We start from the raw sequence: 70,031 nt of genomic DNA, 5'->3' as shown, positions 1-70,031 counted from the left end.
TGCTTGGGCCTCTCTCCTGGAGGCGCTCAGTCAGACCCAGTGGTGACACGTGGAAAGACGCTCCTCGGGGCGCGTCTTGCTTGGGCCTCTCTCCTGGAGGCGCTCAGTCAGACCCAGTGTTGACACATGGCAAGACGCTCCTCGGGGCGCGTCTTGCTTGGGCCTCTCTCCTGGAGGCGCTCAGTCAGACCCAGTTTTGGCATGTGGCAAGACACTCCTCGGGGCGCGTCTTGGTTGGGCCTTTCTCCTGGAGGCGCTAATTCAGACCCAGTGGTGACATGTGACAAGACGCTCCTCGGGGCGCGTATTGCTTGGGCCTCTCTCCTGAATGTCCTCTGTCAGACCGAGTGTTGACATGTGGCAAGACTCTCCTCGGGGCGTGTCTTGCTTGGGCTTCTCTCATGGAGGACCTCAGTCCGACCCAGTGTTGACATGTGTCAAGACGCTCCTCGGACCGTGTCTTGCTTGGGCCTCTCTCCTGGAGGCGCTCAGTCAGACCCAGTGTTGACACGTGGCAAGACGCTCCTCGGGGCGCGTCTTGCTTGGGCCTCTCTCCTGGAGGCGCTCAGTCAGACCCAGTTTTGGCATGTGGCAAGACACTCCTCGGGGCGCGTCTTGGTTGGGCCTTTCTCCTGGAGGCGCTAATTCAGACCCAGTGGTGACATGTGACAAGACGCTCCTCGGGGCGCGTATTGCTTGGGCCTCTCTCCTGAATGTCCTCTGTCAGACCGAGTGTTGACATGTGGCAAGACTCTCCTCGGGGCGTGTCTTGCTTGGGCTTCTCTCATGGAGGCCCTCAGTCCGACCCAGTGTTGACATGTGTCAAGACGCTCCTCGGACCGTGTCTTGCTTGGGCCTCTCTCCTGGAGGCGCTCAGTCAGACCCAGTGGTGACACGTGGAAAGACGCTCCTCGGGGCGCGTCTTGCTTGGGCCTCTCTCCTGGAGGCGCTCAGTCAGACCCAGTGTTGACACGTGGCAAGACGCTCCTCGGGGCGCGTCTTGCTTGGGCCTCTCTCCTGGAGGCGCTCAGTCAGACCCAGTTTTGGCATGTGGCAAGACACTCCTCGGGGCGCGTCTTGGTTGGGCCTTTCTCCTGGAGGCGCTAATTCAGACCCAGTGGTGACATGTGACAAGACGCTCCTCGGGGCGCGTATTGCTTGGGCCTCTCTCCTGAATGTCCTCTGTCAGACCGAGTGTTGACATGTGGCAAGACTCTCCTCGGGGCGTGTCTTGCTTGGGCTTCTCTCATGGAGGCCCTCAGTCCGACCCAGTGTTGACATGTGTCAAGACGCTCCTCGGACCGTGTCTTGCTTGGGCCTCTCTCCTGGAGGCGCTCAGTCAGACCCAGTGTTGACATGTGGCAAGACGCTCCTCTGGGCGCGTCTTGCTTGGGCTTCTCTCATGGAGGCCCTCAGTCAGACCCATTGTTGACATGTGGCAAGACGCTCCTCGGGGCACGTCTTGCTTGGGCCTCTCTCCTGGAGGCGCTCAGTCAGACCGAGTAGTGACATGTGGCAAGACGCTCCTCGGGGCGCGTCTTGGTTGGGCCTCTCTCCTGGAGGCTCTCATTCAGACCCAGTGGTGACATGTGACAAGACGCTCCTCGGGGCGCGTATTGCTTGGGCCTCTCTCCTGAATGCCCTCTGTCAGACCGAGTGTTGACATGTGGCAAGACGCTCCTCGGGGCGCGTCTTGCTTGGGCCTCTCTCCTGGAGGCGCTCAGTCAGACCGAGTGCTGACATGTGGCAAGACGCTCCTCGGGGCGCGTCTTGCTTGGGCTTCTCTCCTGGAGGCGCTCAGAAAGACCCAGTGTTGACATGTGACAAGACGCTCCTCGGGGCACGTCTTGCTTGGGCCTCTCTCCTGGAGGCGCTCAGTCAGAACCAGAGGTGACATGTGGCAAGACGCTCCTCGGGGGGCGTCTTGCTTGGGCCTCTCTCCTGGAGGCCCTCTGTCAGACCCAGTGTTGACATGTGGCAAGACGCTCCTCCGGGCGCATCTTGCTTGGGCCTCTCTCCTGGAGGCCCTCAGTCAGACCCATTGTTGACATGTGGCAAGACGCTCCTCGGGGCGCGTCTTGCTTGGGCCTCTCTCCTGGAGGCGCTCAGTCAGACCGAGTGCTAACATAAGGCAAGACGCTCCTCGGGGCGCGTCTTGCTGGGGCCTCTCTCCTGGAGGCGCTCAGTCAGACCCAGTGCTGACATGTGGCAAGACGCTCCTCGGGGCGCGTCTTGCTTGGGCCTCTCTCCTGGAGGCGCTCAGTCAGACCCAGTGTTGACATGTGGCAAGACGCTCCTCGGGGCGCGTCTTGCTTGGGCCTCTCTCCTGGAGGCGCTCAGTCAGACCCAGTTGTGACACGTGGCAAGACGCTCCTCGGGGCGCGTCTTGCTTGGGCCTCTCTCCTGGAGGCGCTCAGTCAGACCCAGTTTTGGCATGTGGCAAGACACTCCTCGGGGCGCGTCTTGGTTGGGCCTCTCTCCTGGAGGCGCTCATTCAGACCCAGAGGTGACATGTGACAAGACGCTCCTCGGGGCGCGTATTGCTTGGGCCTCTCTCCTGAATGCCCTCTGTCAGACCGAGTGTTGACATGTGGCAAGACTCTCCTCGGGGCGCGTCTTGCTTGGGCTTCTCTCATGGAGGCCCTCAGTCCGACCCAGTGTTGACCTGTGTCAAGACGCTCCTCTGGGCGTGTCTTGCTTGGGCCTCTCTCCTGGAGGCGCTCAGTCAGACCCAGTGTTGACATGTGGCAAGACGCTCCACTGGGCGCGTCTTGCTTGGGCTTCTCTCCTGGAGGCCCTCAGTCAGACCCATTGTTGACATGTGGCAAGACGCTCCTCGGGGCACGTCTTGCTTGGGCCTCTCTCCTGGAGGCGCTCAGTCAGACGGAGTAGTGACATGTTGCAAGACGCTCCTCGGGGCGCGTCTTGGTTGGGCCTCTCTCCTGGAGGCGCTCATTCAGACCCAGTGGTGACATGTGACAAGACGCTCCTCGGGGCGCGTATTGCTTGGGCCTCTCTCCTGAATGCCCTCTGTCAGACCGAGTGTTGACATGTGGCAAGACGCTCCTCGGGGCGCGTCTTGCTTGGGCCTCTCTCCTGGAGGCGCTCAGTCAGACCGAGTGCTGACATGTGGCAAGACGCTCCTCGGGGCGCGTCTTGCTTGGGCTTCTCTCCTGGAGGCGCTCAGAAAGACCCATTGTTGATATGTGGCAAGACGCTCCTCGGGGCGCGTCTTGCTTGGGCCTCTCTCCTGGAGGCGCTCAGTCAGACCGAGTGCTGACATAAGGCAAAATGCTCCTCGGGGCGCGTCTTGCTGGGGCCTCTCTCCTGGAGGCGCTCAGTCAGACCCAGTGTTGACATGTGTCAAGACGCTCCTCGGGGCGCGTCTTGCTTGGGCTTCTCTCCTGGAGGCCCTCAGTCAGACCCATTGTTGACATGTGGCAAGACACTCCTCGGGGCGCGTCTTGCTTGGGCTTCTCTCCTGGAGGCGCTCAGACAGACCCAGTGTTGACATGTGGCAAGACGCTCCTCCGGGCGCATCTTGCTTGGGCCTCTTTCCTGGAGGCCCTCAGTCAGACCCATTGTTGACATGTGGCAAGACGCTCCTCGGGGCGCGTCTTGCTTGGGCCTCTCTCCTGGAGGCGCTCAGTCAGACCCAGTGGTGACACTTCGAAAGACGCTCCTCGGGACGCGTCTTGCTTGGGCCTCTCTCCTGGAGGCGCTCAGTCAGACCCAGTGTTGACACGTGGCAAGACGCTCCTCGGGGCGCGTCTTGCTTGGGCCTCTCTCCTGGAGGCGCTCAGTCAGACCCAGTGCTGGCATGTGGCAAGACACTCCTCGGGGCGAGTCTTGGTTGGGCTTCTCTCCTGGAGGCGCTCATTCAGACCCAGTGGTGACATGTGACAAGACGCTCCTCGGGGCGCGTATTGCTTGGGCCTCTCTCCTGAATGCCCTCTGTCAGACCGAGTGTTGACATGTGGCAAGACTCTCCTCGGGGCGCGTCTTGCTTGGGCTTCTCTCATGGAGGCCCTCAGTCCGACCCAGTGTTGACATTGGTCAAGACGCTCCTCGGGGCGTGTCTTGCTTGGGCCTCTCTCCTGGAGGCGCTCAGTCAGACCCAGTGGTGACATGTGGCAAGACATTCCTCGGGGCGCGTCTTGCTTGGGCCTCTCTCCTGGAGGCCCTCTGTCAGACCCAGTGTTGACATGTGTCAAGACGCTCCTCGGGGCGCGTCTTGCTTGGGCTTCTCTCCTGGAGGCCCTCAGTCAGACCCATTGTTGACATGTGGCAAGACACTCCTCGGGGCGCGTCTTGCTTGGGCTTCTCTCCTGGAGGCGCTCAGACAGACCCAGTGTTGACATGTGACAAGACGCTCCTCGGGGCACGTCTTGCTTGGGCCTCTCTCCTGGAGGCGCTCAGACAGACCCAGTGTTGACCTGTGGCAAGACGCTCCTCCGGGCACATCTTGCTTGGGCCTCTCTCCTGGAGGCCCTCAGTCAGACCCATTGTTGACATGTGGCAAGACGCTCCTCGGGGCGCGTCTTGCTTGGGCCTCTCTCCTGGAGGCGCTCAGTCAGACCGAGTGCTGACATAAGGCAAGACGCTCCTCGGGGCGCGTCTTGCTGGGGCCTCTCTCCTGGAGGCGCTCAGTCAGACCCAGTGCTGACATGTGGCAAGATGCTCCTCGGGGCGCGTCTAGCTTGGGCCTCTCTCCTGGAGGCGCTCAGTCAGACCCAGTGTTGACATGTTGCAAGACGCTCCTCGGGGCGCGTCTTGCTTGGGCCTCTCTCCTGGAGGCGCTCAGTCAGACCCAGTGGTGACACGTGGAAAGACGCTCCTCGGGGCGCGTCTTGCTTGGGCCTCTCTCCTGGAGGCGCTCAGTCAGACCCAGTGTTGACACGTGGCAAGACGCTCCTCGGGGCGCGTCTTGCTTGGGCCTCTCTCCTGGAGGCGCTCAGTCAGACCCAGTTTTGGCATGTGGCAAGACACTCCTCGGGGCGCGTCTTGGTTGGGCCTTTCTCCTGGAGGCGCTAATTCAGACCCAGTGGTGACATGTGACAAGACGCTCCTCGGGGCGCGTATTGCTTGGGCCTCTCTCCTGAATGTCCTCTGTCAGACCGAGTGTTGACATGTGGCAAGACTCTCCTCGGGGCGTGTCTTGCTTGGGCTTCTCTCATGGAGGCCCTCAGTCCGACCCAGTGTTGACATGTGTCAAGACGCTCCTCGGACCGTGTCTTGCTTGGGCCTCTCTCCTGGAGGCGCTCAGTCAGACCCAGTGTTGACACGTGGCAAGACGCTCCTCGGGGCGCGTCTTGCTTGGGCCTCTCTCCTGGAGGCGCTCAGTCAGACCCAGTTTTGGCATGTGGCAAGACACTCCTCGGGGCGCGTCTTGGTTGGGCCTTTCTCCTGGAGGCGCTAATTCAGACCCAGTGGTGACATGTGACAAGACGCTCCTCGGGGCGCGTATTGCTTGGGCCTCTCTCCTGAATGTCCTCTGTCAGACCGAGTGTTGACATGTGTCAAGACGCTCCTCGGACCGTGTCTTGCTTGGGCCTCTCTCCTGGAGGCGCTCAGTCAGACCCAGTGGTGACACGTGGAAAGACGCTCCTCGGGGCGCGTCTTGCTTGGGCCTCTCTCCTGGAGGCGCTCAGTCAGACCCAGTGTTGACACGTGGCAAGACGCTCCTCGGGGCGCGTCTTGCTTGGGCCTCTCTCCTGGAGGCGCTCAGTCAGACCCAGTTTTGGCATGTGGCAAGACACTCCTCGGGGCGCGTCTTGGTTGGGCCTTTCTCCTGGAGGCGCTAATTCAGACCCAGTGGTGACATGTGACAAGACGCTCCTCGGGGCGCGTATTGCTTGGGCCTCTCTCCTGAATGTCCTCTGTCAGACCGAGTGTTGACATGTGGCAAGACTCTCCTCGGGGCGTGTCTTGCTTGGGCCTCTCTCATGGAGGCCCTCAGTCCGACCCAGTGTTGACATGTGTCAAGACGCTCCTCGGACCGTGTCTTGCTTGGGCCTCTCTCCTGGAGGCGCTCAGTCAGACCCAGTGTTGACATGTGGCAAGACGCTCCTCTGGGCGCGTCTTGCTTGGGCTTCTCTCATGGAGGCCCTCAGTCAGACCCATTGTTGACATGTGGCAAGACGCTCCTCGGGGCACGTCTTGCTTGGGCCTCTCTCCTGGAGGCGCTCAGTCAGACCGAGTAGTGACATGTGGCAAGACGCTCCTCGGGGCGCGTCTTGGTTGGGCCTCTCTCCTGGAGGCTCTCATTCAGACCCAGTGGTGACATGTGACAAGACGCTCCTCGGGGCGCGTATTGCTTGGGCCTCTCTCCTGAATGCCCTCTGTCAGACCGAGTGTTGACATGTGGCAAGACGCTCCTCGGGGCGCGTCTTGCTTGGGCCTCTCTCCTGGAGGCGCTCAGTCAGACCGAGTGCTGACATGTGGCAAGACGCTCCTCGGGGCGCGTCTTGCTTGGGCTTCTCTCCTGGAGGCGCTCAGAAAGACCCAGTGTTGACATGTGACAAGACGCTCCTCGGGGCACGTCTTGCTTGGGCCTCTCTCCTGGATGCGCTCAGTCAGAACCAGAGGTGACATGTGGCAAGACGCTCCTCGGGGGGCGTCTTGCTTGGGCCTCTCTCCTGGAGGCCCTCTGTCAGACCCAGTGTTGACATGTGGCAAGACGCTCCTCCGGGCGCATCTTGCTTGGGCCTCTCTCCTGGAGGCCCTCAGTCAGACCCATTGTTGACATGTGGCAAGACGCTCCTCGGGGCGCGTCTTGCTTGGGCCTCTCTCCTGGAGGCGCTCAGTCAGACCGAGTGCTAACATAAGGCAAGACGCTCCTCGGGGCGCGTCTTGCTGGGGCCTCTCTCCTGGAGGCGCTCAGTCAGACCCAGTGCTGACATGTGGCAAGACGCTCCTCGGGGCGCGTCTTGCTTGGGCCTCTCTCCTGGAGGCGCTCAGTCAGACCCAGTGTTGACATGTGGCAAGACGCTCCTCGGGGCGCGTCTTGCTTGGGCCTCTCTCCTGGAGGCGCTCAGTCAGACCCAGTTGTGACACGTGGCAAGACGCTCCTCGGGGCGCGTCTTGCTTGGGCCTCTCTCCTGGAGGCGCTCAGTCAGACCCAGTTTTGGCATGTGGCAAGACACTCCTCGGGGCGCGTCTTGGTTGGGCCTCTCTCCTGGAGGCGCTCATTCAGACCCAGAGGTGACATGTGACAAGACGCTCCTCGGGGCGCGTATTGCTTGGGCCTCTCTCCTGAATGCCCTCTGTCAGACCGAGTGTTGACATGTGGCAAGACTCTCCTCGGGGCGCGTCTTGCTTGGGCTTCTCTCATGGAGGCCCTCAGTCCGACCCAGTGTTGACCTGTGTCAAGACGCTCCTCTGGGCGTGTCTTGCTTGGGCCTCTCTCCTGGAGGCGCTCAGTCAGACCCAGTGTTGACATGTGGCAAGACGCTCCAATGGGCGCGTCTTGCTTGGGCTTCTCTCCTGGAGGCCCTCAGTCAGACCCATTGTTGACATGTGGCAAGACGCTCCTCGGGGCACGTCTTGCTTGGGCCTCTCTCCTGGAGGCGCTCAGTCAGACGGAGTAGTGACATGTTGCAAGACGCTCCTCGGGGCGCGTCTTGGTTGGGCCTCTCTCCTGGAGGCGCTCATTCAGACCCAGTGGTGACATGTGACAAGACGCTCCTCGGGGCGCGTATTGCTTGGGCCTCTCTCCTGAATGCCCTCTGTCAGACCGAGTGTTGACATGTGGCAAGACGCTCCTCGGGGCGCGTCTTGCTTGGGCCTCTCTCCTGGAGGCGCTCAGTCAGACCGAGTGCTGACATAAGGCAAAATGCTCCTCGGGGCGCGTCTTGCTGGGGCCTCTCTCCTGGAGGCGCTCAGTCAGACCCAGTGTTGACATGTGTCAAGACGCTCCTCGGGGCGCGTCTTGCTTGGGCTTCTCTCCTGGAGGCCCTCAGTCAGACCCATTGTTGACATGTGGCAAGACACTCCTCGGGGCGCGTCTTGCTTGGGCTTCTCTCCTGGAGGCGCTCAGACAGACCCAGTGTTGACATGTGGCAAGACGCTCCTCCGGGCGCATCTTGCTTGGGCCTCTTTCCTGGAGGCCCTCAGTCAGACCCATTGTTGACATGTGGCAAGACGCTCCTCGGGGCGCGTCTTCCTTGGGCCTCTCTCCTGGAGGCGCTCAGTCAGACCGAGTGCTGACATAAGGCAAGACGCTCCTCGGGGCGCGTCTTGCTTGGGCCTCTCTCCTGGAGGCGCTCAGTCAGACCCAGTGGTGACACGTGGAAAGACGCTCCTCGGGGCGCGTCTTGCTTGGGCCTCTCTCCTGGAGGCGCTCAGTCAGACCCAGTGTTGACACGTGGCAAGACGCTCCTCGGGGCGCTTCTTGCTTGGGCCTCTCTCCTGGAGGCGCTCAGTCAGACCCAGTGTTGGCATGTGGCAAGACACACCTCGGGGCTCGTCTTGGTTGGGCCTCTCTCCTGGAGGCGCTCATTCAGACCCAGTGGTGACTTGTGACAAGACGCTCCTCGGGGCGCGTATTGCTTGGGCCTCTCTCCTGAATGCCCTCTGTCAGACCGAGTGTTGACATGTGGCAAGACTCTCCTCGGGGCGCGTCTTGCTTGGGCTTCTCTCATGGAGGCCCTCAGTCCGACCCAGTGTTGACATGTGTCAAGACGCTCCTCGGGGCGTGTCTTGCTTGGGCCTCTCTCCTGGAGGCGCTCAGTAAGACCCAGTGGTGACATGTGGCAAGACACTCCTCGGGGCGCGTCTTGCTTGGGCATCTCTCCTGGAGGCCCTCTGTCAGACCCAGTGTTGACATGTGTCAAGACGCTCCTCGGGGCGCGTCTTGCTTGGGCATCTCTCCTGGAGGCCCTCAGTCAGACCCATTGTTGACATGTGGCAAGACACTCCTCGGGGCGCGTCTTGCTTGGGCTTCTCTCCTGGAGGCGCTCAGACAGACCCAGTGTTGACATGTGACAAGACGCTCCTCGGGGCGCGTCTTGCTTGGGCCTCTCTCCTGGAGGCGCTCAGACAGACCCAGTGTTGACATGTGGCAAGACGCTCCTCCGGGCGCATCTTGCTTGGGCCTCTCTCCTGGAGGCCCTCAGTCAGACCCATTGTTGACATGTGGCAAGACGCTCCTCGGGGCGCGTCTTGCTTGGGCCTCTCTCCTGGAGGCGCTCAGTCAGACCGAGTGCTGACATAAGGCAAGACGCTCCTCGGGGCGCGTCTTGCTGGGGCCTATCTCCTGGAGGCGCTCAGTCAGACCCAGTGCTGACATGTGGCAAGACGCTCCTCGGGGCGCGTCTTTCTTGGGCCTCTCTCCTGGAGGCGCTCAGTCAGACCCAGTGTTGACACGTGGAAAGACGCTCCTCGGGGCGCGTCTTTCTTGGGCCTCTCTCCTGGAGGCGCTCAGTCAGACCCAGTGTTGACACGTGGCAAGACGCTCCTCGGGGCGCGTCTTGCTTGGGCCTCTCTCCTGGAGGCGCTCAGTCAGACCCAGTGTTGGCATGTGGCAAGACACTCCTCGGGGCGCGTCTTGGTTAGGCCTCTCTCCTGGAGGCGCTCATTCAGACCCAGTGGTGACATGTGACAAGACGCTCCTCGGGGTGCGTATTGCTTGGGCCTCTCTCCTGAATGCCCTCTGTCAGACCGAGTGTTGACATGTGGCAAGACTCTCCTCGGGGCGCGTCTTAATTGGGCTTCTCTCATGGAGGCCCTCAGTCCGACCCAGTGTTGACATGTGTCAAGACGCTCCTCGGGGCGTGTCTTGCTTGGGCCTCTCTCCTGGAGGCGCTCAGTCAGACCCAGTGTTGACATGTGGCAAGACCCTCCTCTGGGCGCGTCTTGCTTGGGCTTCTCTCCTGGAGGCCCTCAGTCAGACCCATTGTTGACATGTGGCAAGACGCTCCTCGGGGCACGTCTTGCTTGGACCTCCCACCTGGAGGCGCTCAGTCAGACCGAGTAGTGACATTTGGCAAGACGCTCCTCTGGGCGCGTCTTGCTTGGACCTCTCTCCTGGAGGCGCTCAGTTAGACCGAGTAGTGACATGTGGCAAGACGCTCCTCGGGGCGCGTCTTGCTTGGGCCTCTCTCCTGGAGGCGCTCAGTCAGACCGAGTGCTGACATAAGGCAAGACGCTCCTCGGGGCGCGTCTTGCTGGGGCCTCTCTCCTGGAGGTGTTCAATCAGACCCAGTGGTGACACGTGGCAAGACGCTCCTCTGGGCGCGTCTTGCTTGGGCCTCTCTCCTGGAGGAGCTCAGTCAGACCCATTGGTGACACGTGGCAAGACGCTCCTCGGGGCGCTTCTTGCTTGGGCCTCTCTCCTGGAGGCGCTAAGTCAGACCCAGTGTTGACACGTGGCAAGACGCTCCTCGGGGCGCGTCTTGCTTGGGCCTCTCTCTTGGAGGCGCTCAGTCAGACACAGTGTTGACATGTGGCAAGACATTCCTCGGGGCGCGTCTTGCTTGGGCTTCTCTCATGGAGGCCCTCAGTAAGACCCATTGTTGACATGTGGAAAGAAGCTCCTCGGGGCGCGTCTTGCTTTGGCTTCTCTCCTGGAGGCCCTCAGTCAGACCCATTGTTGACATGTGGCAAGACGCTCCTCGGGGCGCGTATTGCTTGGGCCTCTCTCCTGGATGCCCTCTGTCAGACCCAGTGTTGACATGTGGCAAGACTCTCCTCGGGGCGCGTCTTGCTTGGGCTTCTCTCATGGAGGCCCTCAGTCAGACCCAGTGTTGACATGCGTCAAGACGCTCCTCGGGGCGTGTCTTGCTTGGGCCTCTCTCCGGGAGGCGCTCAGTCAGACCCAGTGTTGACATGTGGCAAGACGCTCCTTGGGGCGCTTCTTGCTTGGGCTTCTCTCCTGGAGGCCCTCAGTCAGACCCATTGTTGACATGCGGCAAGACGCTCCTCGGGGCACGTCTTGCTTGGGCCTCTCTCCTGGAGGCGCTCAGTCAGACCGAGTAGTGACATGTGGCAAGACGCTCCTCGGGGCGCGTCTTGCTGGGGCTTCTCTCATGGAGGCACTCAGTCAGACCCAGTGTTGACATGTGGCAAGACGCTCCTCGGGGCGCGTGTTGCTTGGACCTCTCTCCTGGAGGCGCTCAATTAGACCCAGTGTTGACATGTGGCAAGACGCTCCTCGGGGCGCGTCTTGCTTGGGCTTCTCTCCTGGAGGCCCTCAGTCGGACCCATTGTTGACATGTGGCAAGAAGCTCCTCGGGGCGCTTCTTGCTGGGGCCTCTCTCCTGGAGGCGCTCAGTCAAACCCAGTGTTGACATGTGTCAAGACGCTCCTCGGGTGTTTCTTGCTTGCGCCTCTCTCCTGGAGGCGCTCAGTCAAACCCAGTGTTGACATGTGTCAAGACGCTCCTCGGGCGTTTCTTGCTTGCGCCTCTCTCCTGGAGGCGCTCAGTCAGACCCAGTGTTGACATGTGGCAAGACGCTCCTCGGGGCGCGTCTTGCTTGGGCTTCTCTCCTGGAGGCCCTCAGTCAGACCCAGTGTTGACATGTGGCAAGACGCTCCTCGGGGCGCGTCTTATTTGGGCCTCTCTCCTGGAGGCCCTCAGTCAGACCCAGTGTTGACATGTGGCAAGACACTTCTCGGGGCGCGTCTTGGTTGGGCCTTTCTCCTGGAGGCGCTAATTCAGACCCAGTGGTGACATGTGACAAGACGCTCCTCGGGGCGCGTATTGCTTGGGCCTCTCTCCTGAATGTCCTCTGTCAGACCGAGTGTTGACATGTGGCAAGACTCTCCTCGGGGCGCGTCTTGCTTGGGCTTCTCTCATGGAGGCCCTCAGTCCGACCCAGTGTTGACATGTGTCAAGACGCTCCTCGGACCGTGTCTTGCTTGGGCCTCTCTCCTGGAGGCGCTCAGTCAGACCCAGTGTTGACATGTGGCAAGTTGCTCCTCTGGGCGCGTCTTGCTTGGGCTTCTCTCATGGAGGCCCTCAGTCAGACCCATTGTTGACATGTGGCAAGACGCTCCTCGGGGCACGTCTTGCTTGGGCCTCTCTCCTGGAGGCGCTCAGTCAGACCGAGTAGTGACATGTGTCAAGACGCTCCTCGGGGCGTGTCTTGCTTGGGCCTCTCTCCTGGAGGCGCTCAGTAAGACCCAGTGGTGACATGTGGCAAGACACTCCTCGGGGCGCGTCTTGCTTGGGCATCTCTCCTGGAGGCCCTCTGTCAGACCCAGTGTTGACATGTGTCAAGACGCTCCTCGGGGCGCGTCTTGCTTGGGCATCTCTCCTGGAGGCCCTCAGTCAGACCCATTGTTGACATGTGGCAAGACACTCCTCGGGGCGCGTCTTGCTTGGGCTTCTCTCCTGGAGGCGCTCAGACAGACCCAGTGTTGACATGTGACAAGACGCTCCTCGGGGCGCGTCTTGCTTGGGCCTCTCTCCTGGAGGCGCTCAGACAGACCCAGTGTTGACATGTGGCAAGACGCTCCTCCGGGCGCATCTTGCTTGGGCCTCTCTCCTGGAGGCCCTCAGTCAGACCCATTGTTGACATGTGGCAAGACGCTCCTCGGGGCGCGTCTTGCTTGGGCCTCTCTCCTGGAGGCGCTCAGTCAGACCGAGTGCTGACATAAGGCAAGACGCTCCTCGGGGCGCGTCTTGCTGGGGCCTATCTCCTGGAGGCGCTCAGTCAGACCCAGTGCTGACATGTGGCAAGACGCTCCTCGGGGCGCGTCTTTCTTGGGCCTCTCTCCTGGAGGCGCTCAGTCAGACCCAGTGTTGACACGTGGAAAGACGCTCCTCGGGGCGCGTCTTTCTTGGGCCTCTCTCCTGGAGGCGCTCAGTCAGACCCAGTGTTGACACGTGGCAAGACGCTCCTCGGGGCGCGTCTTGCTTGGGCCTCTCTCCTGGAGGCGCTCAGTCAGACCCAGTGTTGGCATGTGGCAAGACACTCCTCGGGGCGCGTCTTGGTTAGGCCTCTCTCCTGGAGGCGCTCATTCAGACCCAGTGGTGACATGTGACAAGACGCTCCTCGGGGTGCGTATTGCTTGGGCCTCTCTCCTGAATGCCCTCTGTCAGACCGAGTGTTGACATGTGGCAAGACTCTCCTCGGGGCGCGTCTTAATTGGGCTTCTCTCATGGAGGCCCTCAGTCCGACCCAGTGTTGACATGTGTCAAGACGCTCCTCGGGGCGTGTCTTGCTTGGGCCTCTCTCCTGGAGGCGCTCAGTCAGACCCAGTGTTGACATGTGGCAAGACCCTCCTCTGGGCGCGTCTTGCTTGGGCTTCTCTCCTGGAGGCCCTCAGTCAGACCCATTGTTGACATGTGGCAAGACGCTCCTCGGGGCACGTCTTGCTTGGACCTCCCACCTGGAGGCGCTCAGTCAGACCGAGTAGTGACATTTGGCAAGACGCTCCTCTGGGCGCGTCTTGCTTGGACCTCTCTCCTGGAGGCGCTCAGTTAGACCGAGTAGTGACATGTGGCAAGACGCTCCTCGGGGCGCGTCTTGCTTGGGCCTCTCTCCTGGAGGCGCTCAGTCAGACCGAGTGCTGACATAAGGCAAGACGCTCCTCGGGGCGCGTCTTGCTGGGGCCTCTCTCCTGGAGGTGTTCAATCAGACCCAGTGGTGACACGTGGCAAGACGCTCCTCTGGGCGCGTCTTGCTTGGGCCTCTCTCCTGGAGGAGCTCAGTCAGACCCATTGGTGACACGTGGCAAGACGCTCCTCGGGGCGCGTATTGCTTTGGCTTCTCTCCTGGAGGCCCTCAGTCAGACCCATTGTTGACATGTGGCAAGACGCTCCTCGGGGCGCGTATTGCTTGGGCCTCTCTCCTGGATGCCCTCTGTCAGACCCAGTGTTGACATGTGGCAAGACTCTCCTCGGGGCGCGTCTTGCTTGGGCTTCTCTCATGGAGGCCCTCAGTCAGACCCAGTGTTGACATGCGTCAAGACGCTCCTCGGGGCGTGTCTTGCTTGGGCCTCTCTCCGGGAGGCCCTCAGTCAGACCCATTGTTGACATGCGGCAAGACGCTCCTCGGGGCACGTCTTGCTTGGGCCTCTCTCCTGGAGGCGCTCAGTCAGACCGAGTAGTGACACGTGGCAAGACGCTCCTCGGGGCGCGTCTTGCTGGGGCTTCTCTCATGGAGGCACTCAGTCAGACCCAGTGTTGACATGTGGCAAGACGCTCCTCGGGGCGCGTGTTGCTTGGACCTCTCTCCTGGAGGCGCTCAATTAGACCCAGTGTTGACATGTGGCAAGACGCTCCTCGGGGCGCGTCTTGCTTGGGCTTCTCTCCTGGAGGCCCTCAGTCGGACCCATTGTTGACATGTGGCAAGAAGCTCCTCTGGGCGCTTCTTGCTGGGGCCTCTCTCCTGGAGGCGCTCAGTCAAACCCAGTGTTGACATGTGTCAAGACGCTCCTCGGGTGTTTCTTGCTTGCGCCTCTCTCCTGGAGGCGCTCAGTCAAACCCAGTGTTGACATGTGTCAAGACGCTCCTCGGGCGTTTCTTGCTTGCGCCTCTCTCCTGGAGGCGCTCAGTCAGACCCAGTGTTGACATGTGGCAAGACGCTCCTCGGGGCGCGTCTTGCTTGGGCTTCTCTCCTGGAGGCCCTCAGTCAGACCCAGTGTTGACATGTGGCAAGACGCTCCTCGGGGCGCGTCTTATTTGGGCCTCTCTCCTGGAGGCCCTCAGTCAGACCCAGTGTTGACATGTGGCAAGACACTTCTCGGGGCGCGTCTTGGTTGGGCCTTTCTCCTGGAGGCGCTAATTCAGACCCAGTGGTGACATGTGACAAGACGCTCCTCGGGGCGCGTATTGCTTGGGCCTCTCTCCTGAATGTCCTCTGTCAGACCGAGTGTTGACATGTGGCAAGACTCTCCTCGGGGCGCGTCTTGCTTGGGCTTCTCTCATGGAGGCCCTCAGTCCGACCCAGTGTTGACATGTGTCAAGACGCTCCTCGGACCGTGTCTTGCTTGGGCCTCTCTCCTGGAGGCGCTCAGTCAGACCCAGTGTTGACATGTGGCAAGACGCTCCTCTGGGCGCGTCTTGCTTGGGCTTCTCTCATGGAGGCCCTCAGTCAGACCCATTGTTGACATGTGGCAAGACGCTCCTCGGGGCACGTCTTGCTTGGGCCTCTCTCCTGGAGGCGCTCAGTCAGACCGAGTAGTGACATGTGGCAAGACGCTCCTCGGGGCGCGTCTTGGTTGGGCCTCTCTCCTGGAGGCGCTCATTCAGACCCAGTGGTGACATGTGACAAGACGCTCCTCGGGGCGCGTCTTGCTTGGGCCTCTCTCCTGGAGGCGCTCAGTCAGACCGAGTGCTGACATGTGGCAAGACGCTCCTCGGGGCGCGTCTTGCTTGGGCTTCTCTCCTGGAGGCGCTCAGAAAGACCCAGTGTTGACATGTGACAAGACGCTCCTCAGGGCACGTCTTGCTTGGGCCTCTCTCCTGGAGGCGCTCAGTCAGAACCAGAGGTGACATGTGGCAAGACGCTCCTCGGGGGGCGTCTTGCTTGGGCCTCTCTCCTGGAGGCCCTCTGTCAGACCCAGTGTTGACATGTGGCAAGACGCTCCTCCAGGCGCATCTTGCTTGGGCCTCTCTCCTGGAGGCCCTCAGTCAGACCCATTGTTGACATGTGGCAAGACGCTCCTCGGGGCGCGTCTTGCTTGGGCCTCTCTCCTGGAGGCGCTCAGTCAGACCGAGTGCTAACATAAGGCAAGACGCTCCTCGGGGCGCGTCTTGCTGGGGCCTCTCTCCTGGAGGCGCTCAGTCAGACCCAGTGCTGACATGTGGCAAGACGCTCCTCGGGGCGCGTCTTGCTTGGGCCTCTCTCCTGGAGGCGCTCAGTCAGACCCAGTGTTGACTTGTGGCAAGACGCTCCTCGGGGCGCGTCTTGCTTGGGCCTCTCTCCTGGAGGCGCTAAGTCAGACCCAGTGTTGACACGTGGCAAGATGCTCCTCGGGGCGCGTCTTGCTTGGGCCTCTCTCCTGGAGGCGCTCAGTCAGACACAGTGTTGACATGTGGCAAGACATTCCTCGGGGCGCGTCTTGCTTGGGCTTCTCTCATGGAGGCCCTCAGTAAGACCCATTGTTGACATGTCGAAAGAAGCTCCTCGGGGCGCGTCTTGCTTTGGCTTCTCTCCTGGAGGCCCTCAGTCAGACCCATTGTTGACATGTGGCAAGACGCTCCTCGGGGCGCGTATTGCTTGGGCCTCTCTCCTGGATGCCCTCTGTCAGACCCAGTGTTGACATGTGGCAAGACTCTCCTCGGGGCGCGTCTTGCTTGGGCTTCTCTCATGGAGGCCCTCAGTCAGACCCAGTGTTGACATGCGTCAAGACGCTCCTCGGGGCGTGTCTTGCTTGGGCCTCTCTCCGGGAGGCGCTCAGTCAGACCCAGTGTTGACATGTGGCAAGACGCTCCTTGGGGCGCTTCTTGCTTGGGCTTCTCTCCTGGAGGCCCTCAGTCAGACCCATTGTTGACATGCGGCAAGACGCTCCTCGGGGCACGTCTTGCTTGGGCCTCTCTCCTGGAGGCGCTCAGTCAGACCGAGTAGTGACATGTGGCAAGACGCTCCTCGGGGCGCGTCTTGCTTGGGCTTCTCTCATGGAGGCCCTCAGTCCGACCCAGTGTTGACATGTGTCAAGACGCTCCTCGGACCGTGTCTTGCTTGGGCCTCTCTCCTGGAGGCGCTCAGTCAGACCCAGTGTTGACATGTGGCAAGACGCTCCTCTGGGCGCGTCTTGCTTGGGCTTCTCTCATGGAGGCCCTCAGTCAGACCCATTGTTGACATGTGGCAAGACGCTCCTCGGGGCACGTCTTGCTTGGGCCTCTCTCCTGGAGGCGCTCAGTCAGACCGAGTAGTGACATGTGGCAAGACGCTCCTCGGGGCGCGTCTTGGTTGGGCCTCTCTCCTGGAGGCGCTCATTCAGACCCAGTGGTGACATGTGACAAGACGCTCCTCGGGGCGCGTCTTGCTTGGGCCTCTCTCCTGGAGGCGCTCAGTCAGACCGAGTGCTGACATGTGGCAAGACGCTCCTCGGGGCACGTCTTGCTTGGGCTTCTCTCCTGGAGGCGCTCAGAAAGACCCAGTGTTGACATGTGACAAGACGCTCCTCAGGGCACGTCTTGCTTGGGCCTCTCTCCTGGAGGCGCTCAGTCAGAACCAGAGGTGACATGTGGCAAGACGCTCCTCGGGGGGCGTCTTGCTTGGGCCTCTCTCCTGGAGGCCCTCTGTCAGACCCAGTGTTGACATGTGGCAAGACGCTCCTCCAGGCGCATCTTGCTTGGGCCTCTCTCCTGGAGGCCCTCAGTCAGACCCATTGTTGACATGTGGCAAGACGCTCCTCGGGGCGCGTCTTGCTTGGGCCTCTCTCCTGGAGGCGCTCAGTCAGACCGAGTGCTAACATAAGGCAAGACGCTCCTCGGGGCGCGTCTTGCTGGGGCCTCTCTCCTGGAGGCGCTCAGTCAGACCCAGTGCTGACATGTGGCAAGACGCTCCTCGGGGCGCGTCTTGCTTGGGCCTCTCTCCTGGAGGCGCTCAGTCAGACCCAGTGTTGACATGTGGCAAGACGCTCCTCGGGGCGCGTCTTGCTTGGGCCTCTCTCCTGGAGGCGCTAAGTCAGACCCAGTGTTGACACGTGGCAAGACGCTCCTCGGGGCGCGTCTTGCTTGGGCCTCTCTCCTGGAGGCGCTCAGTCAGACACAGTGTTGACATGTGGCAAGGCATTCCTCGGGGCGCGTCTTGCTTGGGCTTCTCTCATGGAGGCCCTCAGTAAGACCCATTGTTGACATGTCGAAAGAAGCTCCTCGGGGCGCGTCTTGCTTTGGCTTCTCTCCTGGAGGCCCTCAGTCAGACCCATTGTTGACATGTGGCAAGACGCTCCTCGGGGCGCGTATTGCTTGGGCCTCTCTCCTGGATGCCCTCTGTCAGACCCAGTGTTGACATGTGGCAAGACTCTCCTCGGGGCGCGTCTTGCTTGGGCTTCTCTCATGGAGTCCCTCAGTCAGACCCAGTGTTGACATGCGTCAAGACGCTCCTCGGGGCGTGTCTTGCTTGGGCCTCTCTCCGGGAGGCGCTCAGTCAGACCCAGTGTTGACATGTGGCAAGACGCTCCTTGGGGCGCTTCTTGCTTGGGCTTCTCTCCTGGAGGCCCTCAGTCGGACCCATTGTTGACATGCGGCAAGACGCTCCTCGGGGCACGTCTTGCTTGGGCCTCTCTCCTGGAGGCGCTCAGTCAGACCGAGTAGTGACATGTGGCAAGACGCTCCTCGGGGCGCGTCTTGCTGGGGCTTCTCTCATGGAGGCACTCAGTCAGACCCAGTGTTGACATGTGGCAAGACGCTCCTCGGGGCGCGTGTTGCTTGGACCTCTCTCCTGGAGGCGCTCAATTAGACCCAGTTTTGACATGTGGCAAGACGCTCCTCGGGGCGCGTCTTGCTTGGGCTTCTCTCCTGGAGGCCCTCAGTCGGACCCATTGTTGACATGTGGCAAGAAGCTCCTCGGGGCGCTTCTTGCTGGGGCCTCTCTCCTGGAGGCGCTCAGTCAAACCCAGTGTTGACATGTGTCAAGACGCTCCTCGGGCGTTTCTTGCTTGCGCCTCTCTCCTGGAGGCGCTCAGTCAAACCCAGTGTTGACATGTGTCAAGACGCTCCTCGGGCGTTTCTTGCTTGCGCCTCTCTCCTGGAGGCGCTCAGTCAGACCCAGTGTTGACATGTGGCAAGACGCTCCTCGGGGCGCGTCTTGCTTGGGCTTCTCTCCTGGAGGCCCTCAGTCAGACCCAGTGTTGACATGTGGCAAGACGCTCCTCGGGGCGCGTCTTATTTGGGCCTCTCTCCTGGAGGCCCTCAGTCAGACCCAGTGTTGACATGTGGCAAGACACTTCTCGGGGCGCGTCTTGGTTGGGCCTTTCTCCTGGAGGCGCTAATTCAGACCCAGTGGTGACATGTGACAAGACGCTCCTCGGGGCGCGTATTGCTTGGGCCTCTCTCCTGAATGTCCTCTGTCAGACCGAGTGTTGACATGTGGCAAGACTCTCCTCGGGGCGCGTCTTGCTTGGGCTTCTCACATGGAGGCCCTCAGTCCGACCCAGTGTTGACATGTGTCAAGACGCTCCTCGGACCGTGTCTTGCTTGGGCCTCTCTCCTGGAGGCGCTCAGTCAGACCCAGTGTTGACATGTGGCAAGACGCTCCTCTGGGCGCGTCTTGCTTGGGCTTCTCTCATGGAGGCCCTCAGTCAGACCCATTGTTGACATGTGGCAAGACGCTCCTCGGGGCACGTCTTGCTTGGGCCTCTCTCCTGGAGGCGCTCAGTCAGACCGAGTAGTGACATGTGGCAAGACGCTCCTCGGGGCGCGTCTTGGTTGGGCCTCTCTCCTGGAGGCGCTCATTCAGACCCAGTGGTGACATGTGACAAGACGCTCCTCGGGGCGCGTATTGCTTGGGCCTCTCTCCTGAATGCCCTCTGTCAGACCGAGTGTTGACATGTGGCAAGACGCTCCTCGGGGCGCGTCTTGCTTGGGCCTCTCTCCTGGAGGCGCTCAGTCAGACCGAGTGCTGACATGTGGCAAGACGCTCCTCGGGGCGCGTCTTGCTTAGGCTTCTCTCCTGGAGGCGCTCAGAAAGACCCAGTGTTGACATGTGACAAGACGCTCCTCAGGGCACGTCTTGCTTGGGCCTCTCTCCTGGAGGCCCTCTGTCAGACCCAGTGTTGACATGTGGCAAGACGCTCCTCCGGGCGCATCTTGCTTGGGCCTCTCTCCTGGAGGCCCTCAGTCAGACCCATTGTTGACATGTGGCAAGACGCTCCTCGGGGCGCGTCTTGCTTGGGCCTCTCTCCTGGAGGCGCTCAGTCAGACCGAGTGCTAACATAAGGCAAGACGCTCCTCGGGGCGCGTCTTGCTGGGGCCTCTCTCCTGGAGGCGCTCAGTCAGACCCAGTGCTGACATGTGGCAAGACGCTCCTCGGGGCGCGTCTTGCTTGGGCCTCTCTCCTGGAGGCACTCAGTCAGACCCAGTGTTGACATGTGGCAAGACGCTCCTCGGGGCGCGTCTTGCTTGGGCCTCTCTCCTGGAGGCGCTCAGTCAGACCCAGTTGTGACACGTGGAAAGACGCTCCTCGGGGCGCGTCTTGCTTGGGCCTCTCTCCTGGAGGCGCTCAGTCAGACCCAGTGTTGACACGTGGCAAGACGCTCCTCGGGGCGCGTCTTGCTTGGGCCTCTTTCCTGGAGGCGCTCAGTCAGACCCAGTTTTGGCATGTGGCAACACACTCCTCGGGGCGCGTCTTGGTTGGGCCTCTCTCCTGGAGGCGCTCATTCAGACCCAGAGGTGACATGTGACAAGACGCTCCTCGGGGCGCGTATTGCTTGGGCCTCTCTCCTGAATGCCCTCTGTCAGACCGAGTGTTGACATGTGGCAAGACTCTCCTCGGGGCGCGTCTTGCTTGGGCTTCTCTCATGGAGGCCCTCAGTCCGACCCAGTGTTGACATGTGTCAAGACGCTCCTCGGGGCGTGTCTTGCTTGGGCCTCTCTCCTGGAGGCGCTCAGTCAGAACCCAGTGTTGACATGTGGCAAGACGCTCCTCTGGGCGCGTCTTGCTTGGGCTTCTCTCCTGGAGGCCCTCAGTCAGACCCATTGTTGACATGTGGCAAGACGCTCCTCGGGGCACGTCTTGCTTGGGCTTCTCTCCTGGAGGCGCTCAGTCAGACCGAGTAGTGACATGTTGCAAGACGCTCCTCGGGGCGCGTCTTGGTTGGGCCTCTCTCCTGGAGGCGCTCATTCAGACCCAGTGGTGACATGTGACAAGACGCTCCTCGGGGCGCGTATTGCTTGGGCCTCTCTCCTGAATGCCCTCTGTCAGACCGAGTGTTGACATGTGGCAAGACGCTCCTCGGGGCGCGTCTTGCTTGGGCCTCTCTCCTGGAGGCGCTCAGTCAGACCGAGTGCTGACATGTGGCAAGACGCTCCTCGGGGCGCGTCTTGCTTGGGCTTCTCTCCTGGAGGCGCTCAGAAAGACCCATTGTTGACATGTGGCAAGACGCTCCTCGGGGCGCGTCTTGCTTGGGCCTCTCTCCTGGAGGCGCTCAGTCAGACCGAGTGCTGACATAAGGCAAAACGCTCCTCGGGGCGCGTCTTGCTGGGGCCTCTCTCCTGGAGGCGCTCAGTCAGACCCAGTGCTGACATGTGGCAAGACGCTCCTCGGGGCGCGTCTTGCTTGGGCCTCTCTCCTGGAGGCGCTCAGTCAGACTGAGTAGTGACATGTGGCCTGACGCTCCTCGGTGCGCGTCTTGCTTGGGCCTCTCTCCTGGAGGCGCTCAGTCAGACCCAGTGGTTACATGTGGCAAGACACTCCTCGGGGCGTGTCTTGCCTGGGCCTCTCTCCTGGAGGCCCTCTGTCAGACCCAGTGTTGACATGTGCCAAGACGCTCCTCGGGGCGCGTCTTGCTTGGGCTTCTCTCCTGGAGGCCCTCAGTCAGACCCATTGTTGACATGTGGCAAGACACTCCTCGGGGCGCGTCTTGCTTGGGCTTCTCTCCTGGAGGCGCTCAGACAGACCCAGTGTTGACATGTGGCAAGACGCTCCTCCGGGCGCATCTTGCTTGGGCCTCTCTCCTGGAGGCCCTCAGTCAGACCCATTGTTGACATGTGGCAAGACGCTCCTCGGGGCGCGTCTTGCTTGGGCCTCTTACCTGGAGGCGCTCAGTCAGACCCAGTGTTGACATGTGGCAAGACGCTCCTCGGGGCGCGTCTTGCTTGGGCCTCGCTTCTGGGGAGGCGATCAGTCAGACCGAGTGCTGACATGTGGCAAGACGCTCCTCGGGGCGCGTCTTGCTTGGGCCTCTCTCCTGGAGGCGCTCAGTCAGACCGAGTGCTGACATGTGGCAAGACGCTCCTCGGGGCGCGTCTTGGTTGGGCCTCTCTCCTGGAGGCGCTCATTCAGACCCAGTGGTGACATGTGACAAGACGCTCCTCGGGGCGCGTATTGCTTGGGCCTCTCTCCTGAATGCCCTCTGTCAGACCGAGTGTTGACATGTGGCAAGACGCTCCTCGGGGCGCGTCTTGCTTGGGCCTCTCTCCTGGAGGCGCTCAGTCAGACCGAGTGCTGACATGTGGCAAGACGCTCCTCGGGGCGCGTCTTGCTTAGGCTTCTCTCCTGGAGGCGCTCAGAAAGACCCAGTGTTGACATGTGACAAGACGCTCCTCAGGGCACGTCTTGCTTGGGCCTCTCTCCTGGAGGCCCTCTGTCAGACCCAGTGTTGACATGTGGCAAGACGCTCCTCCGGGCGCATCTTGCTTGGGCCTCTCTCCTGGAGGCCCTCAGTCAGACCCATTGTTGACATGTGGCAAGACGCTCCTCGGGGCGCGTCTTGCTTGGGCCTCTCTCCTGGAGGCGCTCAGTCAGACCGAGTGCTAACATAAGGCAAGACGCTCCTCGGGGCGCGTCTTGCTGGGGCCTCTCTCCTGGAGGCGCTCAGTCAGACCCAGTGCTGACATGTGGCAAGACGCTCCTCGGGGCGCGTCTTGCTTGGGCCTCTCTCCTGGAGGCACTCAGTCAGACCCAGTGTTGACATGTGGCAAGACGCTCCTCGGGGCGCGTCTTGCTTGGGCCTCTCTCCTGGAGGCGCTCAGTCAGACCCAGTTGTGACACGTGGAAAGACGCTCCTCGGGGCGCGTCTTGCTTGGGCCTCTCTCCTGGAGGCGCTCAGTCAGACCCAGTGTTGACACGTGGCAAGACGCTCCTCGGGGCGCGTCTTGCTTGGGCCTCTCTCCTGGAGGCGCTCAGTCAGACCCAGTTTTGGCATGTGGCAACACACTCCTCGGGGCGCGTCTTGGTTGGGCCTCTCTCCTGGAGGCGCTCATTCAGACCCAGAGGTGACATGTGACAAGACGCTCCTCGGGGCGCGTATTGCTTGGGCCTCTCTCCTGAATGCCCTCTGTCAGACCGAGTGTTGACATGTGGCAAGACTCTCCTCGGGGCGCGTCTTGCTTGGGCTTCTCTCATGGAGGCCCTCAGTCCGACCCAGTGTTGACATGTGTCAAGACGCTCCTCGGGGCGTGTCTTGCTTGGGCCTCTCTCCTGGAGGCGCTCAGTCAGAACCCAGTGTTGACATGTGGCAAGACGCTCCTCTGGGCGCGTCTTGCTTGGGCTTCTCTCCTGGAGGCCCTCAGTCAGACCCATTGTTGACATGTGGCAAGACGCTCCTCGGGGCACGTCTTGCTTGGGCCTCTCTCCTGGAGGCGCTCAGTCAGACCGAGTAGTGACATGTTGCAAGACGCTCCTCGGGGCGCGTCTTGGTTGGGCCTCTCTCCTGGAGGCGCTCATTCAGACCCAGTGGTGACATGTGACAAGACGCTCCTCGGGGCGCGTATTGCTTGGGCCTCTCTCCTGAATGCCCTCTGTCAGACCGAGTGTTGACATGTGGCAAGACGCTCCTCGGGGCGCGTCTTGCTTGGGCCTCTCTCCTGGAGGCGCTCAGTCAGACCGAGTGCTGACATGTGGCAAGACGCTCCTCGGGGCGCGTCTTGCTTGGGCTTCTCTCCTGGAGGCGCTCAGAAAGACCCATTGTTGACATGTGGCAAGACGCTCCTCGGGGCGCGTCTTGCTTGGGCCTCTCTCCTGGAGGCGCTCAGTCAGACCGAGTGCTGACATAAGGCAAAACGCTCCTCGGGGCGCGTCTTGCTGGGGCCTCTCTCCTGGAGGCGCTCAGTCAGACCCAGTGCTGACATGTGGCAAGACGCTCCTCGGGGCGCGTCTTGCTTGGGCCTCTCTCCTGGAGGCGCTCAGTCAGACTGAGTAGTGACATGTGGCCTGACGCTCCTCGGTGCGCGTCTTGCTTGGGCCTCTCTCCTGGAGGCGCTCAGTCAGACCCAGTGGTTACATGTGGCAAGACACTCCTCGGGGCGTGTCTTGCCTGGGCCTCTCTCCTGGAGGCCCTCTGTCAGACCCAGTGTTGACATGTGCCAAGACGCTCCTCGGGGCGCGTCTTGCTTGGGCTTCTCTCCTGGAGGCCCTCAGTCAGACCCATTGTTGACATGTGGCAAGACACTCCTCGGGGCGCGTCTTGCTTGGGCTTCTCTCCTGGAGGCGCTCAGACAGACCCAGTGTTGACATGTGGCAAGACGCTCCTCCGGGCGCATCTTGCTTGGGCCTCTCTCCTGGAGGCCCTCAGTCAGACCCATTGTTGACATGTGGCAAGACGCTCCTCGGGGCGCGTCTTGCTTGGGCCTCTTACCTGGAGGCGCTCAGTCAGACCCAGTGTTGACATGTAGCAAGACGCTCCTCGGGGCGCGTCTTGCTTGGGCCTCGCTTCTGGGGAGGCGATCAGTCAGACCGAGTGCTGACATGTGGCAAGACGCTCCTCGGGGCGCGTCTTGCTTGGGCCTCTCTCCTGGAGGCGCTCAGTCAGACCGAGTGCTGACATGTGGCAAGACGCTCCTCGGGGCGCATCTTGCTTGGGCTTCTCTCCTGGAGGCTCTCAGTCAGACCCATTGTTGTCATGTGGCAAGACGCTCCTCCGGGCGCATCTTGCTTGGGCCTCTCTCCTGGAGGCCCTCAGTCAGACCCATTGTTGACATGTGGCAAGACGCTCCTCGGGGCGCGTCTTGCTTGGGCCTCTCTCCTGGAGGCGCTCAGTCAGACCCAGTGGTGACACGTGGAAAGACGCTCCTCGGGGCGCGTCTTGCTTGGGCCTCTCTCCTGGAGGCGCTCAGTCAGACCCAGTGTTGACACGTGGCAAGACTCTCCTCGGGGCGCGTCTTGCTTGGGCTTCTCTCATGGAGGCCCTCAGTCCGACCCAGTGTTGACATGTGTCAAGACGCTCCTCGGGGCGTGTCTTGCTTGGGCCTCTCTCCTGGAGGCGCTCAGTAAGACCCAGTGGTGACATGTGGCAAGACGCTCCTCGGGGCGCGTCTTGCTTGGGCCTCTCTCCTGGAGGCGCTCAGTCAGACCGAGTGCTGACATGTGGCAAGACGCTCCTTGGGGCGCGTCTTGCTTGGACTTCTCTCCTGGAGGCCCTCAGTCAGACCCATTGTTGACATGTGGCCAGACGCTCCTCGGGGCGCGTCTTGCTTGGGCCTCTCTCCTGGAGGCGCTCAGTCAGACCGAGTGCTGACATGTGGCAAGACGCTCCTCGGGGCGCGTCTTGCTTGGGCCTCTCTCCTGGAGGCGCTCAGTCAGACCGAGTGCTGACATGTGGCAAGACGCTCCTTGGGGCGCGTCTTGCTTGGACTTCTCTCCTGGAGGCCCTCAGTCAGACCCATTGTTGACATGTGGCAAGACGCTCCTCGGGGCGCGTCTTGCTTGGGCCTCTCTCCTGGAGGCGCTCAGTCAGACCGAGTGCTGACATGTGGCAAGACGCTCCTCGGGGCGCATCTTGCTTGGGCTTTTCTCCTGGAGGCTGTCAGTCAGACCCATTGTTGTCATGTGGCAAGACGCTCCTCGGGGCGCTTCTTGCTCGGGCCTCTCTCCTGGAGGCGCTCAGTCAGACCGAGTGCTGACATGTGGCAAGACGCTCCTCGGGGCGCGTCTTGCTTGGGCCTCTCTCCTGGAGGCGCTCAGTCAGACCGAGTGCTGACATGTGGCAAGACGCTCCTCGGGGCGCATCTTGCTTGGGCTTCTCTCCTGGAGGCTCTCAGTCTGACCCATTGTTGTCATGTGGCAAGACGCTCCTCGGGGCGCGTCTTGCTTGGGCCTCTTACCTGGAGGCGCTCAGTCAGACCCAGTGTTGACATGTGGCAAGACGCTCCTCGGGGCGCGTCTTGCTTGGGCCTCGCTTCTGGGGAGGCGATCAGTCAGACCGAGTGCTGACATGTGGCAAAACGCTCCTCGGGGCGCGTCTTGCTTGGGCCTCTCTCCTGGAGGCGCTCAGTCAGACCGAGTGCTGACATGTGGCAAGACGCTCCTCGGGGCGCATCTTGCTTGGGCTTCTCTCCTGGAGGCTCTCAGTCAGACCCATTGTTGTCATGTGGCAAGACGCTCCTCGGGGCGCGTCTTGCTTGGGCCTCTCACCTGGAGGCGCTCAGTCAGACCCAGTGTTGACATGTGGCAAGACGCTCCTCGGGGCGCGTCTTGCTTGGGCCTCTCTCCTGGGGAGGCGATCAGTCAGACCCAGTGTTGACATGTGTCAAGACGCTCCTCGGGCGTTTCTTGCTTGGGCCTCTCTCCTGGAGGCGCTCAGTCAGACCCAGTGTTGACATGTGGCAAGACGCTCCTCGGGGCGCGTCTTGCTTGGGCCTCTCTCCTGGAGGCGCTCAGTCAGACCTAGTGCTGACATGTGGCAAGACACTCCTCAGGGCGTGTCTTGCCTGGGCCTCTCTCCTGGAGGCCCTCTGTCAGACCCAGTGTTGACATGTGTCAAGACGCTCCTCGGGGCGCGTCTTGCTTGGGCTTCTCTCCTGGAGGCCCTCAGTCAGACCCATTGTTGACATGTGGCAAGACACTCCTCGGGGCGCGTCTTGCTTGGGCTTCTCTCCTGGAGGCGCTCAGACAGACCCAGTGTTGACATGTGGCAAGACGCTCCTCCGGGCGCATCTTGCTTGGGCCTCTCTCCTGGAGGCCCTCAGTCAGACCCATTGTTGACATGTGGCAAGACGCTCCTCGGGGCGCGTCTTGCTTGGGCCTCTTACCTGGAGGCGCTCAGTCAGACCCAGTGTTGACATGTGGCAAGACGCTCCTCGGGGCGCGTCTTGCTTGGGCCTCGCTTCTGGGGAGGCGATCAGTCAGACCGAGTGCTGACATGTGGCAAGACGCTCCTCGGGGCGCGTCTTGCTTGGGCCTCTCTCCTGGAGGCGCTCAGTCAGACCGAGTGCTGACATGTGGCAAGACGCTCCTCGGGGCGCATCTTGCTTGGGCTTCTCTCCTGGAGGCTCTCAGTCAGACCCATTGTTGTCATGTGGCAAGACGCTCCTCCGGGCGCATCTTGCTTGGGCCTCTCTCCTGGAGGCCCTCAGTCAGACCCATTGTTGACATGTGGCAAGACGCTCCTCGGGGCGCGTCTTGCTTGGGCCTCTCTCCTGGAGGCGCTCAGTCAGACCGAGTGCTGACATAAGGCAAGACGCTCGTCGGGGCGCGTCTTGCTTGGGCCTCTCTCCTGGAGGCGCTCAGTCAGACCCAGTGGTGACACGTGGAAAGACGCTCCTCGGGGCGCGTCTTGCTTGGGCCTCTCTCCTGGAGGCGCTCAGTCAGACCCAGTGTTGACACGTGGCAAGACGCTCCTCGGGGCGCGTCTTGCTTGGGCCTCTCTCCTGGAGGCGCTCAGTCAGACCCAGTGTTGGCATGTGGCAAGACACTCCTCGGGGCGCGTCTTGGTTGGGCCTCTCTCCTGGAGGCGCTCATTCAGACCCAGTGGTGACTTGTGACAAGACGCTCCTCGGGGTGCGTATTGCTTGGGCCTCTCTCCTGAATGCCCTCTGTCAGACCGAGTGTTGACATGTGGCAAGACTCTCCTCGGGGCGCGTCTTGCTTGGGCTTCTCTCATGGAGGCCCTTAGTCCGACCCAGTGTTGACATGTGTCAAGACGCTCCTCGGGGCGTGTCTTGCTTGGGCCTCTCTCCTGGAGGCGCTCAGTAAGACCCAGTGGTGACATGTGGCAAGACACTCCTCGGGGCGCGTCTTGCTTGGGCCTCTCTCCTGGAGGCGCTCAGTCAGACCGAGTGCTGACATGTGGCAAGACGCTCCTTGGGGCGCGTCTTGCTTGGACTTCTCTCCTGGAGGCCCTCAGTCAGACCCATTGTTGACATGTGGCCAGACGCTCCTCGGGGCGCGTCTTGCTTGGGCCTCTCTCCTGGAGGCGCTCAGTCAGACCGAGTGCTGACATGTGGCAAGACGCTCCTCGGGGCGCGTCTTGCTTGGGCCTCTCTCCTGGAGGCGCTCAGTCAGACCGAGTGCTGACATGTGGCAAGACGCTCCTTGGGGCGCGTCTTGCTTGGACTTCTCTCCTGGAGGCCCTCAGTCAGACCCATTGTTGACATGTGGCAAGACGCTCCTCGGGGCGCGTCTTGCTTGGGCCTCTCTCCTGGAGGCGCTCAGTCAGACCTAGTGCTGACATGTGGCAAGACGCTCCTCGGGGCGCATCTTGCTTGGGCTTTTCTCCTGGAGGCTGTCAGTCAGACCCATTGTTGTCATGTGGCAAGACGCTCCTCGGGGCGCTTCTTGCTCGGGCCTCTCTCCTGGAGGTGCTCAGTCAGACCGAGTGCTGACATGTGGCAAGACGCTCCTCGGGGCGCGTCTTGCTTGGGCCTCTCTCCTGGAGGAGCTCAGTCAGACCGAGTGCTGACATGTGGCAAGACGCTCCTCGGGGCGCATCTTGCTTGGGCTTCTCTCCTGGAGGCTCTCAGTCCGACCCATTGTTGTCATGTGGCAAGACGCTCCTCGGGGCGCGTCTTGCTTGGGCCTCTTACCTGGAGGCGCTCAGTCAGACCCAGTGTTGAAATGTGGCAAGACGCTCCTCGGGGCGCGTCTTGCTTGGGCCTCGCTTCTGGGGAGGCGATCAGTCAGACCGAGTGCTGACATGTGGCAAGACGCTCCTCGGGGCGCGTCTTGCTTGGGCCTCTCACCTGGAGGCGCTCAGTCAGACCCAGTGTTGACATGTGGCAAGACGCTCCTCGGGGCACGTCTTGCTTGGGCCTCTCTCCTGGGGAGGCGATCAGTCAGACCCAGTGTTGACATGTGTCAAGACGCTCCTCGGGCGTTTCTTGCTTGGGCCTCTCTCCTGGAGGCGCTCAGTCAGACCCAGTGTTGACATGTGGCAAGACGCTCCTCGGGGCGCGTCTTGCTTGGGCCTCTCTCCTGGAGGCGCTCAGTCAGACCTAGTGCTGACATGTGGCAAGACACTCCTCGGGGCGCGCTTTGCTTGGGCTTCTCTCCTGGAGGCCCTCAGTCAGACCCTTCGTTGACATGTGGCAAGATGCTCCTCGGGGCACATCTTGCTTGGGCCTCTCTCCTGGAGGCGCTCAGTCAGACCCAGTGTTGGCATGTGGCAAGACGCTCCTCGGGGCGCGTCTTGCTTGGCCCTCTCTCCTGGAGGCGCTCAGTCAGACCGAGTGCTGACATGTGGCAAGAAGCTCCTCGCGGCGCGTCTTGCTTGGGCTTCTCTCCTGGAGGCCCTCAGTCAGACCCATTGTTGACATGTGGCAAGACGCTCCTCGGGGCGCGTCTTGCTTGGGCCTCTTTCCAGAAGGCCCTCAATCAGACCCAGTGTTGACACGTGGCAAGACGCTCCTCGGGGCGCTTCTTGCTTGGGCCTCTCTCCTGGAGGCGCTCAGTCAGACCCAGTGGTGACATGTGGCAAGACGCTCCTCGGGGCGCGTATTGCTTGGGCCTCTCTCCTGGATGCCCTCTGTCAGACCCAGTGTTGACATGTGGCAAGATTCTCCTCGGGGCGCGTCTTGCTTGGGCTTCTCTCATGGATGCCCTCAGTCAGACCCACTGTTGACATGTGTCAAGACGCTCCTCGGGGCGTGTCTTGCTTGGGCCTCTCTCCTGGAGGCGCTCAGTCAGACCCAGTGTTGACATGTGGCAAGACGCTCCCCGGGGCACTTCTTGCTTGGGCTTCTCTCCGGGAGGCCCTCAGTCAGACCCATTGTTGACATGTGGCAAGACGCTCCTCGGGGCATGTCTTGCTTGGGCCTCTCTCCTGGAGGCACTCAGTCAGACCGAGTAGTGACATGTGACAAGACGCTCCTCGGGGCGCGTCTTGCTTGGGCCTCTCTCCTGGAGGCGCTCAGTCAGACCCAGTGTTGACATGTGGCAAGATACTCCTCGGGGCGCGTCTTGCTTTGGCCTCTCTCCTGGAGGCGCTCATTCAGACCCAGTGTTCACATGTGGCAAGACGCTCCTCGGGGCGCGTCTTGCTTGGGCCTCTCTCCTGGAGGCGCTCAGTCAGACCCATTGTTGACATGTGGCAAGACGCTCCTCGGGGCACGTCTTGCTTGGGCCTCTCTCCTGGAGGCGCTCAGTCAGACCGAGTTCTGACATCTGAAAAGACGCTCCTCGGGGCGCGTCTTGCTTGGGCTTCTCTGCTGGAGGCCCTCAGTCAGACCCATTGTTGACATGTGGCAAGACGCTCCTCGGGGCGCATCTTGCTTGGGCTTTTCTCCTGGAGGCTGTCAGTCAGACCCATTGTTGTCATGTGGCAAGACGCTCCTCGGGGCGCGTCTCTCTTGGGCCTCTCTCCTGGAGGCGCTCAGTCAGACCGAGTGCTGACATGTGGCAAGACGCTCCTCGGGGCGCGTCTTGCTTGGGCCTCTCTCCTGGAGGCGCTCAGTCAGACCGAGTGCTGACATGTGGCAAGACGCTCCTCGGGGCGCATCTTAATTGGGCTTCTCTCCTGGAGGCTCTCAGTCAGACCCATTGTTGTCATGTGGCAAGACGCTCCTCGGGGCGCGTCTTGCTTGGGCCTCTCTCCTGGAGGCGCTCAGTCAGACCCAGTGTTGACATGTGGCAAGACGCTCCTCCGGGCGCGTCTTGCTTGGGCCTCTCACCTGGAGGCGCTCAGTCAGACCTAGTGCTGACATGTGGCAAGACACTCCTCGGGGCGCATTTCTCTTGGGCTTCTCTCCTGGAGGCCCTCAGTCAGACCCTTCGTTGACATGTGGCAAGATGCTCCTCGGGGCACATCTTGCTTGGGCCTCTCTCCTGGAGGCGCTCAGTCAGACCCAGTGTTGACATGTGGCAAGACGCTCCTCGGGGCGCGTCTTGCTTGGCCCTCTCTCCTGGAGGCGCTCAGTCAGACCGAGTGCTGACATGTGGCAAGAAGCTCCTCGCGGCGCGTCTTGCTTGGGCTTCTCTCCTGGAGGCCCTCAGTCAGACCCATTGTTGACATGTGGCAAGACGCTCCTCGGGGCGCGTCTTGCTTGGGCCTCTCTCCAGAAGGCCCTCAATCAGACCCAGTGTTGACACGTGGCAAGACGCTCCTCGGGGCGCTTCTTGCTTGGCCTCTCTCCTGGAGGCGCTCAGTCAGACCCAGTGGTGACATGTGGCAAGACGCTCCTCGGGGCGCGTATTGCTTGGGCCTCTCTCCTGGATGCCCTCTGTCAGACCCAGTGTTGACATGTGGCAAGACTCTCCTCGGGGCGCGTCTTGCTTGGGCTTCTCTCTTGGATGCCCTCAGTCAGACCCACTGTTGACATGTGTCAAGACGCTCCTCGGGGCGTGTCTTGCTTGGGCCTCTCTCCTGGAGGCGCTCAGTCAGACCCAGTGTTGACATGTGGCAAGACGCTCCCCGGGGCACTTCTTGCTTGGGCTTCTCTCCGGGAGGCCCTCAGTCAGACCCATTGTTGACATGTGGCAAGACGCTCCTCGGGGCATGTCTTGCTTGGGCCTCTCTCCTGGAGGCACTCAGTCAGACCGAGTAGTGACATGTGACAAGACGCTCCTCGGGGCGCGTCTTGCTTGGGCCTCTCTCCTGGAGGCGCTCAGTCAGACCCAGTGTTGACATGTGGCAAGATGCTCCTCGGGGCGCGTCTTGCTTTGGCCTCTCTCCTGGAGGCGCTCATTCAGACCCAGTGTTCACATGTGGCAAGACGCTCCTCGGGGCGCGTCTTGCTTGGGCCTCTCTCCTGGAGGCGCTCAGTCAGACCCATTGTTGACATGTGGCAAGACGCTCCTCGGGGCACGTCTTGCTTGGGCCTCTCTCCTGGAGGCGCTCAGTCAGACCGAGTTCTGACATCTGAAAAGACGCTCCTCGGGGCGCGTCTTGCTTGGGCTTCTCTGCTGGAGGCCCTCAGTCAGACCCATTGTTGACATGTGGCAAGACGCTCCTCGGGGCGCATCTTGCTTGGGCTTTTCTCCTGGAGGCTGTCAGTCAGACCCATTGTTGTCATGTGGCAAGACGCTCCTCGGGGCACATCTTGCTTGGGCCTCTCTCCTGGAGGCGCTCAGTCAGACCTAGTGCTGACATGTGGCAAGACGCTCCTCGGGGCGCGTCTTGCTTGGGCCTCTCTCCTGGAGGCGCTCAGTCAGACCGAGTGCTGACATGTGGCAAGACGCTCCTCGGGGCACGTCTTGCTGGGGCTTCTCTCCTGGAGGCGCTCAGTCAGACCCAGTGTTCACATGTGACAAGACGCTCCTCGGGGCGCGTCTTTCTTGGGCCTCTCTCCTGGAGGCGCTCAGTCAGACCCAGAGGTGACATGTGGCAAGACGCTCCTCGGGGCGCGTCTTGCTTGGGCCTCTCTCCTGGAGGCGCTCAGTCAGACCCATTGTTGACATGTGGCAAGACGCTCCTCGGGGCACGTCTTGCTTGGGCCTCTCTCCTGGATGCGCTCAGTCAGACCGAGTTCTGACATCTGAAAAGACGCTCCTCGGGGCACGTCTTGCTGGGGCTTCTCTCCTGGAGGCGCTCAGTCAGACCCAGTGTTGACATGTGACAAGACGCTCCTCGGGGCGCGTCTTGCTTGGGCCTCTCTCCTGGAGGCGCTCAGTCAGACCCAGTGTTGACATGTGGCAAGACGCTCCCCGGGGCGCTTCTTGCTTGGGCTTCTCTCCTGGAGGCCCTCAGTCAGACCCATTGTTGACATGTGGCAAGACACTACTCGGGGCACGTCTTGCTTGGAACTCTCTCCTGGAGGCACTCAGTCAGACCGAGTAGTGACATGTGACAAGACGCTCCTCGGGGCGCGTCTTGCTTGGGCCTCTCTCCTGGGGGCGCTCAGTCAGACCCAGTGTTGACATGTGGCAAGATGCTCCTCGGGGCGCGTCTTGCTTGGGCCTCTCTCCTGGAGGTGCTCAGTCAGACCCAGTGTTCACATGTGGCAAGACGCTCCTCGGGGCGCGTCTTGCTTGGGCTTCTCTCCTGGAGGCCCTCAGTCAGACCCATTGTTGACATGTGGCAAGACGCTCCTCGGGGCGCGTCTTATTTGGGCCTCTCTCCTGGAGGCGCTCAGTAAGACCTAGTGCTGACATGTGGCAAGACGCTCCTCGGGGCGCTTCTTGCTTGGGCTTCTCTCCTGGAGGCCCTCAGTCAGACCCATTGTTGACATGTGGCAAGATGCTCCTCGGGGCGCGTCTTGCTTTGGCCTCTCTCCTGGAGGCGCTCATTCAGACCCAGTGTTCACATGTGGCAAGACGCTCCTCGGGGCGCGTCTTGCTTGGGCCTCTCTCCTGGAGGCGCTCAGTCAGACCCATTGTTGACATGTGGCAAGACGCTCCTCGGGGCACGTCTTGCTTGGGCCTCTCTCCTGGAGGCGCTCAGTCAGACCGAGTTCTGACATCTGAAAAGACGCTCCTCGGGGCGCGTCTTGCTTGGGCTTCTCTGCTGGAGGCCCTCAGTCAGACCCATTGTTGACATGTGGCAAGACGCTCCTCGGGGCGCATCTTGCTTGGGCTTTTCTCCTGGAGGCTGTCAGTCAGACCCATTGTTGTCATGTGGCAAGACGCTCCTCGGGGCGCGTCTCTCTTGGGCCTCTCTCCTGGAGGCGCTCAGTCAGACCGAGTGCTGACATGTGGCAAGACGCTCCTCGGGGCGCGTCTTGCTTGGGCCTCTCTCCTGGAGGCGCTCAGTCAGACCGAGTGCTGACATGTGGCAAGACGCTCCTCGGGGCGCATCTTAATTGGGCTTCTCTCCTGGAGGCTCTCAGTCAGACCCATTGTTGTCATGTGGCAAGACGCTCCTCGGGGCGCGTCTTGCTTGGGCCTCTCTCCTGGAGGCGCTCAGTCAGACCCAGTGTTGACATGTGGCAAGACGCTCCTCCGGGCGCGTCTTGCTTGGGCCTCTCACCTGGAGGCGCTCAGTCAGACCTAGTGCTGACATGTGGCAAGACACTCCTCGGGGCGCATTTCTCTTGGGCTTCTCTCCTGGAGGCCCTCAGTCAGACCCTTCGTTGACATGTGGCAAGATGCTCCTCGGGGCACATCTTGCTTGGGCCTCTCTCCTGGAGGCGCTCAGTCAGACCCAGTGTTGACATGTGGCAAGACGCTCCTCGGGGCGCGTCTTGCTTGGCCCTCTCTCCTGGAGGCGCTCAGTCAGACCGAGTGCTGACATGTGGCAAGAAGCTCCTCGCGGCGCGTCTTGCTTGAGCTTCTCTCCTGGAGGCCCTCAGTCAGACCCATTGTTGACATGTGGCAAGACGCTCCTCGGGGCGCGTCTTGCTTGGGCCTCTCTCCAGAAGGCCCTCAATCAGACCCAGTGTTGACACGTGGCAAGACGCTCCTCGGGGCGCTTCTTGCTTGGGCCTCTCTCCTGGAGGCGCTCAGTCAGACCCAGTGGTGACATGTGGCAAGACGCTCCTCGGGGCGCGTATTGCTTGGGCCTCTCTCCTGGATGCCCTCTGTCAGACCCAGTGTTGACATGTGGCAAGACTCTCCTCGGGGCGCGTCTTGCTTGGGCTTCTCTCATGGATGCCCTCAGTCAGACCCACTGTTGACATGTGTCAAGACGCTCCTCGGGGCGTGTCTTTCTTGGGCCTCTCTCCTGGAGGCGCTCAGTCAGACCCAGTGTTGACATGTGGCAAGACGCTCCCCGGGGCACTTCTTGCTTGGGCTTATCTCCGGGAGGCCCTCAGTCAGACCCATTGTTGACATGTGGCAAGACGCTCCTCGGGGCATGTCTTGCTTGGGCCTCTCTCCTGGAGGCGCTCAGTCAGACCCAGTGTTGACATGTGGCAAGACGCTCCTCCGGGCGCGTCTTGCTTGGGCCTCTCACCTGGAGGCGCTCAGTCAGACCCAGTGTTGACATGTGGCAAGACGCTCCTCGGGGCGCGTCTTGCTTGGGCCTCTCTCCTGGGGAGGCAATCAGTCAGACCCAGTGTTGACATGTGTCAAGACGCTCCTCGGGCGTTTCTTGCTTGGGCCTCTCTACTGGAGGCGCTCAGTCAGACCCAGTGTTGACATGTGGCAAGACGCGCCCCGAGGAGCGTCTTGCTTGGGCCTCTCTCCTGGAGGCGCTCAGTCAGACCGAGTGCTGACATGTGGCAAGACGCTCCTCGGGGCACGTCTTGCTGGGGCTTCTCTCCTGGAGGCGCTCAGTCAGACCCAGTGTTCACATGTGACAAGACGCTCCTCGGGGCGCGTCTTTCTTGGGCCTCTCTCCTGGAGGCGCTCAGTCAGACCCAGAGGTGACATGTGGCAAGACGCTCCTCGGGGCGCGTCTTGCTTGGGCCTCTCTCCTGGAGGCCCTCTGTCAAACCCAGTGTTGACATGTGGCAAGATGCTCCTCGGGGCGCATCTTGCTTGGGCCTCTCTCCTGGATGCGCTCAGTCATACCGAGTGCTGACATGTGGCAAGACGCTCCTCGGGGCACGTCTTGCTGGGGCTTCTCTCCTGGAGGCGCTCAGTCAGACCCAGTGTTGACATGTGACAAGACGCTCCTCGGGGCGCGTCTTGCTTGGGCCTCTCTCCTGGAGGCGCTCAGTCAGACCCAGTGTTGACATGTGGCAAGACGCTCCCCGGGGCGCTTCTTGCTTGGGCTTCTCTCCTGGAGGCCCTCAGTCAGACCCATTGTTGACATGTGGCAAGACACTCCTCGGGGCACGTCTTGCTTGGAACTCTCTCCTGGAGACACTCAGTCAGACCGAGTAGTGACATGTGACAAGACGCTCCTCGGGGCGCGTCTTGCTTGGGCCTCTCTCCTGGGGGCGCTCAGTCAGACCCAGTGTTGACATGTGGCAAGATGCTCCTCGGGGCGCGTCTTGCTTGGGCCTCTCTCCTGGAGGTGCTCAGTCAGACCCAGTGTTCACATGTGGCAAGACGCTCCTCGGGGCGCGTCTTGCTTGGGCTTCTCTCCTGGAGGCCCTCAGTCAGACCCATTGTTGACATGTGGCAAGACGCTCCTCGGGGCGCGTCTTATTTGGGCCTCTCTCCTGGAGGCGCTCAGTAAGACCGAGTGCTGACATGTGGCAAGACGCTCCTCGGGGCGCTTCTTGCTTGGGCTTCTCTCCTGGAGGCCCTCAGTCAGACCCATTGTTGACATGTGGCAAGATGCTCCTCGGGGCGCATCTTGCTTGGGCCTCTCTCCTTGAGGCCCTCTGTCAGACCCAGTGTTGACATGTGGCAAAACGCTCCTCCGGGCGCGTCTTGCTTGGGCCTCTCTCCTGGAGGCGCTCAGTCAGACCCAGTGTTGACATGTGGCAAGACGCTCCTTGGGGCGCGTCTTGCTTGGGCCTCTCTCCTGGAGGCGCTCAGTCAGACCCAGTGTTGACATGTGGCAAGACGCTCCTCCGGGCGCGTCTTGCTTGGGCCTCTCACCTGGAGGCGCTCAGTAAGACCGAGTGCTGACATGTGGCAAGACGCTCCTCGGGGCGCTTCTTGCTTGGGCTTCTCTCCTGGAGGCCCTCAGTCAGACCCATTGTTGACATGTGGCAAGATGCTCCTCGGGGCGCGTCTTGCTTTGGCCTCTCTCCTGGAGGCGCTCATTCAGACCCAGTGTTCACATGTGGCAAGACGCTCCTCGGGGCGCGTCTTGCTTGGGCCTCTCTCCTGGAGGCGCTCAGTCAGACCCATTGTTGACATGTGGCAAGACGCTCCTCGGGGCACGTCTTGCTTGGGCCTCTCTCCTGGAGGCGCTCAGTCAGACCGAGTTCTGACATCTGAAAAGACGCTCCTCGGGCCGCGTCTTGCTTGGGCTTCTCTGCTGGAGGCCCTCAGTCAGACCCAGTGTTGACATGTGGCAAGACGCTCCTCGGGGCGCGTCTTATTTGGGCCTCTCTCCTGGAGGCGCTCAGTAAGACCGAGTGCTGACATGTGGCAAGACGCTCCTCGGGGCGCTTCTTGCTTGGGCTTCTCTCCTGGAGGCCCTCAGTCAGACCCATTGTTGACATGTGGCAAGATGCTCCTCGGGGCGCGTCTTGCTTTGGCCTCTCTCCTGGAGGCGCTCATTCAGACCCAGTGTTCACATGTGGCAAGACGCTCCTCGGGGCGCGTCTTGCTTGGGCCTCTCTCCTGGAGGCGCTCAGTCAGACCCATTGTTGACATGTGGCAAGACGCTCCTCGGGGCACGTCTTGCTTGGGCCTCTCTCCTGGAGGCGCTCAGTCAGACCGAGTTCTGACATCTGAAAAGACGCTCCTCGGGGCGCGTCTTGCTTGGGCTTCTCTGCTGGAGGCCCTCAGTCAGACCCATTGTTGACATGTGGCAAGACGCTCCTCGGGGCGCATCTTGCTTGGGCTTTTCTCCTGGAGGCTGTCAGTCAGACCCATTGTTGTCATGTGGCAAGACGCTCCTCGGGGCGCGTCTCTCTTGGGCCTCTCTCCTGGAGGCGCTCAGTCAGACCGAGTGCTGACATGTGGCAAGACGCTCCTCGGGGCGCGTCTTGCTTGGGCCTCTCTCCTGGAGGCGCTCAGTCAGACCGAGTGCTGACATGTGGCAAGACGCTCCTCGGGGCGCATCTTAATTGGGCTTCTCTCCTGGAGGCTCTCAGTCAGACCCATTGTTGTCATGTGGCAAGACGCTCCTCGGGGCGCGTCTTGCTTGGGCCTCTCTCCTGGAGGCGCTCAGTCAGACCCAGTGTTGACATGTGGCAAGACGCTCCTCCGGGCGCGTCTTGCTTGGGCCTCTCACCTGGAGGCGCTCAGTCAGACCTAGTGCTGACATGTGGCAAGACACTCCTCGGGGCGCATTTCTCTTGGGCTTCTCTCCTGGAGGCCCTCAGTCAGACCCTTCGTTGACATGTGGCAAGATGCTCCTCGGGGCACATCTTGCTTGGGCCTCTCTCCTGGAGGCGCTCAGTCAGACCCAGTGTTGACATGTGGCAAGACGCTCCTCGGGGCGCGTCTTGCTTGGCCCTCTCTCCTGGAGGCGCTCAGTCAGACCGAGTGCTGACATGTGGCAAGAAGCTCCTCGCGGCGCGTCTTGCTTGAGCTTCTCTCCTGGAGGCCCTCAGTCAGACCCATTGTTGACATGTGGCAAGACGCTCCTCGGGGCGCGTCTTGCTTGGGCCTCTCTCCAGAAGGCCCTCAATCAGACCCAGTGTTGACACGTGGCAAGACGCTCCTCGGGGCGCTTCTTGCTTGGGCCTCTCTCCTGGAGGCGCTCAGTCAGACCCAGTGGTGACATGTGGCAAGACGCTCCTCGGGGCGCGTATTGCTTGGGCCTCTCTCCTGGATGCCCTCTGTCAGACCCAGTGTTGACATGTGGCAAGACTCTCCTCGGGGCGCGTCTTGCTTGGGCTTCTCTCATGGATGCCCTCAGTCAGACCCACTGTTGACATGTGTCAAGACGCTCCTCGGGGCGTGTCTTTCTTGGGCCTCTCTCCTGGAGGCGCTCAGTCAGACCCAGTGTTGACATGTGGCAAGACGCTCCCCGGGGCACTTCTTGCTTGGGCTTATCTCCGGGAGGCCCTCAGTCAGACCCATTGTTGACATGTGGCAAGACGCTCCTCGGGGCATGTCTTGCTTGGGCCTCTCTCCTGGAGGCGCTCAGTCAGACCCAGTGTTGACATGTGGCAAGACGCTCCTCCGGGCGCGTCTTGCTTGGGCCTCTCACCTGGAGGCGCTCAGTCAGACCCAGTGTTGACATGTGGCAAGACGCTCCTCGGGGCGCGTCTTGCTTGGGCCTCTCTCCTGGGGAGGCAATCAGTCAGACCCAGTGTTGACATGTGTCAAGACGCTCCTCGGGCGTTTCTTGCTTGGGCCTCTCTACTGGAGGCGCTCAGTCAGACCCAGTGTTGACATGTGGCAAGACGCGCCCCGAGGAGCGTCTTGCTTGGGCCTCTCTCCTGGAGGCGCTCAGTCAGACCCAGTGTTGACATGTGGCAAGACGCTCCCCGGGGCGCTTCTTGCTTGGGCTTCTCTCCTGGAGGCCCTCAGTCAGACCCATTGTTGACATGTGGCAAGACACTCCTCGGGGCACGTCTTGCTTGGAACTCTCTCCTGGAGACACTCAGTCAGACCGAGTAGTGACATGTGACAAGACGCTCCTCGGGGCGCGTCTTGCTTGGGCCTCTCTCCTGGGGGCGCTCAGTCAGACCCAGTGTTGACATGTGGCAAGATGCTCCTCGGGGCGCGTCTTGCTTGGGCCTCTCTCCTGGAGGTGCTCAGTCAGACCCAGTGTTCACATGTGGCAAGACGCTCCTCGGGGCGCGTCTTGCTTGGGCTTCTCTCCTGGAGGCCCTCAGTCAGACCCATTGTTGACATGTGGCAAGACGCTCCTCGGGGCGCGTCTTATTTGGGCCTCTCTCCTGGAGGCGCTCAGTAAGACCGAGTGCTGACATGTGGCAAGACGCTCCTCGGGGCGCTTCTTGCTTGGGCTTCTCTCCTGGAGGCCCTCAGTCAGACCCATTGTTGACATGTGGCAAGATGCTCCTCGGGGCGCATCTTGCTTGGGCCTCTCTCCTTGAGGCCCTCTGTCAGACCCAGTGTTGACATGTGGCAAAACGCTCCTCCGGGCGCGTCTTGCTTGGGCCTCTCTCCTGGAGGCGCTCAGTCAGACCCAGTGTTGACATGTGGCAAGACGCTCCTTGGGGCGCGTCTTGCTTGGGCCTCTCTCCTGGAGGCGCTCAGTCAGACCAAGTGCTGACATGTGGCAAGACGCTCCTCGGGGCGCTTCTTGCTTGGGCATCTCTCCTGGAGGCCCTCAGTCAGACCCATTGTTGACATGTGGCAAGATGCTCCTCGGGGCGCATCTTGCTTGGGCCTCTCTCCTTGAGGCCCTCTGTCAGACCCAGTGTTGACATGTGGCAAAACGCTCCTCCGGGCGCGTCTTGCTTGGGCCTCTCTCCTGGAGGCGCTCAGTCAGACCCAGTGTTGACATGTGGCAAGACGCTCCTTGGGGCGCGTCTTGCTTGGGCCTCTCTCCTGGAGGCGCTCAGTCAGACCGAGTGCTGACATGTGGCAAGACGCTCCCCGGGGCGCGTCTTGCTGGGGCTTCTCTCATGGAGGCACTCAGTCAGACCCAGTGTTGACATGTGGCAAGACGCTCCTCAGGGCGTTTCTTGCTTGGGCCTCTCTCCCGGAGGCGCTCAGTCAGACCCAGTGTTGACATGTGACAAGACACTCCTCGGGGCGCATCTTGCTTGGGCTTTTCTCCTTGAGGCTCTCAGTCAGACCCATTGTTGACATGTGTCAAGACGCTCCTCGGGGCACATCTTGCTTTGGCCTCTCTCCTGGAGGCGCTCAGTCAGACCGAGTGCTGACATGTGGCAAGAAGCTCCTCGGGGCGCGTCTTCCTTGGGCTTCTCTCCTGGAGGCCCTCAGTCAGACCCATTGTTGACATGTGGCAAGACGCTCCTCGGGGCGCGTATTGCTCTGGCCTCTCTCCTGGATGCCCTCTGTCAGACCCAGTGTTGACATGTGGCAAGACTCTCCTCGGGGCGCGTCTTGCTTGGGCTTCTCACATGGAGGCCCTCAGTCAGACCCATTGTTGACATGTGACAAGACGCTCCTCGGGGCACGTCTTGCTTGGGCCTCTCTCCTGGAGGCGCTCAGTCAGACAGAGTAGTGACATGTGACAAGACGCTCCTCGGGGCGCGTCTTGCTGGGGCTTCTCTCATGGAGGCACTCAGTCAGACCCAGTGTTGACATGTGTCAAGACGCTCCTCGGGCGTTTCTTGCTTGGGCCTCTCTCCTGGAGGCGCTCAGTCAGACCCAGAGGTGACATGTGGCAAGACGCTCCTCGGGCCTCTCTCCTGGAGGCGCTCAGTCAGACCGAGTGCTGACATGTGGCAAGACGCTCCTCCGGGCGCGTCTTGCTTGGGCCTCTCTCCTGGAGGCGCTCAGTCAGACCGAGTGCTGACATGAGGTAAGATGCTCCTCAGGGCGCGTCTTGCTGGGGCCTCTCTCCTGGAGGTGCTCAATCAGACCCAGTGGTGACACGTGGCAAGACGCTCCTCGGGGCGCGTCTTGCTTGGGCCTGTCTCCTGGAGGAGCTCAGTCAGACCCAGTGGTGACACGTGGCAAGACGCTCCTCGGGGCGCATCTTGCTTGGGCCTCTCTCCTGGAGGCGCTAAGTCAGACCCAGTGTTGACACGTGGCAAGACGCTCCTCGGGGCGCGTCTTGCTTGGGCCTCTCTCCTGGAGGCGCTCAGTCAGACCCAGTGTTGACATGTGGCAAGACACTCCTCGGGGCGCGTCTTGCTTGGGCCTCTCTCATGGAGGCCCTCTGTCAGACCCAGTGTTGACACATGGCAAGACGCTCCTCGGGGCGCTTCTTGCTTGGGCCTCTCTCCTGGAGGCGCTCAGTCAGACCCAGTGGTGACATGTGGCAAGACGCTCCTCGGGGCGCATCTTGCTTGGGCTTCTCTCATGGATGCCCTCAGTCAGACCCACTGTTGACATGTGTCAAGACGCTCCTCGGGGCGTGTCTTTCTTGGGCCTCTCTCCTGGAGGCGCTCAGTCAGACCCAGTGTTGACATGTGGCAAGACGCTCCCCGGGGCACTTCTTGCTTGGGCTTATCTCCGGGAGGCCCTCAGTCAGACCCATTGTTGACATGTGGCAAGACGCTCCTCGGGGCATGTCTTGCTTGGGCCTCTCTCCTGGAGGCGCTCAGTCAGACCCAGTGTTGACATGTGGCAAGACGCTCCTCCGGGCGCGTCTTGCTTGGGCCTCTCACCTGGAGGCGCTCAGTCAGACCCAGTGTTGACATGTGGCAAGACGCTCCTCGGGGCGCGTCTTGCTTGGGCCTCTCTCCTGGGGAGGCAATCAGTCAGACCCAGTGTTGACATGTGTCAAGACGCTCCTCGGGCGTTTCTTGCTTGGGCCTCTCTACTGGAGGCGCTCAGTCAGACCCAGTGTTGACATGTGGCAAGACGCTCCTCGGGGCGCGTCTTGCTTGGGCCTCTCTCCTGGAGGCGCTCAGTCAGACCTAGTGCTGACATGTGGCAAGACGCTCCTCGGGGCGCGTCTTGCTTGGGCCTCTCTCCTGGAGGCGCTCAGTCAGACCGAGTGCTGACATGTGGCAAGACGCTCCTCGGGGCACGTCTTGCTGGGGCTTCTCTCCTGGAGGCGCTCAGTCAGACCCAGTGTTCACATGTGACAAGACGCTCCTCGGGGCGCGTCTTTCTTGGGCCTCTCTCCTGGAGGCGCTCAGTCAGACCCAGAGGTGACATGTGACAAGACGCTCCTCGGGGCGCGTCTTGCTTGGGCCTCTCTCCTGGAGGCCCTCCGTCAAACCCAGTGTTGACATGTGGCAAGATGCTCCTCGGGGCGCATCTTGCTTGGGCCTCTCTCCTGGATGCGCTCAGTCATACCGAGTGCTGACATGTGGCAAGACGCTCCTCGGGGCACGTCTTGCTGGGGCTTCTCTCCTGGAGGCGCTCAGTCAGACCCAGTGTTGACATGTGACAAGACGCTCCTCGGGGCGCGTCTTGCTTGGGCCTCTCTCCTGGAGGCGCTCAGTCAGACCCAGTGTTGACATGTGGCAAGACGCTCCCCGGGGCGCTTCTTGCTTGGGCTTCTCTCCTGGAGGCCCTCAGTCAGACCCATTGTTGACATGTGGCAAGACACTCCTCGGGGCACGTCTTGCTTGGAACTCTCTCCTGGAGACACTCAGTCAGACCGAGTAGTGACATGTGACAAGACGCTCCTCGGGGCGCGTCTTGCTTGGGCCTCTCTCCTGGGGGCGCTCAGTCAGACCCAGTGTTGACATGTGGCAAGATGCTCCTCGGGGCGCGTCTTGCTTGGGCCTCTCTCCTGGAGGTGCTCAGTCAGACCCAGTGTTCACATGTGGCAAGACGCTCCTCGGGGCGCGTCTTGCTTGGGCTTCTCTCCTGGAGGCCCTCAGTCAGACCCATTGTTGACATGTGGCAAGACGCTCCTCGGGGCGCGTCTTATTTGGGCCTCTCTCCTGGAGGCGCTCAGTAAGACCGAGTGCTGACATGTGGCAAGACGCTCCTCGGGGCGCTTCTTGCTTGGGCTTCTCTCCTGGAGGCCCTCAGTCAGACCCATTGTTGACATGTGGCAAGATGCTCCTCGGGGCGCATCTTGCTTGGGCCTCTCTCCTTGAGGCCCTCTGTCAGACCCAGTGTTGACATGTGGCAAAACGCTCCTCCGGGCGCGTCTTGCTTGGGCCTCTCTCCTGGAGGCGCTCAGTCAGACCCAGTGTTGACATGTGGCAAGACGCTCCTTGGGGCGCGTCTTGCTTGGGCCTCTCTCCTGGAGGCGCTCAGTCAGACCAAGTGCTGACATGTGGCAAGACGCTCCTCGGGGCGCTTCTTGCTTGGGCTTCTCTCCTGGAGGCCCTCAGTCAGACCCATTGTTGACATGTGGCAAGATGCTCCTCGGGGCGCATCTTGCTTGGGCCTCTCTCCTTGAGGCCCTCTGTCAGACCCAGTATTGACATGTGGCAAAACGCTCCTCCGGGCGCGTCTTGCTTGGGCCTCTCTCCTGGAGGCGCTCAGTCAGACCCAGTGTTGACATGTGGCAAGACGCTCCTTGGGGCGCGTCTTGCTTGGGCCTCTCTCCTGGAGGCGCTCAGTCAGACCGAGTGCTGACATGTGGCAAGACGCTCCCCGGGGCGCGTCTTGCTGGGGCTTCTCTCATGGAGGCACTCAGTCAGACCCAGTGTTGACATGTGGCAAGACGCTCCTCAGGGCGTTTCTTGCTTGGGCCTCTCTCCCGGAGGCGCTCAGTCAGACCCAGTGTTGACATGTGACAAGACGCTCCTCGGGGCGCATCTTGCTTGGGCTTTTCTCCTTGAGGCTCTCAGTCAGACCCATTGTTGACATGTGTCAAGACGCTCCTCGGGGCACATCTTGCTTTGGCCTCTCTCCTGGAGGCGCTCAGTCAGACCGAGTGCTGACATGTGGCAAAAAGCTCCTCGGGGCGCGTCTTCCTTGGGCTTCTCTCCTGGAGGCCCTCAGTCAGACCCATTGTTGACATGTGGCAAGACGCTCCTCGGGGCGCGTATTGCTCTGGCCTCTCTCCTGGATGCCCTCTGTCAGACCCAGTGTTGACATGTGGCAAGACTCTCCTCGGGGCGCGTCTTGCTTGGGCTTCTCACATGGAGGCCCTCAGTCAGACCCATTGTTGACATGTGACAAGACGCTCCTCGGGGCACGTCTTGCTTGGGCCTCTCTCCTGGAGGCGCTCAGTCAGACAGAGTAGTGACATGTGACAAGACGCTCCTCGGGGCGCGTCTTGCTGGGGCTTCTCTCATGGAGGCACTCAGTCAGACCCAGTGTTGACATGTGTCAAGACGCTCCTCGGGCGTTTCTTGCTTGGGCCTCTCTCCTGGAGGCGCTCAGTCAGACCCAGAGGTGACATGTGGCAAGACGCTCCTCGGGCCTCTCTCCTGGAGGCGCTCAGTCAGACCGAGTGCTGACATGTGGCAAGACGCTCCTCCGGGCGCGTCTTGCTTGGGCCTCTCTCCTGGAGGCGCTCAGTCAGACCGAGTGCTGACATGAGGTAAGATGCTCCTCAGGGCGCATCTTGCTGGGGCCTCTCTCCTGGAGGTGCTCAATCAGACCCAGTGGTGACACGTGGCAAGACGCTCCTCGGGGCGCGTCTTGCTTGGGCCTGTCTCCTGGAGGAGCTCAGTCAGACCCAGTGGTGACACGTGGCAAGACGCTCCTCGGGGCGCATCTTGCTTGGGCCTCTCTCCTGGAGGCGCTAAGTCAGACCCAGTGTTGACACGTGGCAAGACGCTCCTCGGGGCGCGTCTTGCTTGGGCCTCTCTCCTGGAGGCGCTCAGTCAGACCCAGTGTTGACATGTGGCAAGACACTCCTCGGGGCGCGTCTTGCTTGGGCCTCTCTCATGGAGGCCCTCTGTCAGACCCAGTGTTGACACATGGCAAGACGCTCCTCGGGGCGCTTCTTGCTTGGGCCTCTCTCCTGGAGGCGCTCAGTCAGACCCAGTGGTGACATGTGGCAAGACGCTCCTCGGGGCGCGTATTGCTTGGGCCTCTCTCCTGGATGCCCTCTGTCAGACCCAGTGTTGACATGTGGCAAGACGCTCCTCGGGGCGCGTTTTGCTTGGGCCTCTCTCCAGAAGGCCCTCAATCAGACCCAGTGTTGACACGTGGCAAGACGCTCCTCGGGGCGCTTCTTGCTTGGGCCTCTCTCCTGGAGGCGCTCAGTCAGACCCAGTGGTGACATGTGGCAAGACGCTCCTCGGGGCACGTCTTGCTTGGGCCTCTCTCCTGGAGGCGCTCAGTCAGACCCAGTGTTGACATGTGGCAAGACGCTCCTCGGGGCGCGTCTTGCTTGGGCCTCTCTCCTGGAGGTTCTCAGTCACACCCAGTGTTGACATGTGGAAAGATGCTCCTCGGGGCGCGTCTTGCTTGGGCCTCTCTCCTGGAGGCGCTCAGTCAGACCCAGTGTTCACATGTGGCAAGACGCTCCTCGGGGCGCTTCTTGCTTGGGCCTCTCTCCTGGAGGCGCTCAGTCAGACCCATTGTTGACATGTGGCAAGACGCTCCTCGGGGCACGTCTTGCTTGGGCCTCTTTCCTTGAGGCCCTCTGTCAGACACAGTGTTGACATGTGGCAAAACGCTCCTCCGGGCGCGTCTTGCTTGGGCCTGTCTCCTGGAGGAGCTCAGTCAGACCCAGTGGTGACACGTGGCAAGACGCTCCTCGGGGCGCATCTTGCTTGGGCCTCTCTCCTGGAGGCGCTAAGTCAGACCCAGTGTTGACACGTGGCAAGACGCTCCTCGGGGCGCGTCTTGCTTGGGCCTCTCTCCTGGAGGCGCTCAGTCAGACCCAGTGTTGACATGTGGCAAGACACTCCTCGGGGCGCGTCTTGCTTGGGCCTCTCTCATGGAGGCCCTCTGTCGGACCCAGTGTTGACATGTGTCAAGACGCTCCTCGGGGCGCATCTTGCTTTGGCCTCTCTCCTGGAGGCGCTCAGTCAGACCAAGTGCTGACATGTGGCAAGAAGCTCCTCGGGGCGTGTCTTGCTTGGGCTTCTCTCCTGGAGGCCCTCAGTCAGACCCATTGTTGACATGTGGCAAGACGCTCCTCGGGGCGCGTCTTGCTTGGGCCTCTCTCCAGAAGGCCCTCAATCAGACCCAGTGTTGACACATGGCAAGACACTCCTCGGGGCGCTTCTTGCTTGGGCCTCTCTCCTGGAGGCGCTCAGTCAGACCCATTGTTGACATGTGGCAAGATGCTCCTCGGGGCGCATCTTGCTTGGGCCTCTCTCCTTGAGGCCCTCTGTCAGACCCAGTGTTGACATGTGGCAAAACGCTCCTCCGGGCGCGTCTTGCTTGGGCCTCTCTCCTGGAGGCGCTCAGTCAGACCCAGTGTTGACATGTGACAAGACGCTCCTTGGGGCGCGTCTTGCTTGGGCCTCTCTCCTGGAGGCGCCCAGTCAGACCGAGTGCTGACATCTGGCAAGACGCTCCCCGGGGCGCGTCTTGCTGGGGCTTCTCTCATGGAGGCACTCAGTCAGACCCAGTGTTGACATGTGGCAAGACGCTCCTCAGGGCGCGTCTTGCTTGGGCCTCTCTCCTGGGGAGGCGATCAGTCAGACCCAGTGTTGACATGTGTCAAGACGCTCCTCGGGCGTTTCTTGCTTGGGCCTCTCTCCCGGAGGCGCTCAGTCAGACCCAGTGTTGACATGTGACAAGACGCTCCTCGGGGCGCGTCTTGCTTGGGCCTCTCTCCTGGAGGTGCTCAGTCAGACCCAGAGGTAACATGTGGCAAGACGCTCCTCGGGGCGCGTCTTGCTTGGGCCTCTCTCCTGGAGGCGCTCAGTCAGACCCATTGTTGACATGTGGAAAGATGCTCCTCGGGGCGCGTCTTGCTTGGGCCTCTCTCCTGGAGGCGCTCAGTCAGACCCAGTGTTCACATGTGGCAAGACGCTCCTCGGGGCGCTTCTTGCTTGGGCCTCTCTCCTGGAGGCGCTCAGTCAGACCCAGTGTTGACATGTGGCAAGACGCTCCTCGGGGCACGTCTTGCTTGGGCCTCTCTACTTGAGGCCCTCTGTCAGACCCAGTGTTGACATGTGGCAAAACGCTCCTCCGGGCGCGTCTTGCTTGGGCCTGTCTCCTGGAGGAGCTCAGTCAGACCCAGTGGTGACACGTGGCAAGACGCTCCTCGGGGCGCATCTTGCTTGGGCCTCTCTCCTGGAGGCGCTAAGTCAGACCCAGTGTTGACACGTGGCAAGACGCTCCTCGGGGCGCGTCTTGCTTGGGCCTCTCTCCTGGAGGCGCTCAGTCAGACCCAGTGTTGACATGTGGCAAGACACTCCTCGGGGCGCGTCTTGCTTGGGCCTCTCTCATGGAGGCCCTCTGTCGGACCCAGTGTTGACATGTGTCAAGACGCTCCTCGGGGCGCATCTTGCTTTGGCCTCTCTCCTGGAGGCGCTCAGTCAGACCAAGTGCTGACATGTGGCAAGAAGCTCCTCGGGGCGTGTCTTGCTTGGGCTTCTCTCCTGGAGGCCCTCAGTCAGACCCATTGTTGACATGTGGCAAGACGCTCCTCGGGGCGCGTCTTGCTTGGGCCTCTCTCCAGAAGGCCCTCAATCAGACCCAGTGTTGACACATGGCAAGACGCTCCTCGCGGCGCTTCTTGCTTGGGCCTCTCTCCTGGAGGCGCTCAGTCAGACCCATTGTTGACATTTGGCAAGATGCTCCTCGGGGCGCATCTTGCTTGGGCCTCTCTCCTTGAGGCCCTCTGTCAGACCCAGTGTTGACATGTGGCAAAACGCTCCTCCGGGCGCGTCTTGCTTGGGCCTCTCTCCTGGAGGCGCTCAGTCAGACCCAGTGTTGACATGTGGCAAGACGCTCCTTGGGGCGCGTCTTGCCTTGGCCTCTCTCCTGGAGGCGCCCAGTCAGACCGAGTGCTGACATCTGGCAAGACGCTCCCCGGGGCGCGTCTTGCTGGGGCTTCTCTCATGGAGGCACTCAGTCAGACCCAGTGTTGACATGTGGCAAGACGCTCCTCAGGGCGCGTCTTGCTTGGGCCTCTCTCCTGGGGAGGCGATCAGTCAGACCCAGTGTTGACATGTGTCAAGACGCTCCTCGGGCATTTCTTGCTTGGGCCTCTCTCCCGGAGGCGCTCAGTCAGACCCAGTGTTGACATGTGACAAGACGCTCCTCGGGGCGCGTCTTGCTTGGGCCTCTCTCCTGGAGGTGCTCAGTCAGACCCAGAGGTAACATGTGGCAAGACGCTCCTCGGGGCGCGTCTTGCTTGGGCCTCTCTCCTGGAGGCGCTCAGTCAGACCCATTGTTGACATGTGGCAAGACGCTCCTCGGGGCACGTCTTGCTTGGGCCTCTCTCCTTGAGGCCCTCTGTCAGACCCAGTGTTGACATGTGGCAAAACGCTCCTCCGGGCGCTTCTTGCTTGGGCTTCTCTCCTGGAGGCCCTCAGTCAGACCCTTCGTTGACATGTGGCAAGACGCTCCTCGGGGCGGGTCTTGCTTGGCCCTCTCTCCGGGAGGCGCTCAGTCAGACTGAGTGCTGACATCTGGCAAGATGCTCCTCGGGGCGCATCTTGCTTGGGCTTCTCTCCTGGAGGCCCTCACTCAGACCCATTGTTGACATGTGGCAAGACGCTCCTCCGGGCGCATCTTGCTTGGGCCTCTCTCCTGGAGGCGCTCAGTCAGACCGAGTGCTGACATGTGGCAAGACGCTCCTCGGGGCACGTCTTGCTGGGGCCTCTCTCCTGGAGGCGCTCAGTCAGACCGAGTGCTGACATGTGGCAAGACGCTCCTCGGGCGTTTCTTGCTTGGGCCTCTCTCCTGGAGGCGCTCAGTCAGACCCAGTGGTGACATGTGGCAAGACGCTCCTCGGGGCACGTCTTGCTTGGGCCTCTCTCCTGGAGGCGCTCAGTCAGACCGAGTGCTGACATGTGGCAAGACGCTCCTCGGGGCGCATCTTGCTTGGGCTTTTCTCCTGGAGGCTCTCAGTCAGACCCATTGTTGTCATGTGGCAAGACGCTCCTCGGGGCGCGTCTTGCTTGGGCCTCTCTCCTGGAGGCGCTCAGTCAGACTGAGTGCTGACATGTGGCAAGACGCTCCTCGGGGCGCGTCTTGCTTGGGCCTCTCTCCTGGAGGCGCTCAGTCAGACCGAGTGCTGACATGTGGCAAGACGCTCCTCGGGGCGCATCTTGCTTGGGCTTCTCTCCTGGAGGCTCTCAGTCAGACCCATTGTTGTCATGTGACAAGACGCTCCTCGGGGCGCGTCTTGCTTGGGCCTCTCTCCTGGAGGCGCTCAGTCAGACCCAGTGTTGACATGTGGCAAGACGCTCCTCCGGGCGCGTCTTGCTTGGGCCTCTCACCTGGAGGCGTTCAGTCAGACCCAGTGTTGACATGTGGCAACACGCTCCTCGGGGCGCGTCTTGCTTGGGCCTCTCTCCTGGGGAGGCGATCAGTCAGACCCAGTGTTGACATGTGTCAAGACGCTCCTCGGGCGTTTCTTGCTTGGGCCTCTATCCTGGAGGCGCTCAGTCAGACCCAGTGTTGACATGTGGCAAGACGCTCCTCGGGGCGCGTCTTGCTTGGGCCTCTCTCCTGGAGGCGCTCAGTCAGACCTAGTGCTGACATGTGGCAAGACGCGCCTCGGGGCGCTTCTTGCTTGGGCTTCTCTCCTGGAGGCCCTCAGTCAGACCCTTCGTTGACATGTGGCAAGACGCTCCTCGGGGCGCGTCTTGCTTGGCCCTCTCTCCTGGAGGCGCTCAGTCAGACTGAGTGCTGACATGTGGCAAGACGCTCCTCGGGGCGCATCTTGCTTGGGCTTCTCTCCTGGAGGCCCTCACTCAGACCCATTGTTGACATGTGGCAAGACGCTCCTCCGGGCGCATCTTGCTTGGGCCTCTCTCCTGGAGGCGCTCAGTCAGACCGAGTGCTGACATGTGGCAAGACGCTCCTCGGGGCACGTCTTGCTGGGGCTTCTCTCCTGGAGGCGCTCAGTCAGACCCAGTGTTGACATGTGACAAGACGCTCCTCGGGGCGCGTCTTTCTTGGGCCTCTCTCCTGGAGGCGCTCAGTCAGACCCAGAGGTGATATGTGGCAAGACACTCCTCGGGGCGCGTCTTGCTTGGGCCTCTCTCCTGGAGGCCCTCTGTCAAACCCAGTGTTGACATGTGGCAAGATGCTCCTCGGGGCGCATCTTGCTTGGGCCTCTCTCCTGGAGGCGCTCAGTCATACCGAGTGCTGACATGTGGCAAGACGCTCCTCGGGGCACGTCTTGCTGGGGCTTCTCTCCTGGAGGCGCTCAGTCAGACCCAGTGTTGACATGTGACAAGACGCTCCTCGGGGCACGTCTTGCTTGGGCCTCTCTCCTGGAGGCGCTCAGTCAGACCCAGTGTTGACATGTGGCAAGACACTCCTCGGGGCGCATCTTGCTTGGGCCTCTCTCATGGAGGCCCTCTGTCAGACCCAGTGTTGACATGTGTCAAGACGCTCCTTGAGGCACTTCTTGCTTTGGCCTCTCTCCTGAAGGCGCCAGTCAGACCGAGTGCTGACATGTGGCAAGAAGCTCCTCGGGGCGCGTCTTCCTTGGGCTTCTCTCCTGGAGGCCCTCAGTCAGACCCATTGTTGACATGTGGCAAGACGCTCCTCGGGGCGCGTATTGCTTGGGCCTCTCTCCTGGATGCCCTCTGTCAGACCCAGTGTTGACATGTGGCAAGAATCTCCTCGGGGCGCGTCTTGCTTGGGCTTCTCACATGGAGGCCCTCAGTCAGACCCAGTGTTTACATGTGACAAGACGCTCCTCGGGACACGTCTTGCTTGGGCCTCTCTCCTGGAGGCGCTCAGTCAGACCGAGTAGTGACATGTGACAAGACGCTCCTCGGGGCGCGTCTTGCTGGGGCTTCTCTCATGGAGGCACTCAGTCAGACCCAGTGTTTACATGTGGCAAGACGCTCCTCGGGGCGCGTCTTGCTTGGGCCTCTCTCCTGGAGGCGCTCAGTCAGACCCAGTGTTGACATGTGTCAAGACGCTCCTCGGGCGTTTCTTGCTTGGGCCTCTCTCCTGGAGGCGCTCAGTCAGACCCAGTGGTGACACATGGCAAGACGCTCCTCGGGGCGCGTCTTGCTTGGGCCTGTCTCCTGGAGGAGCTCATTCAGACCCAGTGGTGACACGTGGCAAGACGCTCCTCGGGGCGCATCTTGCTTGGGCCTCTCTCCTGGAGGCGCTAAGTCAGACCCAGTGTTGACACGTGGCAAGACGCTCCTCGGGGCGCTTCTTGCTTGGGCCTCTCTCCTGGAGGCGCTCAGTCAGACCCAGTGTTGACATGTGGCAAGACACTCCTCGGGGCGCGTCTTGCTTGGGCCTCTCTCATGGAGGCCCTCTGTCAGACCCAGTGTTGACATGTGTCAAGACGCTCCTCGGGGTGTGTCTTGCTTTGGCCTCTCTCCTAGAGGCGCTCAGTCAGACCGAGTGCTGACATGTGGCAAGAAGCTCCTCGGGGTGTGTCTTGCTTGGGCTTCTCTCCTGGAGGCCCTCAGTCAGACCCATTGTTGACATGTGGCAAGACGCTCCTCGGGGCGCGTCTTGCTTGGGCCTCTCTCCAGAAGGCCCTCAATCAGACCCAGTGTTGACACGTGTCAAGACGCTCCCCGGGGCGCTTCTTGCTTGGGCCTCTCTCCTGGAGGCGCTCAGTCAGACCCAGTGGTGACATGTGGCAAGACGCTCCTCGGGGCGCGTATTGCTTGGGCCTCTCTCCTGGATGCCCTCTGTCAGACCCAGTGTTGACATGTGGCAAGACGCTCCTCGGGGCGCGTTTTGCTTGGGCCTCTCTCCAGAAGGCCCTCAATCAGACCCAGTGTTGACACGTGGCAAGACGCTCCTCGGGGCGCTTCTTGCTTGGGCCTCTCTCCTGGAGGAGCTCATTCAGACCCAGTGGTGACACGTGGCAAGACGCTCCTCGGGGCGCATCTTGCTTGGGCCTCTCTCCTGGAGGCGCTAAGTCAGACCCAGTGTTGACACGTGGCAAGACGCTCCTCGGGGCGCTTCTTGCTTGGGCCTCTCTCCTGGAGGCGCTCAGTCAGACCAGTGTTGACATGTGGCAAGACACTCCTCGGGGCGCGTCTTGCTTGGGCCTCTCTCATGGAGGCCCTCTGTCAGACCCAGTGTTGACATGTGTCAAGACGCTCCTCGGGGCGCGTCTTGCTTTGGCCTCTCTCCTGGAGGTGCTCAGTCAGACCGAGTGCTGACATGTGGCAAGAAGCTCCTCGGGGCGTGTCTTGCTTGGGCCTCTCTCCTGGAGGCCCTCAGTCAGACCCATTGTTGACATGTGGCAAGACGCTCCTCGGGGCGCGTCTTGCTTGGGCCTCTCTCCAGAAGGCCCTCAATCAGACCCAGTGTTGACACGTGGCAAGACGCTCCTCGGGGCGCTTCTTGCTTGGGCCTCTCTCCTGGAGGCGCTCAGTCAGACCCAGTGGTGACATGTGGCAAGACGCTCCTCGGGGCGCGTATTGCTTGGGCCTCTCTCCTGGATGCCCTCTGTCAGACCCAGTGTTGACATGTGGCAAGACGCTCCTCGGGGCGCGTTTTGCTTGGGCCTCTCTCCAGAAGGCCCTCAATCAGACCCAGTGTTGACACGTGGCAAGACGCTCCTCGGGGCGCTTCTTGCTTGGGCCTCTCTCCTGGAGGCGCTCAGTCAGACCCAGTGGTGACATGTGGCAAGACGCTCCTCGGGACACGTCTTGCTTGGGCCTCTCTCCTGGAGGCGCTCAGTCAGACCGAGTAGTGACATGTGACAAGACGCTCCTCGGGGCGCGTCTTGCTGGGGCTTCTCTCATGGAGGCACTCAGTCAGACCCAGTGTTGACATGTGTCAAGACGCTCCTCGGGCGTTTCTTGCTAGGGCCTCTCTCCCGGAGGCGCTCAGTCAGACCCAGTGTTGACATGTGACAAGACGCTCCTCGGGGCGCGTCTTGCTTGGGCCTCTCTCCTGGAGGTGCTCAGTCAGACCCAGAGGTGACATGTGGCAAGACGCTCCTCGGGGCGCGTCTTGCTTGGGCTTCTCTCCTGGAGGCCCTCAGTCAGACCCAGTGTTGACATGTGGCAAGACGCTCCTCGGGGCGCGTCTTGCTTGGGCCTCTCTCCTGGAGGTTCTCAGTCACACCCAGTGTTGACATGTGGCAAGATGCTCCTCGGGGCGCGTTTTGCTTGGGCCTCTCTCCTGGAGGCGCTCAGTCAGACCCAGTGTTCACATGTGGCAAGACGCTCCTCGGGGCGCTTCTTGCTTGGGCCTCTCTCCTGGAGGCTCTCAGTCAGACCCATTGTTGCAATGTGCCTCATTGCGACCCGAGAGGCGTATGTGATCCTTTGCAAATCGACAACACCACAGCGGTCGAGTGCGAATTCACGGTCGGCGGCGTGTTGTCCTTACTGTGACCCATACAATGTGACAGTCCGTGTCACGGACCGGTGTGTTACGACCCGACTAACGAAACATACCAGGTGATAACATTGCATCTGCCCATTACAGCGGAGCGAGCGTTTCGCCACACTCCCAAACCAAGGTTAATATTTGTAGCGCACGCCCTTCTCGGACCTCGGTGCACGCGAAACACTGGCGTACACTCACAACATCACGCTCGAGACAGCTCAAGCGTTACGCGAAACAAAGGACGTGTTCAAATCCATAGAGAATATACGGTCTTTAGCGTATGCGTATATAAAGAAGGTCGATGACATTTACAGACCCGGCGGCGTGGGCACCACAGTAGAACAACAAGATGCTCTCAAGCGCACACAGATACTGGCCGCATTATCACTCGCGATGTCTATCCTGACATGCCCGTTTCTGATTTCTATGTATATCAAATTATGACAAGAGCTACGGTGGTTACGATTACACTCTGACCACGTGCCTTAGTTTCTGCTAGTGACCTATAAATACATTTGACCACTTGCTCTCACTGCCATTAAAGCGGCTGTACCCACACGTACAACACCCAAGAAAAAAAATGATCTCGCTGTCTGTACTGGGTGTACTCTCAGTAGTCGCAGTTGCTCAGGCCATGGTGGTACGCTCACATAACGCCTCTGAGATATGTCCCATCACACCACCTCCTAGACTACTCGCGAAGGAGTATTCAACACCCCCTTTGTACGAAGACAACCATTATAACGAGCACAGCACAACGCTTGCCGCACGCGAAGACAACATGCAGGAGACAACTTTACCACCTGTCGTGAGAACAACGGATTCGAGTGACAACGATCGCGCCTATGACGAGCACATTACAACACCCTCTGTGCACGAAGACCAGGTGCAGGAGACAACGCTACCACCTGTCGTGAGAAACAAGAGTTTGGTTAACAATGATCATCGTCGTGTCCCATTGTAAACGGGCGCGCCATCGCACACATCGTACATGTGTGTTAACCCACCTGTATGCGACAGACTTTGTGTGTTGCATGACATCGAGATGTATTGACGTCTGTGTCAATACAGGACTCTCTATAATCCGGGAGCTGGACGCTAACGACCCGTGCATGTGCCACACAAAAGGTAACTCGACTAACTACAAAACGCATATTGTGATGTAGAAAGTTGGCTCGACTGTTTGAATCAGCTGCAGCTGCGGTTTACTCACGATGTGAATTGCACGCTTGTTAGAAGTACATTCGGAGCACTTAAAAAATACATCACTCTCATCGAGTTCCGTCTCAGCGTTCACCGGCTGATGGGCAAGAGCGTGACATGGGATCGCCAGGAACTTACTTAAGGACTATCATCTCATTTGGCATTTACTCACGGACCCAAGAAACCAGTTCCGAAAAATGGTCGAGAATTATAACTTGTCTAATAGCAACTGGAAGATATGTTGCGTCATAAGCCTCTGATGGTTCACAAGGTGCACGGTCCACTCGAAATCCTAATGCTGTATTTGTAGTACATACACTAAGTCTTCTCTGTTGATGTCAGACTAGAGTTTTATTAGAGTTTTACTTTGCAACAATGGGATTCGAGCAATTGATGTGTATATTTTTAATAGTGCACAATGCTACTATTCCTAGGCTGAATGTATGGCATGGCTCTTATGTATCATTATGTATCGTTTCCATTAAGTACTAATTTAAATAAAGTCCCTCTGTCCTCAGTGCTAGGTTGTGGGTTTAATACACATTATTATGATCAACCTGTTGAATAGTATAATAACAATATTCCTGTAAAAGTCATTTAGTAATGAACAACCTCAGTTCTGTGAAGGAACATCATGTCTCTGATGTGTACACTGCAGGCCTGACCGGGGTTTGCACGCAAGGGCCTGTGTGTGTGTGTGTGTGTGTGTGTGTGTGTGTGTGTGTGTGTGTGTGTGTGTGTGTGTGTGTGTGTGTGTGTGTGTGTGTGTGTGTGTGTGTGTGTGTGTGAAACAAATAAAGATAAAAATAGCTAGTGCGGCCAGGAGCGGTCGTGCAGGGTAGAGGCTGCGCGAAAACGCCTCTAAAACAAGCGCGTGCCCACGCCCGATCCGTGGAAGCACGTAGAACTAGCAAACGTACTAGCAGAAATCAACGATCGCACACGGGTCATTGAGTGTGTACAGGGTTCGTCTGCGTGTGTGGCATTGGACAATCTAGCGGCAACCGAGTGGCCTGAAGGCGGAACCGGCCAACCCGTCGCCCTCACCATCGTTGCGCTTCGAGATGAACTATTGCTAAAGATGATCGTCTTCGTCAACCACGGCGCTACCAGGGTTACCACGACATGCGCCTTAAAAGCGTTCTCGTTTGGGTCAGCGCCACCAAAATTGAATTGGCAAGTCAGCGGATATTACACAACTCGTAACGAAGACCCTCTCCGCGACCTCGCGGCCAGTGTGCGCAGTGTACAGCAAATGACAAACGATGTTGCGAGCGATATATCGGAAAAACTTTGCACTGACGCAACGGTCGCCACTGCAGGTTGTGTGAGTCTCGCGCAAAGTGCCATATCAAACGTGCGCAAGCTAGTGACAAGCAACTTCACCAGATCCGTAGATTCTGCATACGCTCGGATACGAATGAAAGTATCGAGAGATAACACCGACACGAGTTGCGCGACGGCGCTGGCTGCAGTCGCTACAACACTGGATTTATTAATCAACATAATTGTGATCGTAACGGCGTTTCGAGTGTGCACCAGAATCTACAACCAGTACTACAGAAAACTGGCATGAGGGTCACGGTCTAACGTTATGTTGGTGTCTCGCATCGACCGTCGACGGCCGTTTGCCAGCGGCTAAAAATGGCACAGTTGACGAAATTGAAACGTCGACCGTCGATAGCGCATTCTCACAAGTTCCAACCGCACCATCTCAGGAGACAGACCACAGAGTCATATTAGCAGAGGGTAGATAGAAAATGCGCAAACCGCCGCAACCGCCCATATACATACTATACGAGTTCAACATAGAGTGGAGTAAGAAGTTACTACCGATTGTATTTCCAACGTGCAAGCAGCTGGTGTGTGACGCTTTACTTGAGTATCACAGAGGTTGCGATGTCCTGTGTTCCACGAGTGCATGGAAACAAGTGAACGAACTTCTACGGACCGTACTGTTGGGGTATGAGCGAGCTGTAAAATCAATACACGCTAGACACGCGGACTTTGCCGCGTTACTGGACACGCATATCGCCACAACAAAACCGGGTCAAGTGTTCGGGGCGTCACCGCGCTCGACTATACACGTCTTGGCCTACCACGAGTACATGAGCCCACAGATCCTAAGCGAGGTCGAAGCCGTTGTGTCTACCCAACGCAAATTCAGCACTGCCGTGCGCGCTAAGACAAGTCCCTCTAGACTGCTGGAAACTTTGGAAGCGTGGAAGGCTGGCGTGTACGTGCTTTCTACACATCTCAACGGTATGATCGCGATACTCTCGGCTGCACAACAACTAATGGTCATGTGTTCGGAAGGTCTGACATGACCGGTTGTCAATCGACGTCGAGCGTGCACTCACACACGGATATCCTGGCGTACAGTAAAGCGACAGCGACCTCTACGCTCACGTTGATCGCCGATTTTTCGAAGGGCAATCGAGTGTGTTGGCTGACGAAAGCTATGGTGACCGACGGTCGCGTCGACTACAATGTGCCTCATTGCGACTGGAGAGGCGTATGTGATCCTTTTCAAATCGACAACACCACCGCGGTCGAGTGCGAAGTCACGGTCTGTGGTGTGTTGTCCTTACTGTGCCCCATACAATGTGACGGTCCGTGTCACGGACCGGTGTGTTACGACCCGACTAACGAAACGTACCAGGTGATAACATTGCATCCGCCCATTATAGCGGAGCGAGCATTTCGCCACACTCCCAAACCAAGTTTAATAGTTGTATCGCACGCCCTTTCGGACCTCGGTGCACGCGAAACACTGGCGTACACTCACAACATCACGCTCGAGAAAGCTCAAGCGTTACGCGAAACAAAGGACGTGTTCAAATCCATAGAGAATATACGGTCTTTAGCGTATGCGTATATAAAGAAGGTCGATGACTTTTGCAGACCCGGCGGCGTGGGCACCACAGTAGAACAACAAGGTGCTCTCAAGCGCACACAGATACTGGCCGCATTATCACTCGCGATGTCTATCCTGACATGCCCGTTTCTGATTTCTATGTATATTAAATTATGACAAGAGCTACTTTAGGTGGTTACGATTGCACTCTGACCACGTGCCTTAGTTTCTGCTAGTGACCTATAAATACATTTGCCCACTTGCTCTCGCTGCCATTAAAGCGGCTGTACCCACACGTGCAACACCCAAGAAAAAAATGATCTCGCTGTCTGTACTGGGTGTACTCTCAGTAGTTGCAGTTGCTCAGGCAATGGTGGTACGCTCACATAACGCCTCTGAGATATGTCCCATCACACCACCTCCTAGACTACTCGCGAAGGAGTATTCAACACCCCCTTTGTACGAAGACAACCATTATATCGAGCACAGCACAACGCTTGCCGCACGCGAAGACAACATGCAGGAGACAACGCTACCACCTGTCGTGAGAACAACGGATTCGAGTGACAACGATCGCGACTATGACGAGCACATTACAACACCCTCTGTGCACGAAGACCAGGTGCAGGAGACAACGCTACCACCTGTCGTGAGAAACAAGAGTTTGGTTAACAATGATCATCGTCGTGTCCCATTGTAAACGGGCGCGCCATCGCACACATCGTACATGTGTGTTAACCCACCTGTATGCGACAGACTTTGAGTGTTGCATGACATCGAGATGTATTGACGTCTGTGTCAATACAGGACTCTCTATAAGCCGGGAGCTGGACGCTAACGACCCGTGCATGCGCCACACAAAAGGTATCGTACATGTGTTAACCCACCTGTATGCGACAGACTTTGTGTGTTGCATGACATCGAGATGTATTGACGCCTGTGTCAATACAGGACTCTATATGCTGGGAGCTGGACGCTGACGACCCGTGCATGCGCCACACAAAAGGTAACTCGACTAACTACAAAACGCATATTGTGATGTAGAAAGTTGGCTCGACTGTTTGAATCAGCTGCAGCTGTGGTTTACTCACGAAGTGAATCGCACGCTTGTTAGAAGTACATTCGGAGCACTTAAAAAATACATCGCTCTCATCGAGTTCCGTCTCAGTGTTCACCAGCTGATGGGCAAGAGCGTGACATGGGATCGCCAGGAACTTACTTAAGGACTATCATCTCATTTGGCATTTACTCACGGACCCAAGAAACCAGTTCCGAAAAATGGTCGAGAATTATAACTTGTCTAATAGCAACTGGAAGATATGTTGCGTCATAAGCCTCTGATGGTTCACAAGGTGCACGGTCCACTCGAAATCCTAATGCTGTATTTGTAGTACATACACTAAGTCTTCTCTGTTGATGTCAGACTAGAGTTTTATTAGAGTTTTACTTTGCAACAATGGGATTCGAGCAATTGATGTGTATATTTTTAATAGTGCACAATGCTACTATTCCTAGGCTGAATGTATGACATGGCTCTTATGTATCATTATGTATCGTTTCCATTAAGTACTAATTTAAATAAAGTCCCTCTGTCCTCAGTGCTAGGTTGTGGGTTTAATACACATTATTATGATCAACCTGTTGAATAGTATAATAACAATATTCCTGTAAAAGTCATTTAGTAATGAACAACCTCAGTTCTTTGAAAGAACATCATGTCTCTGATGTGTACACTGCAGGCCTGACCGGGGTTTGCACGCAAGGGCCTGTGTGTGTGTGTGTGTGTGTGTGTGTGTGTGTGTGTGTGTGTGTGTGTGTGTGTGTGTGTGTTTGTGTGTGTGTGAGAGTGTGTGTGTGTGTGTGAAACAAATAAAGATAAATATAGCTAGTGCGGCCACGAGCGGTCGTGCAGGGTAGAGACGTGCGCAAGCTAGTGACAAGCAACTTCACCAGATCCGTAGACTCTGCCAACGCTCGGATACGAATGAAAGTATCGAGAGATAACACCGACACGAGTTGTGCGACGGCGCTGGCTGCAGTCGCTACAACACTGGATTTATTAATCAACGTAATTGTGATCGTAATGGCGTTTCGAGTGTGCACCAGAAACTACAACCAGTACTACAGAAAACTGGCATGAGGGTCACGGTCTAACGTTATGTTGGTGTCTCGCATCGACCGTTGACCGCCGTTTGCCAGCGGCTGAAAATGGCACAGTTGACGAAATGGAAACGCCGACCGTCGATAGCGCACTCTCGCAAGTTCCAACCGCACCATCTCAGGAGACAGACCACAGAGTCATATTAGCGGAGGGTAGATAGAAAATGCACAAACCGCCGCAACCGCCCATATACATACTATATGAGTTCAACATAGAGTGGAGTAAGAAGTTACTACCGATTGTATTTCCAACGTGCAAGCAGCTGGTGTGTGACGCTTTACTTGAGTATCACAGAGGTTGCGATGTCCTGTGTTCCACGAGCGCATGGAAACAAGTGAACGAACTCCTACGGACCGTACTGTTGGGGTATGAGCGAGCTGTAAAATCAATACACGCTAGACACGCAGACTTTGCCGCGTTACTGGACACGCATATCGCCACAACAATACCGGGTCAAGTGTTCGGGGCGTCACCGCGCTCGACTATACACGTCTTGGCCTACAACGAGTACATGAGCCCACAAGATCCTAAGCGAGGTCGAAGCCGTTGTGTCTACCCAACGCAAATTCAGCACAGCCGTGCGCGCTAAGACAAGTCCCTCTAGACTGCTGGAAACTTTGGAAACGTGGAAGGCTGGCGTGTACGCGCTTTCTACACATCTCAACGGTATGATCGCGATACTCTCGGCCGCACAACAACTAATGGTCATGTGTTCGGAAGGTCTGATCAGGTCTGACATGACCGGTTGTCAATCGACGTCGAGCGTGCACTCACACACGGATATCCTGGCGTACAGTAAAGTGACAGCGACCTCTACGCTCACGTTGATCGCCGATGTTTCGAAGGGCAATCGAGTGTGTTGGCTGACGAAAGCTATGGTGACCGACGGTCGCGTCGACTACAATGTGCCTCATTGTGACTGGAGAGGTGTATGTGATCCTTTGCAAATCGACAACACCACCGCGGTCGAGTGCGAAGTCACGGTCGGCGGAGTGTTGTCCTTACTGTGCCCCATACAATGTGACGGTCCATGTCACGGACCGGTGTGTTACGACCCGACTAACGAAACGTACCAGGTGATAACATTGCATCCGCCCATTACAGCGGAGCGAGCGTTTCGCCACACTCCCAAACCAAGGTTAATAGTTGTAGCGCACGCCCTTTCGGACCTCGGTGCACGCGAAACACTGGCGTACACTCACAACAATGCGCTCGAGACAGCTCAAGCGTTACGCGAAACAAAGGACGTGTTCAAATCCATAGAGAATATACGGTCTTTAGCGTATGCGTATATAAAGCAGGTCGATGACATTTGCAGACCCGGCGGCGTGGGCACCACAGTAGAACAACAAGATGCTCTCAAGCGCACACAGATACTGGCCGCATTATCACTCGTGATGTCTATCCTGACATGCCCGTTTCTGATTTCTATGTATATTAAATTATGACAAGAGCTACTTTAGGTGGTTACGATTACACTCTGACCACGTGCCTTAGTTTCTGCTAGTGACCTATAAATACATTTGCCCACTTGCTTTCGCTGCCATTAAAGCGGCTGTACCCACACGTACAACACCCAAGAAAAAAAAATGATCTCGCTGTCTGTACTGGGTGTACTCTCAGTAGTCGCAGTTGGTCAGGCCATGGTGGTACGCTCACATAACGCCTCTGAGATACGTCCCATCACACCACCTCCTAGACTACTCGCGAAGGAGTATTCAACACCCCCTTTGTACGAAGACAACCATTATAACGAGCACAGCACAACGCTTGCCGCACGCGAAGACAACATGCAGGAGACAACGCTACCACCTGTCGTGAGAACAACGGATTCGAGTGACAACGATCGCGACTATGACGAGCACATTACAACACCCTCTCTGCACGAAGACCAGGTGCAGGAGACAACGCTACCACCTGTCGTGAGAAACAAGAGTTTGGTTAACAATGATCATCGTCGTGTCCCATTGTAAACGGGCGCGCCATCGCACACATCGTACATGTGTGTTAACCCACCTGTACGCGACAGACTTTGTGTGTTGCATGACATCGAGATGTATTGACGTCTGTGTCAATACAGGACTCTCTATAAGCCGGGAGCTGGACGCTAACGACCTGTGCATGCGCCACACAAAAGGTATCGTACATGTGTTAACCCACCTGTATGCGACAGACTTTGTGTGTTGCATGACATCGAGATGTATTGACGTCTGTGTCAATACAGGACTCTCTAAGCTGGGAGCTGGACGCTAACGACCCGTGCATGCGCCACACAAAAGGTAACTCGACTAACTACAAAACGCATATTGTGATGTAGAAAGTTGGCTCGACTGTTTGAATCAGCTGCAGCTGCGGTTTACTCACGAAGTGAATCGCACGCTTGTTAGAAGTACATTCGGAGCACTTAAAAAATACATCGCTCTCATCGAGTTCCGTCTCAGCGTTCACCGGCTGATGGGCAAGAGCGTGACATGGGATCGCCAGGAACTTACTTAAGGAAAATTATCTCATTTGGCATTTACTCACGGACCCAAGAAACCAGTTCCGAAAAATGGTCGAGAATTATAACTTGTCTAATAGCAACTGGAAGATATGTTGCGTCATAAGCCTCTGATGGTTCACAAGGTGCACGGTCCACTTGAAATCCTAATGCTGTATTTGTAGTACATACACTAAGTCTTCTCTGTTGATGTCAGACTAGAGTTTTATTAGAGTTTTACTTTGCAACAATGGGATTCGAGCAATTGATGTGTATATTTTTAATAGTGCAAAATGCTACTATTCCTAGGCTGAATGTATGACATGGCTCTTATGTATCATTATGTATCGTTTCCATTAAGTACTAATTTAAATAAAGTCCCTCTGTCCTCAGTGCTAGGTTGTGGGTTTAATACACATTATTATGATCAACCTGTTGAATAGAATAATAACAATATTCCTGTAAAAGTCATTTAGTAATGAACAACCTCAGTTCTGTGAAAGAACATCATGTCTCTGATGTGTACACTGCAGGCCTGACCGGGGTTTGCACGCAAGGGCCTGTGTGTGTGTGTGTGTGTGTGTGTGTGTGTGTGTGTGTGTGTGTGTGTGTGTGTGTGCGTGTGTGTGTGTGCGTGTGTGTGTGTGTGTGTGTGTGTGTGTGTGTGTGTGTGTGTGTGTGTGTGTGTGTGTGTGTGTGTGTGTGTGTGAAACAAATAAAGATAAATATAGCTAGTGCGGCCACGAGCGGTCGTGCAGGGTAGAGGCTGCGCGAAAACGCCTCTAAAACAAGCGCGTGCCCACGCCCGATCCGTGGAAGCACGTAGAACTAGCAAACGTACTAGCAGAAATCAACGATCGCACACGGGTCATTGAGTGTGTACAGGGTTCGTCTGCATGTGTGGCATTGGGCAATCTAGCGGCAACCGAGTGGCCTGAAGGCGGAACCGGCCAACCCGTCGCCCTCACCATCGTTGTGCTTCGAGATGAACTATTGCTAAAGATGATCGTCCTCGTCAACCACGGCGCTACCAGAGTTACCACGACATGCGCCTTAAAAGCGTTCTCGTTTGGGTCAGCGCCACCAGAATTGAATCGGCAAGTCAGCGGATATTACACAACTCGTAACGACGACCCTCTCCACGACCTCGCGGCCAGTGTGCGCAGTGTACAGCAAATGACAAACGATGTTGCGAGCGATATATCGGAAAAACTTTGCACTGACGCGACGGTCGCCACTGCAGGTTGTGTGAGTCTCGTGCAACGTGCCATATCAAACGTGCGCAAGCTAGTGACAAGCAACTTCACCAGATCCGTAGATTCTGCATACGCTTGGATACAAATGAAAGTATCGAGAGATAACACTGACACGAGTTGCGCGTCGGCGCTGGCTGCAGTCGCTACAACACTGGATTTATTAATCAACGTAATTGTGATCGTAATGGCGTATCGAGTGTGCACCAGAAACTACAACCAGTACTACAGAAAACTGGCATGAGGGTCGCGGTCTAACGTTATGTTGGTGTCTCGCATCGACCGTCGACGGCCGTTTGCCAGCGGCTGAAAATGGCACAGTTGACGAAATGGAAACGCCGACCGTCGATAGTGCACTCTCGCAAGTTCCAACCGCACCATCTCAGGAGACAGACCACAGAGTCATATTAGCGGAGGGTAGATAGAAAATGCGCAAACCGCCGCAACCGCCCATATACATACTATACGAGTTCAACATAGAGTGGAGTAAGAAGTTACTACCGATTGTATTTCCAATGTGCAAGCAGCTGGTGTGTGACGCTTTACTTGAGTATCACAGAGGTTGCGATGTCCTGTGTTCCACGAGCGCATGGAAACAAGTGAACGAACTTCTACGGACCGTACTGTTGGGGTTTGAGCGAGCTGTAAAATCAATACACGCTAGACACGCGGACTTTGCCGCGTTACTGGACACGCATATCGCCACAACAAAACCGGGTCAAGTGTTCGGGGCATCACCGCGCTCGACTATACACGTCTTGGCCTACCACGAGTACATGAGCCCACAAGATCCTAAGCGAGGTCGAAGCCGTTGTGTCTACCCAACGCAAATTCAGCACAGCCGTGCGCGCCAAGACAAGTCCCTCTAGACTGCTGGAAACTTTGGAAACGTGGAAGGCTGGCGTGTACGCGCTTTCTACACATCTCAACGGTATGATCGCGATACTCTCGGCCGCACAACAACTAATGGTCATGTGTTCGGAAAGTCTGATCAGGTCTGACATGACCGGTTGTCAATTGACGTCGAGCGTGCACTCACACACGGATATCTTGGCGTACAGTAAAGCGACAGCGACCTCTACGCTCACGTTGATCGCCGATGTTTCGAAGGGCAATCGAGTGTGTTGGCTGAGGAAAGCCATGGTGACCGACGGTCGCGTCGACTACAATGTGCCTCATTGCGACTGGAGAGGCGTATGTGATCCTTTGCAAATCGACAACACCACCGCGGTCGAGTGCGAAGTCACGGTTGGCGGCGTGTTGTCCTTACTGTGCCCCATACAATGTGACGGTCCGTGTCACGGACCGGTGTGTTACGACCCGACTAACGAAACGTACCAGGTGATAACATTGCATCTGCCCATTACAGCGGAGCGAGCGTTTCGCCACACTCCCAAACCGAGGTTAATAGTTGTAGCGCACGCCCGTTCGGACCTCGGTGCACGCGAAACACTGGCGTACACTCACAACATCACGCTCGAGACAGCTCAAGTGTTACACAAAACAAAGGACGTGTTCAAATCCATAGAGAATATACGGTCTTTAGCGTATGCGTATATAAAGAAGGTCGATGACATTTACAGACCCGGCGGCGTGGGCACCACAGTAGAACAACAAGGTGCTCTCAAGCGCACACAGATACTGGCCGCATTATCACTCGCGGTTTCTATCCTGACATGCCCGTTTCTGATTTCTATGTATATTAAATTATGACAAGAGCTACGGTGGTTATGATTACACTCTGACCACGTGCCTTAGTTTCTGCTAGTGACCTATAAATACTTTTGACCACTTGCTCTCACTGCCATTAAAGCGGCTGTACCCACACGTACAACACCCAAGAAAAAAAAGATCTCGCTGTCTGTACTGGGTGTACTCTCAGTAGTCACAGTTGCTCAGGCCATGGTGGTACGCTCACATAACGCCTCTGAGATACGTCCCATCACACCACCTCCTAGACTACTCGCGAAGGAGTATTCAACACCCCCTTTGTACGAAGACAACAATTATAACGAGCACAGCACAACGCTTGCCGCACGCAAAGACAACATGCAGGAGACAACGCTACCACCTGTCGTGAGAACAACGGATTCGAGTGACAACGATCGCGACTATGACGAGCACATTACAACACCCTCTGTGCATGAAGACCAGGTGCAGGAGACAACGCTACCACCTGTCGTGAGAAACAAGAGTTTGGTTAACAATGATCATCGTCGTGTCCCATTGTAAACGGGAGCGCCATTGCACACATCGTACATGTGTGTTAACCCACCTGTATGCGACAGACTTTGTGTGTTGCATGACATCGAGATGTATTGACGTCTGTGTCAATACAGGACTCTCTATAAGCCGGGAGCTGGACGCTAACGACCCGTGCATGCGCCACACAAAAGGTATCGTACATGTGTTAACCCACCTGTACGCGACAGACTTTGTGTTTTGCATGACATCGAGATGTATTGACGTCTGTGTCAATACAGGACTCTCTAAGCTGGGAGCTGGACGCTAACGACCCGTGCATGCGCCACACAAAAGGTAACTCGACTAACTACAAAATGAATATTGTGATGTAGAAAGTTGGCTCGACTGTTTGAATCAGCTGCAGCTGCGGTTTACTCACGAAGTGAATCGCACGCTTGTTAGAAGTACATTCGGAGCACTTAAAAAATACATCGCTCTCATTGAGTTCCGTCTCAGCGTTCACCGGCTGATGGGCAAAAGCGTGACATGGGATCGCCAGGAACTTACTTAAGGACTATCATCTCATTTGGCATTTACTCACGGACCCAAGAAACCAGTTCCGAAAAATGGTCGAGAATTATAACTTGTCTAATAGCAACTGGAAGATATGTTGCGTCATAAGCCTCTGATGGTTAACAAGGTGCACGGTCCACTCGAAATCCTAATGCTGTATTTGTAGTGCATACACTAAGTCTTCTCTGTTGATGTCAGACTAGAGTTTTATTAGAGTTTTACTTTGCAACAATGGGATTCGAGCAATTGACGTGTATATTTTTAATAGTGCACAATGCAACTATTCCTAGGCTGAATGTATGACATGGCTCTTATATATCTTTATCTATCGTTTCCATTAAGTACTAATTTAAATAAAGTCCCTCTGTCCTCAGTGCTAGGTTGTGGGTTTAATACACATTATTATGATCAACCTGTTGAATAGTATAATAACAATATTGCTGTAAAAGTCATTTAGTAATGAACAACCTCAGTTCTGTGAAAGAACATCATGTCTCTGATGTGTACACTGCAGGCCTGACCGGTCTTGCTGGGGCCTCTCTCCTGGAGGCGCTCAATCAGACCCAGTGGTCACACGTGGCATGACGCTCCTCGGGGCGCGTCTTGCTTGGGCCTCTCTCCTGGAGGCGCTCAGTCAGACCCAGTGGTGAAACGTGGCAAGAAGCTCCTCGGGGTGCATCTTGCTTGGGCCTCTCTCCTGGAGGCGCTCAGTCAGACCCAGTGTTGACACGTGGCAAGACGCTCGTCGGGGCGCGTCTTGCTTGGGCCTCTCTCCTGGAGGCGCTCAGTCAGACCCAGTGTTGACATGTGGCAAGACACTCTTAGGGGCGCGTCTTGCTTGGGCTTCTCTCCTGGAGGCCCTCAGTAAGACCCATTGTTGACATGTGGCAAGACGCTCCTCGGGGCGCGTCTTGCTTGGGCCTCTTTCCTGGAGGCGCTCAGTCAGACCGAGTGCTGACATGTGGCAAGACGCTCCTCGGGGCGCGTCTTGCTTGGCCTTCTCTCCTGGAGGCGCTCAGAAAGACCCCGTGTTGACATATGACAAGACGCTCCTCGGGGCGCGTCTTGCTTGGGCCTCTCTCCTGGAGGCGCTCAGTCAGAACCAGAGGTGACATGGGTCAAGAAGCTCCTCGGGGCGCGTCTTGCTTGGGCCTCTCTCCTGGAGGCCCTCTGTCAGACCCAGTGTTGACATGTGGCAAGACGCTCCTCCAGGCGCATCTTGCTTGGGCCTCTCTCCTGGAGGCCCTCAGTAAGACCCATTGTTGACATGTGGCAAGACGCTCCTCGGGGCGCGTCTTGCTTGGGCCTCTCTCCAGAAGGCCCTCAATCAGACCCAGTGTTGACATGTGGCAAGACGCTCCTCGGGGCGCGTCTTGCTTGGGCCTCTCTCCTGGAGGCGCTCAGTCAGACCCAGTGTTGACATGTGGCAAGACGCTCCTCGGGGCGCGTCTTGCTTAGGCTTCTCTCCTGGAGGCCCTCAGTCAGACCCATTGTTGACATGTGGCAAGACGCTCCTCGGGGCACGTCTTGCTTGGGCCTCTCTCCTGGAGGCGCTCAAACAGACCGAGTAGTGACATGTGGCAAGACGCTCCTCGGGGCGCGTCTTGCTGGGGCTTCTCTCATGGAGGCACTCAGTCAGACCCAGTGTTGACATGTGGCAAGACGCTCCTCGGGGCGCGTCTTGCTTGGACCTCTCTCACTGAGGCGCTCAGTCAGACCGAGTAGTGGCATGTGGCAAGACGCTCCTCGGGGCGTGTCTTGCTTGGGCCTCTCTCATGGAGGCCCTCTGTCAGACCGAGTGCTGACATGCGGCAATGAGCTCCTCGGGGCGCGTCTTGCTTGGGCTTCTCTCCCTGAGGCGCTCAGTCAGACCCAGTGTTGACATTTGGCCTGACGCTCCTCGGGGCGCGTGTTGCTTGGGCCTCTCTCCTGGAGGCGCTCAGTCAGACCAAGTGGTGACATGTGTCAAGACGCTCCTCGGGGCGTGTCTTGCTTGGGCCTCTCTCATGGAGGCCCTCTGTCAGACCGAGTGCTGACATGCGGCAATGAGCTCCTCAGGGCGCGTCTTGCTTGGGCTTCTATCCTGGAGGCCCTCTGTAAGAACCATTGTTGACATGTGGCAAGACGCTCCTCGGGGCGCGTCTTGCTTGGGCCTCTCTCCAGAAGGCCCTCAATCAGATCCAGTGTTGACACGTGGCAAGACGCTCCTCGGGGCGCGTCTTACTTGGGCCTCTCTCCTGGAGGCGCTCAGTCAGACTGAGTAGTGACATGTGGCCTGACGCTCCTCGGGGCGCGTGTTGCTTGGGCCTCTCTCCTGGAGGCGCTCAGTCAGACCAAGTGGTGACATGTGGCAAGACACTCCTCGGGGCGCGTCTTGCTTGGGCCTCTCTCATGGAGGCCCTCTGTCAGACCCAGTGTTGACATGTGTCAAGACGCTCCTCGGGGCGCGTCTTGCTTTGGCCTCTCTCCTGGAGGCGCTCAGTCAGACCGAGTGCTGACATGTGGAAAGAAGCTCCTCGGGGCGCGTCTTGCTTGGGCTTCTCTCCTGGAGGCCCTCAGTAAGACCCATTGTTGACATGTGGCAAGACACTCCTCGGGGCGCGTCTTGCTTGGGCCTCTCTCCTGGAGGCGCTCAGTCAGACTGAGTAGTGACATGTGGCCTGACGCTCCTCGGGGCGCGTGTTGCTTGGGCCTCTCTCCTGGAGGCGCTCAGTCAGACCAAGTAGAGACATGTGGCAAGACACTCCTCGGGGCGCATCTTGCTTGGGCCTCTCTCCTGGAGGCCCTCTGTCAGACCCAGTGTTGACATGTGTCAAGACGCTCCTCGGGGCGCGTCTTGCTTGGGCTTCTCTCCTGGAGGCCGTCAGTCAGACCCATTGTTGACATGTGGCAAGACGCTCCTCGGGGCGCGTCTTGCTTGGGCCTCTCTCCTGGAGGCGCTCAGTCAGACCGAGTGCTGACATGTGGCAAGACGCTCCTCGGGCCGCGTGTTGCTTGGGCTTCTCTCCTGGAGGCCCTCAGTCAGACCCATTGTTGACATGCGGCAAGACGCTCCTCGGGGCGCGTCTTGCTTGGGCCTCTCTCCTGGAGGCGCTCAGTCAGACCGAGTGCTGACATGTGGCAAGACGCTCCTCGGGGCGCGTCTTGCTTGGGCCTCTCTCCTGGAGGTGCTCAGTCAGAACCAGAGGTGACATGTGGCAAGACGCTCCTCGGGGCGCGTCTTGCTTGGGCATCTCTCCTGGAGGCCCTCTGCCAGACCCAGTGTTGACATGTGACAAGACGCTCCTCGGGGCGCGTCTTGCTTGGGCCTCTCTCCTGGAGGCGCTCAGTCAGAACCAATGGTGACATGTGGCAAGACGCTCCTCGGGGCGCGTCTTGTTTGGGCCTCTCTCCTGGAGACCCTCTGTCAGACCCAGTGTTGACATGTGGCAAGACGCTCCTCCGTGCGCATCTTGCTTGGGCCTCTCTCTTGGAGGCCCTCAGTCAGACCCATTGTTGACATGTGGCAAGACGCTCCTGGGGGGCGCGTCTTGCTTGGGCCTCTCTCCTGGAGGCGCTCAGTCAGACCCAGTCCTGACATGTGGCAAGACGCTCCTCGGGGCGCATCTTGCTTGGGCCTCTCTCCTGGAGGCGCTCAGTCAGACTGAGTAGTGACATGTGGCCTGACGCTTCTCGGGGCGCGGCTTGCTTGGGCCTCTCTCCTGGAGGCGCTCAGTCAGACCCAGTGGTGACATGTGGCAAGACACTCCTCGGGGCACGTCTTGCTTGGGCCTCTCTCCTGGAGGCCCTCTGTCAGACCCAGTGTTGACATGTGTCAAGACGCTCCTCGGGGCGCAGTCTTGCTTGGGCTTCTCTCCTGGAGGCCCTCAGTCAGACCCATTGTTGACATGTGGCAAGACGCTCCTCGGGGCGCGTCTTGCTTGGGCCTCTCTCCTGGAGGCGCACAGTCAGACCGAGTGCTGACATGTGGCAAGACGCTCCTCGGGCCGCGTGTTGCTTGGGCTTCTCTCCTGGAGGTCCTCAGTCAGACCCATTGTTGACATGTGGCAAGACGCTCCTCGGGGCGCGTCTTGCTTGGGCCTCTCTCATGGAGGCCCTCTGTCAGACCGAGTGCTGACATGCGGCAAGAAGCTCCTCGGGGCGCGTCTTGCTTGGGCTTCTCTCCTGGAGGCCCTCAGTAAGAACCATTGTTGACATGTGGCAAGACGCTCCACGGTGCGCG

The sequence above is a fragment of the Nothobranchius furzeri genome, chromosome 11 (assembly GCF_043380555.1).
Source record: "Nothobranchius furzeri strain GRZ-AD chromosome 11, NfurGRZ-RIMD1, whole genome shotgun sequence".
NCBI classification, from domain to species: domain Eukaryota; kingdom Metazoa; phylum Chordata; class Actinopteri; order Cyprinodontiformes; family Nothobranchiidae; genus Nothobranchius; species Nothobranchius furzeri.
Note: the sequence above shows the minus strand (reverse complement) of the source record.